We start from the raw sequence: 72,089 nt of genomic DNA on the forward strand, positions 1-72,089 counted from the left end.
TCTCTTTTGAAGAACATATCAAGACTGTTTCAAGGACAGCTTTTTTCCATCTACGTAACATTGCAAAAATCAGAAATCTTCTGTCCAAAAATGACGCAGAAAAATGAATCCATGCTTTTGTTACTTCTAGGCTGGACTACTGCAATGCTCTACTTTCCGGCTACCCGGATAAAGCACGAAATAAACTTCAGTTAGTGCTAAATACGGCTGCTAGAATCCTGACTAGAACCAAAAAATTTGATCATATTACTCCAGTGCTAGCCTCCCTACACTGGCTTCCTGTTAAGGCAAGGGCTGATTTCAAGGTTTTACTGCTAACCTACAAAGCATTACATGGGCTTGCTCCTACCTATCTTTCCGATTTGGTCCTGCCGTACATACCTACACGTACGCTACGGTCACAAGACGCAGGCCTCCTAATTGTCCCTAGAATTTCTAAGCAAACGGCTGGAGGTAGGGCTTTCTCCTATAGAGCTCCATTTTTATGGAATGGTCTGCCTACCAATGTGAGAGACGCAGACTCAGCCTCAACCTTTAAGTCTTTACTGAAGACTTATCTCTTCAGTAGGTCCTATGATTAAGTATAGTCTGGCCCAGGAGTGTGAAGGTGAACGGAAAGGCTGGAGCAACGAACCGCCCTTGCTGTCTCTACCTTGCCGGTTCCCCTCTTTCCACTGGGATTCTCTGCCTCTAACCCTTTTACAGGGGCTGAGTCACTGGCTTACTGGTGTTCTTCCATGCCGTCCATGGGAGGGGTGCGTCACTTGAGTGGGTTGAGTCACTGACGTGGTCTTCCTGTCTGGGTTGGCGCCCCCCCTTGGGTTGTGCCATGGCGGAGATCGTTGTGGGCTATACTCGGCCTTGTCTTAGGACGGTAAGTTGGTGGTTGGAGACATCCCTCTAGTGGTGTGGGGGCTGTGCTTTGGCAAAGTGGGTGGGGTTATATCCTGCCTGTTTGGCCCTGTCCGGGGGTATCATCGGATGGGGCCACAGTGTCTTCTGATCCCTCCTGTCTCAGCCTCCAGTATTTATGCTGTAGTAGTTTATGTGTCGGGGGGCTAGGGTCAGTCTGTTACATCTGGAGTATTTCTCTTGTCTTATCTGGTGTCCTGAGTGAATTTAAATATGCTCTCTCTAATTCTCTCTTTCTCTCTTTCTGTCTTTCTCTCGGAGGACCTGAGCCCTAGGACCATGCCTCAGGACTACCTGGTATGATGACTCCTTGCTGTCCCCAGTCTACCTGGCCGTGCCGCTGCTCCAGTTTCAACTGTTCTGCCTGCGGCTATGGAACCCTGACCTGTTCACCGGACGTGCTTGTTGCACCCTCGACAACTACTATGATTATTATTTGACCATGCTGGTCATTTATGAACATTTTAACATCTTGACCATGTTCTGTTATAATATCCACCCTGCACAGCCAGAAGAGGACTGGCCACCCCTCATAGCCTGGTTCCTCTCTAGGTTTCTTCCTAGGTTTTTGGCCTTTCTAGGGAGTTTTTCCTAGGGAGTTTTTCCTAGCCACCGTGCTTCTTTCACATGCTTTGCTTGCTGTTTGGGGTTTTAGGCTGGGTTTCTGTACAGCACTTTGAGATATCAGCTGATGTACGAAGGGCTATATAAAAATACATTTGATTTGATTTTAAAACACTAGATTGCTAATTGATATGTATTGGCCATTGATAGACTTTAAAGCCACTGTCCACCATATTGGTACTTCTCAGAAAGAGCAGTCCTCCATAGGAATAAATGGAATGCTACATTATTTCAATTTAATGTTTCAAGGGTAAAATTACATATATTTAACTATTTATTTGCTGTAGAGTGAACAGTAACATTCATACTCTCTAAGAATTGTACTTCAAGGAAAAAAAATGTGTTGTTGTTTTGTTTGTTCATATAATACAATTTAAAAGTATGCATTAAGGTGTCTGTAATATAATATGCTTGACAAAAAAAGAATACTTCCTTTTTTACACTGGTGGAGGGGTACAAAAATGGTGACGCAGTGACTTCAAAACAGCGCCACCCATCAGTCATCTAGTGTTTATATGCACCATTGGTTTCTGTGTGCTACAGCAGATGGAAGTTATGGCTCCCTGTGTGGAGGCCACATCAAGCAGTGTTTGGAATAAGAACCTAAAAGGATATAGCTGTGCCTGTCCACTTATAATTGTTGGTATCACATAATGACAAATTACTTTCTAATATAAATAAAAATATCAATAATAAATACAATGAAAATGTATAACCACGTCTTTATTAATAGTTTGTGTTTCCATGACAGCCTCATTTTTGACACCACAGTAAAGCACACTGGGATTCTGGGCTCTGCACTCTAATCGCACAGAAAACTTCAGCAACGGAGGTCTGTGAAACTCAAAGTGGAAGAATATGCCATTCTAGAACTTGGTTGTACATCTTTTAGGAAATCCTCTGAAGTGTTTACCTATTTGTTGTTCTGGAATTACTTTTTCTGTATCACCTTTCCTCCAGAAAGGGCTGGTATAGAAGAGAGGGAGTCATAGGATTTAACATGACCATTGTGGTCTGCACACTCCCCACTTGGATAGAGACAAACATAGGAGACAACCTTTTCATCTAGGAGGGCCTGTGGATGAGATGTGTGACCAAGAGCACAGGCTAGATACAGTGTAAGGTCTACGACTCCATGCTGGCCTTACCTCAGGACCTGCAGGCCTCCAGAGCCCTGATCATCATCTCCATCATGTCCGGGGTTCTGGGGGTGATGCTGCTCATCAGGGTCAAGTGCACCAACCACATCAAGAGTCAAAAGTCCAAGGCCATAGTGATTCTAACTGGAACTCTCTTCCTCATCCCTTTCTCCTGGATAGCCAGAAACATCATCTGAAACTTCCACAACTCATTTGATTGCCCAGAGGAGTGAGCTGAGGGCTTTACATCAGGTGGGGGACCTCATCCTTGCTCCTGACCAGGGGGACCTTGCTGTACAGAACTGTACAGAACTGCTGTACAGAACTGTCTACCCCTCCAATATCTCCTAAAGCCCCACTGAAGCAGGAGTTGGATGGAGTTTGTGGTCAACACCCAGGGAGTGGCAGGGTGGATGATCTCCTTAGTGTCACGGCTCCTCCTCTGCAGTGCAGGGGCGGTTCCCCCTGCCGGTCAAAGGAGGATCGTTAGTGATTGCCACCTGGGCTCAGGGTATTTAACAAACTGCTCCACTAACCTCTCTGGCTTCTCGCTTGGCTTGCTCTCTCTCTCCCTGCTCCTCCAGGTATGATCCTGTTTTGTTTGATCCTTTGTTGGTGTATTTAGTTTCCACTCAGTCATGTTTACACACACATATTCACGCATCCATGCACCCTACATACACCCTACATTATGACATTTCCACACCTCATTCCTTTTTCTTTGTTTAGAGTTAATAGTTTTGTTTTATAATAAAGAACTTTTTGAATTGGCCTATACCGGTTGTTGATGTCGTCTCATTTTTGCCACAGGCTATGAGCCGGCCTGTGACATTAGTGACCTTTGCTTTGTCCTACCGGGCAATTATTCTGTTTCCCCATTACAGTAGGGTAGTAGCTTTGGCCATCACCTCCATCTCCAGCATCATTGGAACTCTGTGGGTGTTGGGGTCCATTGTCAGGGCCAAGTGCACTGAATACCTCAAGTGGAATTTGTCCAAAGACAGGGTGACGGTCATTGGCAGAACATTTATCATCCTGGCCTGTACTGTTCATCTGATCTTTGTCTTCTTGGTTGCCCTTGATGTAAACCCAAAATCATGAATGATTTTGGTGTTTTTTCGGAATGCAATAGGTGGGCCCCTGCCCTGCTCCTGATAGTAGGGACCATACTCCTGGTTAGAGCAGAACAAGCCAGACTCTCTTACTCACTCAACCTCTAACAGCTCTGTAATTTCTTGTTTATTTGGGGAGTTTCCTCCATATTACTTGCACCCATCTTATTCCTTCATACACTTGTAAAAACCAAAAGAGTAGGGGCTAGAAAAATATCCTTGGCTTTCCTGTGGGTGTGATGTGAGACATGGTCTGGGAAGAGAAGTTCCTGAGGAGACTGCAATGAAGAGATATTCAGACATGGGTGAAAAAAATTCTAATATTTCAGCTGTGCTTGATTGAGCTTGCCCTTTATAATGAAACCAATTGAAAAGTCTGTAATTATTTACCGGAACATATATTTTAAACTTGATGCAAACAATACATACATGTTTATCTCAAGAAACCATTTATTCTCTAAATGTTGTCTTATTTACTTGTCACCTGATTTATTGATAAATGAATAGATCAATGGCAAATAAATACAGTTTAAACAAAATCACATGCAAAGGTCCTGTGGTATGTTTTAGGGTGGATGGAGAAATGGAAAACCTAATCAGTTGCACAACTGAATGCGTTCAACACAGCCCATCTGAATCAGAGAGGTGCGGGGGGCTGCCTTGATCAGATCAACGTCAACGGCGCAGTTGTTGTTGGGGGTTATTGCCTTGCTCAAGGGCAGAAAGGCAAAAATTCAAATCAACGTTTCGGATACTTGCCCAACGCTCTTAACCGCTAGGATACCGGCCGCATTCAGTTAGGTCTGCCAATTCTCCTGTTGATAAACTCATTGGTCAGATGTGCCTTAACAGGAATGAATCCTTTATGGTTTTGTGACCACATGATGGCGATGGTGTATAGCCGGAGAGAATAGTCATGACTGTATTATTACAATCTCTCTCACTCACTTTCAATCTCGGCTCAGTGGTCAGAGAAAGAATCGCACAAATGCATACGTGCAGATACACACACACATCCCACACACGCTGCAATGACGAGACGATACAGCCGCAGACTCAAACTGCACTTACAAAATCAGCCTTTTTATTCAAAACTAAACTTCAGAGCTGCAAGGTCGCTGCAAGGCTAATAGGTAGGTGTCCGTTTTTGGTTTTTAAGACAACGGTGATATTACGTCTGCAACAACAGACAGATCTCTGATCGCAGGTTAGGATGCTCCTGTAACGTACACAGGGCCGTGTTCATAAGGGCAAATAAGGAAACGTTTTAAAATGCTTTGCAACGGAGAACGAGCACGTCAGTTTCAGTCCATTTTCTTCTGTTTGGTGGCTAATGAACAGGACCCAGTTACCAAACAATGGATGCCAGGACACAGAACAGCACCGCAATCAACATACGCCTGCAATGTGAAAATCACTACAGCCCGTTTGCACAAACGGGAAAACTTCTATCGTATTCGAGTCAGTGCAGCTTAAGCTATTAATAGCCTTTTCACTCTACTAAGCCAAACCATACTGTACTGTATTGTACTGTTCTGGCGTGGTTACGCATCATCCTCATTTACTAGGACCGTGCTGCAAAGGATCATGTGAAAAGAAAGTATCCAAATCAGCACAGTACGGTTTGAGTCGGCCTGATAGTGTGCATCAGGCAATAGCCGGACAGTGTGTCACAACCTCCTGTCGAGGGACATCATACACAGTCTTCTGTACCTTTTTTAACAGTGAGAGATCCATCCAGATGGAGACCATGACAACCCGTCTGACAGATAAGCACATATGGGTACCCTTCTTACATCACCCCCAAAATTCACAAGAATATAATTTCTTTGCATTCGGCTCACCCCGTACATATTTTTTTTCTCCAAAGCTAATTTTTACACTGGCATTCTACACATAATAAAGCCAAAAACATCAAAGCAACAAGCAAAAACAGAAACTTGGGAAATAATGATGAGTCCTTGCAGTGCAATGACATCACATTCAGGGTCTGTGTGTGTGTGTGTATGTGTTGTGTGTGTGTCAACTTTGGATAATAAGTGTAAAGAAAGCGGACTAGTCCGAGTTGGTTTCTTTCGTCGCTCTCCTCTTCATCCCACCATCCTTCTTATTTCCTTCCTTCCCTCCCTCCATCCATCCCTCTTTCCGAATCTGTCCACAGCAGCAGCAGGTGATGGCAGTGGCGCCTCAGGACCAACCGCTTCTCTCATATTAGCTCAGATTCGACGGCTTGTTCAATTCTACCTTTACTCCCTTTTCTCCTGCACCTATAGGACAGAATAGAGAAGGAGGGAGAGCGGGGGAGTTACATTTTATTCAACCAGTTAAGAACAAATTCCTATAAATTATTATTTCATATGATGATCACTATGGTCCTGTAGTCATAAAGCGTCTTAGTCTCACAGTGCTGATTTAAGATCAAGTGCTGATCTAGGATCATTTTATCTTATTTATTAGGATCCGAAAGGCAAAACTGATCCTAGATCAGCACTCCTACTTTGAGACATTTTATGAATACGTGCCCAGGACTCCATCTTACTTGTTAGGTATTTCTCCTTGGCCCGAGCTCGTTCATCGGCATCAAAATACCACACTGTTATGGCATACCTGGACAGCGAGTGAGACAACGAAAAAGAGAGGTCAACTAACATACAATTATTCACATAATAGGTATACATACCTAACACTACCCAACCATTTGTCATGGTCCAACTATTCTAACAGTATTGAGCATTTTCAAATATATTAAAGCTGGATAGTGTTGGTGGTGTTGCTTAATGTGGTAACACTTTACAATAATGTCTGTTCATAGATCAAGGCATGCATTAACCTAATGTAAACTATGTCACAATTCACGCTTCAACCAAGTTCTTAAAATGGCCTGACGGATGCTTTACTTATATGACATTACAATAAGAAAGACAAAACAGGAGGTGTGGGGTTGTGATGGAAGACAAGCAGACAACCCTGGGTCGAAGGTCAGGAATATGACATTTTCTCTGCGGTCAAAAGGTCAGAGGTCAAGCTAAGAGATCACCTTACCTGGTGTGGTATGCTGGCTGCACCTCATGGGGGTTCCGCCGGTCCGACCAGAAGAAGAGCAGGCGGTCGAACTTGGGTTCGATGTCGGCGAACTGTGCCTTGGCCTCTGGGAAAATCCTCAGGATTCCTCCATGTTCCTGCGAGACAAAACAAGTCATGTGTGACATCAATAAATTATCCAAACTTATCCAATAATTAATTAATTAATTCAGAAATTTTTAAAATTGTATTCCCCCATTTTGATTTGTCAAAGAACATATCCCCTCATAAAACAGCAAAAGGTGCGAATAGAAAGAAAAATCAAATGGAATAAAAACCTTTAAAAACACCTACCGTTCTGGACATTGAAACATTACTTTTTTGAAAATGCCATGCTGCAGCAAGGTACATTGTCATATTAACAATCTTCCGCAGGGAAACCAAGCACCAAGTTTCATTAGCAATTGCAAATATCATTGAACAATAACCTTTGTAATTAAATATATTTAAATATATATTTAAATATATATATTTGCAGGCCGGGCAAAGGGCATTCCCCAAACTGTTGCCACAAAGTTAGAAGCACAGAATCATCTGCTGTAGCATACAGATACTGTAGCGTTCTCCTGGCATAAGCCAAACCCAGATTCGTCTGTTAGACTGCCAGATGGTGAAGCGTGATTCATCACTCCAGAGAACGCGTTTCCACTGCTCCAGAGTCCAATGGCGGCGAGCTTTACACCACTCCAGCTGACGCTTGGCATTGCGCATGGTGATCTTAAGCTTGTGTGCGGCTGCTCGACCATGGAAACCCATTTCAATAAGCTCCCGACAAACAGGTATTGTGCTGACATTTCTTCCAGAGGCAGTTTGGAACTCTGTAGTGAGTGTTGCAACTGAGGGCAGGCGTTTTTTACGCTCTACACGCTTCAGCACTCGGCTGTCCCATCCTGTGAGCTTGTGTGGCCTACCACTTCGCGGCTGAGCCTATGTTGCTCCTAGACGTTTCAATTTCACAATAACAGCACTTACAGTTGATCGGGGCAGCTTTAGCAGGGCAGAAATTTTACAAACTGACTTGTTGGAAAGGTGGCATCCTATGACGGTGCCACGTTGAAAGTCACTGATGGAGATTGCATGGCTGTGTGCTCGATTTTATACACCTGTCAGCAACGGATGTAGCTGAAATCCACTAATTTGAAGGGGTGTCCACATACTTCTGTCCATGTAGTGTATGACGTGATCCTGACTGTGCAGAAAAAAAAGTGATATGAGGTTCGGGAGCGAAACAGGGCTGCATTTTGGTTCAAACCATTTGTACCAGATTCACCTTCAGTTGTGGCTAAATTAACCACTTGTTAGGCAAATAGCGGGGAGGAATGAGGAAGTAAACTCAGCAAAAAAAGAAACGTCCTCACTGTCAACTGCGTTTATTTTCAGCAAACTTAACATGTGTAAATATTTGTATGAGCATAACAAGATTCAACAAGTGAGACATAAACTGAACAAGTTCCACAGACAAGGTGACTAACAGAAATTGAATAATGTGTCCCTGAACAAAGGGGGGGGGGGGGGGTCAAAATCCAAATTTACAGTCAGTACCTGGTGCATTAATGCAGCCACCAGCTGCATTAAGTACTGCAGTGCATCTCCTCCTCATGGACTGCACCAGATTTGCCAGTTCTTGCTGTGAGATGTTACCCTCTTCCACCAAGGCACCTGCAAGCTCCCGGACATTTCTGGGGGGAATGGCCCTAGCCCTGAATGCTGATTGGCTGACAGCTGTGGTATATCAGACCGTATACCACAGGTATGACAAAACATTTATTTTTACTGCTCTAATTACATTGGTAACCAGTTTATAATAGCAATAAGGCACCTCGGGGGTTTGTGATATATGGGGCGACAGGTAGCCTAGTGGTTAGAGCGTTGGCCCAGTAACCGAAAGGTTGCTGGATGGAATCCCTAAGCTGACAAGGTAAAAATCAGTCGTTCTGCCACCGAACAAGACAGTTAACCCACTGTTCCCCGGTAGCCCGTCATTGTAAATAAGATTTTGTTCTTAACTGACTTGCCTATTTAAATAAAAATATGGCTATGGGGTGTGTCCAGGCACTCCGTGTTGCGTTGTGCTTAAGAACAGCGCTTATCTGTGGTATATTGGCCATATATCACACATCTCAACACATACAAATAAATGCATGCATACACACATAGGTGCACACGCATCCCTACACACACACACCTTGAAACACGCAGGATAGAAATGTTAAGGGTGTGAAAATGTTAAAAGGAGAATGGCTTTTTCCTGTGGGTTAACCTGGTGCTAAACATAGCTATGAGGAATCTGCACGCCGTGATTTACATAACTTATGAATGCAGGTTTGCTTGGGGGCCGGTGTGTGACAGGTATGTGTGAGGGGTGTGTGTGTGTGTTTGCGTGTGACTGCGTGGGGTCCGATGTGTGTGTGCAGTGTGTGCAGTGTGTGAAGAAGACATGAGAGCGGGGTCTGTTGACCTTCGAACATGCACGTTTCCCCAAGCTTCTCTGGGGGATCAAGTTAACTGTTCGCCTCCTAAGGGGGGCTGGGGAATGATGAGGAACTAGTGGGTATGAGAGAGTAGTAACTTGGTCTTAACCCTACATCATAAGTAGAAAATAACTAAAAGGGAAGGTATTGCTATTTGGAGTGATTTTAGTGCCAACAGAAATTTTATCTGATCTCAATCATTTTCAAATGATTCAAAATGATTCAATTCAGATTCTATTTCTGTCAGCTCTAATATCACTCCATAGTGCCATGTGGATACACTTAAAAGGGCAAATGATACCTTGTGCTTACATGATTGAAAATCAGTTAAACATTACCTCAATCACTTTTAGTTTACTTTATGTGCTAATAGATTGGCTAACCAAATACTCTCTCTATTCAGAGATTGGCCATTTCATTGTGCAGGTATTTGTAAATAAGTGCCCTGTACTCTCTTGGTACCACAACTTGTGTCCTCTTGGCTGTTTCCTTCATAGTAAATCACAGCTATGCCTCCAATTTTGTTACCCACTGTGAGCTTATAAAGTTAACAGAAAAAAAATGTGGAAATACCGTTTAACTTATTTTTTATATGTACGAGGTAACAATCGGTCTACAACATGGTTTCTACTAGAAACAGCACCGAACCGAGCTCTTTGACCGAGCTCTTTGAGGGTGATTTCACAGTCCTCTTTAAAGTGAACTCGGTTCACTTTGTATTCACACTGCCCCTGCCTTTAAAATGAGGACTCAACTATTTTGCCAGTTCACTTCACCTATTCTGTGATCCGAGTCCTCTCTGCATTCAAATTGATATGTTTAGAAAGGAACCAAGACATTTTTCTAACATTCACTCAATGCACTCAGGATTTTTACAAAGTGCAAGACAAGCCATTCCATCCGTTATCGGACAGCTAGACATACCTACTTATATTTTGGAAGCTAATCGATTGCATTTAGTTAAAAGATTAGACAATCATTTTTTATCAGAATATCCTATTAACATGTGCCTTCAGAAAGTATTCACACTCCTTGACATTTTCCACATTTTGTTGTGTTACAAAGTGGGATTAAAACTGATTTAATTGTCATTTTGTGTCAACGACCTACACAAAATATTACAGCTGTGAGTATTTCTGGGTAAGTCTCTAAGACCTTTCCACACCTGGATTGTGCAACATTTTGGATTCAGGACAAAAAGTTTGTTGCAAACAGGATGCATTTTTAATAAATATTTGTATTCTGTACAGCTTGTCTTCTTTTCACTCTGTCAATTAGGTTAGTATTGTGGAGTAACTACAATGTTGTTGATCCATCCTCAGTTTTCTTCTATCACAGACATTAAACTTTAACTGTTTTAAGTCACCATTGGCCTCATTGATACACCATCCAAAGTGTAATTAATAACTTCACCATGCTCAAAGGGATATTTTTACCCATCTACTTATAGGTGCCCTTCGTCGCAAGGCATTGGAAAACCTTGATCTTTGTGGTTGAATCTGTGTTTGAAATTCGACTGAAGGGACGTTACAGATAATTGTATGTGTGGGGTATAGAGATTAGGTATTCATTCAAAAACCATGTTAAACACTGGGTTTGAAAACTTATTGACTCACATTTCAGCTTTTCATTTGCGAAGATTTTGACAAAACAATTCCACTTTGACATAATGGGGTATTGTGTGTTGGCCAGCAACAAAATACTTTCTGAAGGCAATGTAAATATTATTAGTGTCACGGCTGTCGTAGGAATGAGCGGACCAAAGTGCAGCGTGTGTGTCGTTCCACATTTTATTTATACTGTGAAACTATGCAATACATAAATAAACTGAATGACAAAAAAACAACAAACCGTGACACAGAGGTGAAACATACACTACTCAAAATGAATCACCCACAAAACCCAGGTGGAAAAACCCCTACTTAAGTATGATCTCCAATTAGAGACAACGAGGACCAGCTGCCTCTAATTGGAGATCATCTCAAACAAAACCCCAACATAGAAATACAAAACTAGAACCTAAACATAGAAATAGAAAATATAGAAAAAAATCCCCCTGTCACGCCCTGACCTACTCTACCATAGAAAATAACATCTTTCTATGGTCAGGACGTGACAATTAGTAACAAAATACACTGCTCAAAAAAATAAAGGGAACACTTAAACAACACAATGTAACTCCAAGTCAATCACACTTCTGTGAAATCAAACTGTCCACTTAGGAAGCAACACTGATTGACAATAAATTTCACATGCTGTTGTGCAAATGGAATAGACAACAGGTGGAAATTATAGGCAATTAGCAAGACACCCCCAATAAAGGAGTGGTTCTGCAGGTGGGGACCACAGACCACTTCTCAGTTCCTATGCTTCCTGGCTGATGTTTTGGTCACTTTTGAATGCTGGTCGTGCTTTCACTCTAGTGCTAGCATGAGACGGAGTCTACAACCCACACAAGTGGCTCAGGTAGTGCAGCTCATCCAGGATGGCACATCAATGCGAGCTGTGGCAAGAAGGTTTGCTGTGTCTGTCAGCGTAGTGTCCAGAGCATGGAGGCGCTACCAGGAGACAGGCCAGTACATCAGGAGACGTGGAGGAGGCCGTAGGAGGGCAACAACCCAGCAGCAGGACCGCTACCTCCGCCTTTGTGCAAGCAGGAGCAGGAGAAGCACTGCCAGAGCCCTGCAAAATGACCTCCAGCAGGCCACAAATGTGCATGTGTCCGCTCAAACGGTCAGAAACAGACTCCATGAGGGTGGTATGAGGGCCCGACGTCCACAGGTGGGGGTTGTGCTTACAGCCCAACACCGTGCAGGACGTTTGGCATTTGCCAGAGAACACCAAGATTGGCAAATTCGCCACTGGCGCCCTGTGCTCTTCACAGATGAAAGCAAGTTCACACTGAGCACGTGATAGACGTGACAGAGTCTGGAGACGCCGTGGAGAACGTTCTGCTGCCTGCAACATCCTCCAGCATGACCGGTTTGGCGGTGGGTCAGTCATGGTGTGGGGTGGCATTTCTTTGGGGGGCCGCACAGCCCTCCATGTGCTCGCCAGAGGTAGCCTGACTGCCATTAGATACCGAGATGAGATCCTCAGACCTCTTGTGAGACCATATGCTGGTGCGGTTGGCCCTGGGTTCCTCCTAATGCAAGACAATGCTAGACCTCATGTGGCTGGAGTGTGTCAGCAGTTCCTGCAAGAGGAAGGCATTGATGCTATGGACTGGCCCGCCCGTTCCCCAGACCTGAATCCAATTGAGCACATCTGGGACATCATGTCTCGCTCCATCCACCAACGCCACGTTGCACCACAGACTGTCCAGGAGTTGGCGGATGCTTTAGTCCAGGTCTGGGAGGAGATCCCTCAGGAGACCATCCGCCACCTCATCAGGAGCATGCCCAGGCATTGTAGGGAGGTCATACAGGCACGTGGAGGCCACACACACTACTGAGCCTCATTTTGACTTGTTTTAAGGACATTACATCAAAGTTGGATCAGCCTGTAGTGTGGTTTTCCACTTTAATTTTGACTGTGACTCCAAATCCAGACCTCCATGGGTTGGATTTGTGTGATTCTGTTGTCAGCACATTCAACTATGTAAAGAAAAAAGTATTTAATAAGATTATTTCTTTCATTCAGATCTAGGATGTGTTGTATAAGTGTTCCCTTTATTTTTTTGAGCAGTATAAATAGCAGAAGCATAACTGCAGATTAAATAATGCTGTAATTGAAAATGTACACCCAATGTAGGCTACTGCCCCTTTAAGAGCTAGAATTGATTTTGTACCCTGTTGTGATTCTCACCAAATATGTTGTTGAATCAACAGCTTATGAAGCTCCCTTAGCCTATAGATCACATATTGCATATTGACAATAGCTAATCAATATAAAAAAAACAGCACTTTTTTTTGCGAACCTGCACACCATCTCTCTTTTGTTTGGTGACACCAATGTGAGGGGTTATGTCAGGGGAAACCGTGTTGCAGTAGCCTAGTCTGGTGCGGGAATAATGAAAAGCGAACCTCAGGAGCTTAAATTGCCCTAAAAAAGGGAACCGGAATTCAAGCAACCTCTCGAGATCACGTGGTGGGCTATGGAAAGCTGTTTTAACATGTATTCATTGAAATTCTATTTTTTTTATATCAATAACTCCCAATAGGATTCAATGGAGAAACCGGTGTTTGTGAATTCGATTCCCCCTGCAAACTTTTTTTCCTCCCTGAAAATACTATCCACTGCTGCTCCTCAACAGTGCCAGAAGAGCTGTGCTTAGGCCTACATAATGTCTATATTACTGTAGCAACAGGGTTAGGGTCACGGCGTCCTGCGCATCTTTGCTGCAACGCTCCTAACTTGGTGAAATACACGTGCGGCCATGTTGCTGTGTCTTCCTGTTGGGAGCAGGGAAGATATGTAGCAGCATGCAAATGTAATCCTGCCCCCATGAAGGTCGTTATCATAGAATTATAGATATACAAAAATGATTTATCAATATCAAAATTATATATATATATATAAATAATTTTGATATTGATAAATATTGATATTGATAATTTTGATATTGATAAATCATTTTTGTATATATATATATATTTTTCAAAGCATATCAATAATAAAAATATAGATTTTTTTTATTTATAAAAATCCATTTTTATATTAATAAATCGTTTTTGGGGATATAAAACATTCAATTATTGATATAAGAAATTAAATTATTGATATAAAGGAAGACAATTATTGATATAAAAATGTAATGTATTTATGTTAAAACATCTTTCCATATGGGGTCTCTTTTGAGGCGTCTGAGTTCCTTTGCAGTGTTCACACTGCACAAAAAAAATTAAGCGAAAATTGTCTGGAAGGGACCAAGTGTGGAAACACCCTGAGTATCTACATGGTGTAAATGGCACCAAACACACATACTTTCTAATTCATCCTGCAGTCCCAATTTGTCTTATAAAGTATATTTATCCATAACTGAAGCCACATCTGGACTTACCCAGGCCTCCTTTTAGAAACTTGGTCTGTTAATCAATCTGTTAATAAACCCATATTGTAGATCAGTGTTTCTTAATCCTGGTTGTGGGGACCCAAAGGGCTGGACATTTTTGCTTTGCCGTAGCACTACACACGTCATTCCACTAATCAACTCATCCTCAAACCTTTGATTAGTGGATTTGTGTAGTGCTAGGGCAAAAACTAAAATGTGCACCCCTTTGGGTCCCAAGGACCAAGATTAACACTGCTGTAGATGGCACAGACCAAGTCTTGGTGTAATCTAACATCCTATTATGTGCTCTGAAATATACTGAACAAAAATATAATTGCAACATGTAAAGTGTTGGTCCCATGTTTCATGAGCAGAAATAAAATATCCCTGAAATCGTCCATACGCACCAAAATATTATTTCTCTCACATTTTGGCACACATTTGTTTACATCCCTGTTAGTGAGCATTTCTCCTTTGCCAAGATAATCCACCAACCTGACAGGTGTGGCATATCAAGAAACGGATTAAACAGCATGATCATTACACAGGTGCACCTTGTGCTGGTGAAAATAAAGGTCACTATAAAATTTGCTGTTTTGTCACACAACGCCACAGATGTGTCAAGCTTTGAGTGAGTGTGAAATTGGCATGCTGGCTGCAAGAATGTCCACCAGAGCTGTTGCCAGAGAATCAAATGTTCATTTCTCTACCATAACCCACCTCCAATGACGTTTTAGATCATTTGGAAGCGCATCCAACTGACCTCAGAACCGCAGACCACGTGTAACCACGCCAGCCCAGGACCTCCACATCCAGCTTCATCACCTGCGGGATCATCTGTGACCAGCCACCCGGACAGCAGATGAAACTGTGGGTTTGCACAACCAAAGAATTTCTGTCAGAAACCATCTCAATGAAGCTTATCTTCGTGCTTGTTGTCCTCACCAAGGTCTTGAACTAGGCAGATGGTAGACAGCGTGTATGGCGTCCTGTGGGTGAACGGTTTGCTGATGTCAACGTTGTGAACAGAGTGCCCCATGGTGGCGGTGGCAGGCATAAGATACGGACAACAAACACAATTGCATTTTATTGATTGCAATTTGAATGCACAGAGATACCGTGACAAGATCCTGAGTCCCATTGTTGTGCCATTCATCCACCACCATCACCTCACGTTTCAGCATGATAATGCACGGCCCCATGTCACAAGGATCTGTACACAATTCCTGGAAGCTGATAATGTCACAGTTTTTCATGGCCTGCATACTCACCAGCCATGTCACCCATTGAGCAGGTTTGGGATGCTCTGGATCGACGTGTACGACAGTGTGTTCCAGTTCCCGCCAATATCCAGCAACTTCGCACAGCCATTGAAGAGGAGGGGGCAACATTCCACAGGCCACAATCAACGGCATGATCAGCTCTATGCGAAGCAGATATGACATGCTGCATGAGGCAAATGGAGGTCACACCAGATACTGACTGGTTTTCTGATCTATGCCTCTACCTTTTTTTTCAGGTATCTGTGACCAACAGATGCATATCTGTATTCCCTATCATGTGAAATCCATAGATTAGGGCCTAATGAATTTATTTCATATTGACTGATTTCCTTATATGAACAGTAACACAGTAAAATCTTTGAAACTGTTGCATGTTGCGTAAATATTTTTCTTCAGTGTATTAGCAGCTATTAAGACCCACTGGAAGTATCTACCGGGTATCTACCTCTTAGTAGAGTTCATAATGTAGATCATTATAAAACAGGTTGTTTGGACCCTGGATGCTGATTGGTTGATATGTGGGACAACAGGAAATAATCTATGTGTGTGGCCATCGGTGAGAGAGCTCATTTAAGGGTTTTTGGCAGCCCCTAACATGGAGAACAGAAAGTGCTGGAGTGACATTTTAGCTGGCAACAATGTGAGGGATGTCCGATTCTCCGCCAAAGAAGAGGCAAACACTGGCTGTCACTAACCATTGCCAGGACCATGGCCAGTTCTTCCATTCGTGTGCCATCAACGGAAACATCACTATTAACATCACCAACTAGCTTGGTTAGCTTGGACTTGCCAACCATAATAGTTGTTGCCTATGTATGCCTATTGGATATTTATTAAATCATTATTTATCCAAAATTAAATCTAGAATCGGCTTCCTATTTCGCAACAAAGCATCCTTCGCTCATGCTGCCAAACATACGCTAGTAAAACTGACTATCCTACCTATCCTTGACTTTGGCGATGTCATTTACAAAATAGCCTCCAACACTCTACTCAGCAAATTTGATGCAGTCTATCACAGTGCCATCCGTTTTGTCACCAAAGCCCCATATACTACCCACCACTGCGACCTGTATGCTCTCGTTGGCTGGTCCTCGCTTCATATCCGTCGCCAAACCCACTGGCTCCAGGTCATCTATAAGTCGTTGCTAGGTAAAGCCCCGCCTTATCTCAGCTCACTGGTCACCATAGCAGCACCCACCCGCAGCACACGCTCCAGCAGGTATATTTCACTGGTCACCCCCAAAGCCAATTCCTCCTTCGGCTGCCTTTCCTTCCAGTTCTCTGCTGCCAATGACCGGAACGAACTGCAAAAATCACTCACAGATCACTGCACCTGTACATAGCCAATCTGTAAATAGCCCGTCCAACTACCTCATCACCATATTGCTATTTATTTTATTTATTTTGCTCCTTTGCACCCCAGTACCGCTACTTGCAAGCTCATCTTCTGCACAACTATCACCTCAGTGTTTAATTTGTCATACTGTAATAATTTCGCCACTATGGCCAATTTATTGCCTCACCCCCCTTATCCTACCTCATTTGCACACACTGTATATAGACTTAATCTATTGTATTATTGACTGTATGTTTGTTTATTCCATGTGTAACTCTGTGTTGATGTTTGTGTCGCACTGCTTTGCTTTATCTTGGCCAGGTCGCAGTTGTAATGAGAACTTGTTCTCAACTAGCCTACCTGGTTAAATAAAGGTGAAATAAAAATAAAAAAACAAAAATTGAGGTTCTTGTCTCTCATCATTATTGAATCTCTGCTAGCTAGCTACATGCTAATGATTTGTTTAGCATAGCAACGTCGAATGAATATAATTATTTGAATTAACGACTGGGTCAAACCATGAGAAAAGAACTAATGACCAGCCCGCTTGGGTAGCAATTTCAGAATGCAAAAACAAATTTACTTGTTAAAATAATATTTTTAAGGTAAAATATTTGTGTAAATATGTTGGCAAACGTTTTTAAAAGCAATAACACCCTCATACCCGGGAATTATCGTGTGACAACTCCCTCCATGGGCTGTATCCCGGCCCTTGGCTTCGCCTAGGTTCTCAGAACAACCCTTGTTGGGAGCTGTCAGACAATAATTCCCGAGTTCTCAGGCATTATTGCTTAAATATTTCCCAACCCCTGGTCCTCGAGTACCCCCAACAGCACACATTTTTGTTGTAGCCCAAGACAAACGCACCTGATTCAACTAATTGAGGGCTTGATGATTAGTTGACAAGTTGAATCAGGTGTGCTTGTCCGGGGGTACTGGATGACTGGAAGTGGGAAACACTGATGATGCATCAACTTCTCCAGCATTCCTCAAACTATTCCATGGAGACCTCCAACCATTCCATAAATGTGATATTCCAGAGCTAGCACACCTGATTCAACTAATCCTCAAACCCTTGATTAGGTGAATCAGGTGTGCTGGTTCAGGGCTACAACAAAATGTTTGGGATGCCCGATGGTGAGGCATTTGCAAGTTTAGGGTCGTGCTCAGTAGGGCACACCATAGGGAAATTACACAACAGTAAATTAAAATCTGTGTCTTTATTGTAAAAGTTTAGGTAATTCCCCTTGTTTCACTCTGTTTTCTCCTTACTGAACATGACCCAGGTAAGATCTCTAAGTGGTCCTAATTCAATAATTAGCTGCTAATCTTAGACCAGGCCTGTAGGGCAGTGAGACTGACAGCTTCTCTTCTGTCGAGTCTTACAAGGACCTAGGCTGCAGCCCTACTATATGGCCCCACTAGTGGATTCTAAACTGATAACTCCTTATCTCCCTATTCACGTTAATTCTTTCAGATCTGAGAGGAGGGTCAGCAATGGCAAAGATAAGGGGGAAAGAGCAGGGAGGGAGCTATCGTATTAGAATTAAGGCCCACAACGTCAGAGTGGGAGAGTGAGAGGACATGCCTGCCTGTCATTCCCATTCCAGCATAGTTTCCACCTGCAATCACAATGTTCTAGTGGTAGCCCTGGGGTTTGTTCTAGAAGTTACTGCCACCCCCTTTGGTGCATGAATGCCTGTGTGTGTGGGATTGTGTGTATTATTTGTGCAATTGAGATGAAAATGTAATAGCAGTAAGTGCCCACATTAGCTGTAAATTATGCAGACTGTGTCCATTACATGTTTTCCATCCCAACAGGACTCCATAGTCAGCCATGTCAAATTGCTTTTGTCATCACTTGTCACACCGTAGCATGTATGGTTGTCATATTAGAACAGCTTCAGATTCACAAGGTGTTGGTATCCCTCTGCTTTGTCTATCAGAGACTGTCCTAATATGGACACCATACATATGGTATGGAGTCAGTTACCTGACGACTCAAACTGAATTCTTCCGCTGCTCTATTGTTTGGTACATACTTCGGTCAGACTGCCATCGTTGAAGTCGTCTGTGGTGACGTCAAAATGAGGGACGCTTTACAAAACAAAAGTCATCAGACTGGATCATCTCTAACCAATCAGCGTTTCAAAGCCAATGATACATTTTCAAAACAACGCTTTACCAACATGTGTTCTGGCTCTCATTGGTTTCTGGAGCAAGGAGTTTGGGTAGTCAGGCAATGGAGTCAGTGTACAGTATGTATGGGATTAATCCTGTTTAGACACCCCCCTTTCCCCTTAATCGATCAATGCTTCTCTCCTCCGCTTAAACTCATTTAGTGGGCTGGTTGGTGAACTTTGGGATTACATCCAGAAACTGAACTCTAAAGGGTGACTGGCATGGAATTAACAGAGTCAATATTCAAAGCCACAGTGTTGTTCCCAGCAGAGAAAACTGATTGCAATGATGTCATTATGGCATCTTTGCTGAATAGGCCTTGTATAGATCTACTGTTTTTTTTTAGGAACCAGAATTGTTTTTACTGGTTAGAATTTGACCAAAATATGTAGTCTTTCCCATGCCATCTAGATCTTGTCATGAAAAATACTTCTTCACCCGGTGAAGTCTCCTCAAACAGAGAACCAGTTTACAACCAGAAAAATAAGTAATGTGCCAAATTTTGGGTTAGTATAAACTAAATATTGGACATAAAGTTTTGCTTTCAGTTCATTGTTTTGACATACCTTAGCCTCCCAGTCTTTATTGAGATAGTAAATACACGTTACACATCTCCCATCGCCGTTAGGGTTATCCACGTGACGTACATACCCAGTCCCGTCGCCTGGGTAACAGGCCACCATAGCCTGAAAAAGAACACAAGAAGGACATGTCAGGAGGAAATATTTTGTGTGGCCATTTTGACAGTGTCGTAAAAGTTGTCACAGAAGGTAAAAATGCTTCCCGACAGTAGACATACTTTCAACACCTATTTCTGAGATGTCCATGCAAGTTAGCAATAAATTACGCCGGTTCAGGATATCATTGCAGATGCAATTCAGTTGCTTGGCTGTTGCTTTCCAAATTCACTTTTAAATGTGACAATCATTACAATGCATTTCACAACAAATGATTAACGCATAGCCAATTGTTTAAAGTGACCCCTTTTTAACACGCTATTCTATGTCATTTCAGAATACTTGCCTCCATGACTAGGCTACACTCTGGTAAAGTATATAATAGAACAGCATATTTCCTATTATGAAATTGTCATGTCATTTAAGAAGTCTTGTTGCTTCATAATGGACAATACTGCAATTGAAATGCATGTGTATAAAAAGTGTATATACTCAATTATTCCTGTTCAAAGCACGCTAACAAAAAAGAGATTCACAAACATAAAAGGCGAGCTTGTTATTCATAATTGCTGATATGTGAAAGACGACGCAGAGGCGCGAGTGACACACTTGCTGGGCTGATTTGAAAGAAAAGAGGCTAATCGGAGTAGCCAAGTTGTTTTTGCTGTGTCATCAGTCAGGCCTTTACTTCAAGTGTTAGAAAACAATAGGTCAGAACTGTTGGCTTGCGAGGCATTTTCCCCCTTTATTATGTCGGTCTCTGGGTCACAGGCACAAGTTGTTACGTAACAAACCGTGGGTGGATTTGTACTTTTTAAAACATTTTATGAACAGATGCATCTTAATTTTTTTATTTTTATAAATGGATACATCCTTTTAGTGCACGGGTATTGCCATGGGACCGGGCCAAAGTGGAGGGGAGGGACACACACACATGCATTTTGCTTGGTCATTCGAGTGACACACTTGCTGGGCTGATTTGAAAGAAAAGAGGCTAATCGGAGTAGCCAAGTTGTTTTTGCTGTGTCATCAGTCAGGCCTTTACTTCAAGTGTTAGAAAACAATAGGTCAGAACTGTTGGCTTGCGAGGCATTTTCCCCCTTTATTATGTCGGTCTCTGGGTCACAGGCACAAGTTGTTACGTAACAAACCGTGGGTGGATTTGTACTTTTTAAAACATTTTATGAACAGATGCATCTTAATTTTTTTATTTTTATAAATGGATACATCCTTTTAGTGCACGGGTATTGCCATGGGACCGGGCCAAAGTGGAGGGGAGGGACACACACACATGCATTTTGCTTGGTCATTGGAGATGTATAGTACTTCCAAGAACATACGCTACAATTGAGTAGTCGCGAAGTAGTATATTTTTGTCAGACTTTATTTGGATAGTCCCATATAGATGATCTACAGATCAAAAGAGATGGCACTGTGCTCTGATATTGATTAATTAATTGTTAGGAAAGAGCTTGCAAAAAAAGGCTTTTCACTGTCTTTGTGCATGTGACAATACAACTTGAAAGTACAGATGGTCAAACTTTCAACAAACAAGGCAAAAGTGAACATGTCGTCCCCCTACGAACGATGCTGCACCTCCCTTGGATCAATCAGTGTCATTTTATAAATGACAGATCTCTATGGCAAGATGCATCATTCACCCAAGTTGAATCAAAATCGGGCCAGTGGTGTCTGAGACATTGCATGGGTTAGCTATCATATCCCTGAGCGTGTGTGCCAAATTTAATCACTCGGAGTCAAACAGATCAAGAGATATGTGCCCATTATAGTGCCACCATGTGGGTCAATAAGAATGTTCTCGCATATGTTGTGTCTTGACAGTGTTTACAACATGTGTACCAAATGTTGTTACAATACGAATATCCTTGACTGATTTATATGTATTAATTTGCAAGACCAAGCCCACGTGAATGTTTATTGGTCAATAGCGGCCATGTTTTGGGTACTAGTCTGGAAAATATTGCATTAAGAGACTTCTGTCTATAGATGCCACATCAAGTTTTGTGCAGATAGGTCATTCTGTGCCATAGGCGTAGCGTTTAAGTGTTTTTTTCCCACAAAATTCTAAAGGGCTGAATGTGTAATTTTGTAAATGCCAGATCTCTATGGCAAAACACATCATTCACCTAAGTTTTCGTCAAAATCAGTCCAGTGGTGTCTGAGAAATCGCGTGTGACGAACGAACGTACGGGGACTCATTTAATCATGGGGGGACAACTATTGATAAGCAACTACTTGCTAAGGTTAAGATTAGGGCTAGGGTTAGTGGATAGTTAGTTGAAATGTTATTGAACATCTACAAATCATGTACAAACCATTTATTTGGGACTATCCAAATAAAGTGTTAGCATATATTTCATATCTAATCACAGAAACAGAAAACATTGATGCGACAAATCATTCAATTCCAAAGTAGGCAAACTGACAACACTCTGAATTGGAACTGCTTTCCAAACGATATCCCTGTCAAGTTACTATAGCAATAATCATAACTATGCTACACTGATAACAGAAATCCGATAGGTTCTTAGACTGTCAACAATGGCCAGAGTGTAACCCACCACCCCACAGGACTGTATGATACTATGACATGAGACTGCTTACAGTGCTGTTTTCCCCAGATTACCGGGCTCTCTCTGTATGTGCTTATTTGTGAACTGGAAGGCCTTCTGATCTCTTTTCCATCTGTGGAGGGGGACGGAGAGGTGGGGTGAGACGAGATGAGGGGGGCCGGAGGCTGTTAACCACCAGGATGTTCTGCACGTCTCCCGTTCACGCCTCTCCGCCAGGGTCATTTCCAGATGGTGGAAACCCCCTCGTCTTTTTTTATTTAAGAGAGGCCCGCACGCAAAAGAAAGGAAATCAAAGAGAGGAAAGGGGGGGTCTGAGGTCACGAAATAGGTCACCGGCGCTCTGGGTCAGACTTTGAGTCTAACTGGGACAGGCGATGGTGATCAACGTTGTGTGTGCGTGTGGTTGTCTGTCTGTGTGGAGACCATGCTGTAAAAGCGAAGGCCAGACTTTGTGATAACCAAGGTCTTGATTTATTTTGTTTTGCACAACAGAACAATCCATCCCCGAAAGTTTTGGAATGTCGAGGTCGGAACGAGGGAGGCAGAAAATTGAAAAAAAAAAAAAGGCCCACTGCTATTGTTTGAAATTTTTCTGCTTAGCTCATCAGGATAGGGCGGCAGGTAGCCTAGCGTTTTAAGAGCATTGGGCCAGTAACAGAGGTCGCTGGTTCCAATCCCCGAGCCGACTAGGTGAAAAATCTGATGTGCCCTTGAGCAAGGCACTTAACCCTAAATACTCTAAGGAACTGTGGATAAGAGCTTCGGCTAAATGACTTGACTTTTTTTTAATATAAATGACGCTGCTTCGATCTCCCCCGCGCTCGCCCTCGGATTCCGTAGAGTGATCACCATGCTGCAGCCGGCAGTCAGTGACAGGCTATGCATGACAGCCCCCACAATCCACTCGCCATTATTTCAACTGTTATCCAACCATTAGCGCTTTTCCTGCTGGCAGGTGCAAGCTGAGCTCGAAATGGAGGGAACCACCGACACACGCAAACAAAAACAAAAGACGAGTCGGGACAAAGCTAACACGGCTCCAAGGGCTGACGCAAGTCGAGGGAGTGAACGGGTACATGCGGAAGATAACGTCAGATGCCATTTGAAGACATTGAGTGTGGGGCTGAAGTGCGTCAGAGGTTTCACTCAGTGCGAGAGGGGGAGTGGGGTGGTGAGCCGTGGGGGTTTACATTATGTGGACATTGCGTCATTTGGCTTCTGGTGGTCATGTCTCGCATGCCATGCTATGCCTCCTATCAGCTCTGTGCAAGAGCGATTTCTCTAGTGCCCCCATTGAAAGAGGGCAGGTGAATGGAGAGAAAGGGTGAGGGGGTTGGCAGCAATACCACCTTCATACAGGCAGTGCCCGTACAAAACCTAGGGTTGTAAAATTGGGGAAGCTTTCAATAAATTCCATGGTTTTCTAGAAATCCTGGTTGGAGGATTATGGATTTCCTGCTTTTTTGCTCCTGAATCCAGGAATCCACCAACAGGGATTTTGGAAAAACCAGGGAATTGATTAAAAGTTTTGCAACCCTACGCATACCATATTATGACAACAGCGGTCTACAAAACGCAAGAAACATCTCATACTGTAAGCACTTAATATGCATCACAAGACTGTTATAGGGTAATTTGGTAACTGTGACCTGAAATTGCTGCTCTTGTTACTTTATTTTCCAGATGTTTAATGAATGTTTTATGTTAATAAAGTTGATGGTGATCAGTTACATTTTATACCGCACTGCTGCAAGCAGATGTGAGAAAGCCAATGTATGCGTTATGCCATAGACATGTATTTAAGCGAGGTACTCGCTTACTGTAGGCACAATGCATAAATGGGTCACAGCTCTGAACTGTATAAGGCCACACAAATGGAATGGGCTATATTGCACTTATAGGCATTGCACATAATGCGCTTCAACACTCCAGTCTTTGCACACAGTTGGAGTGAGTGTGTCCCTATCTGACTGAGTGTATCTGTATCTGAGTGTAAATGTCTGAGTATTCCTGTGTTTGTGTGTCTGAAGGTGAGGGTGTCTGTGCATGTTTCAGTCTTTCTGTGTAATTGCATGGTTCAACGTTTGAAAGTGAGTGTGTGTCTGTGTGAATGCACCTCAGTGTGTGTGTGTGAGTAAGTGATGTCTCCCGCTCTCTCATCCTACTCGATCTCTGACACCGCGCCACCTCCAGAGTAGACATGGGTAGTATCCAGATTTTCATACCGTCCTCCTCTCATCCCGAGATTTACGATATTACCGGCATAGCACACAAGGGGGAGCTAAAAATACGAGAAAAGCTAATTGACCGTCTATTATAAAATGCTAACAAAATTAGCACAAACTAATAGCAAAATCACATAGCTAACAGTGTCTAACTGCTAACGGGTGAAACACGAACAAACTAATTGCAAAGACAGGGAAATCGAGCTCAGAGTTATACAAGTTAGTAGCTACCAAATGTCATTTTCAGTGAGTATGGACATTTACAAGCAAAAGTGAACTAGGGGAATTGTGCAAATGAACAAAGATGTGACGCATGCTTTTCTGAAGGAAGAGCAGTATGTGTAAACCAAGCAGATGGAGAAAGAACAGAGGAGGAAAAAATGCTAATAGGAAGCACAGGGAAAAAATTGTAACTGTGCAGATCCAGAGTTTTTGACATCTGGCAGAAAGCCATTAGTAGTGAATTACATACAAGTGTAACTTCATCACCTCATGTGTTCGCCACACAACTGAGACACGCCGATAGATATAGAACGCTATGGACATACCGGCTCCTGCTGTGCTATTTAAAAACAAACACGCGACTGGCTAAACTGTTCTGGGGAACTACGGTAAGCTTCATAATGTGACAGGTGAAATTAAGAACGCAATTTGCTTTATCTCCTAACGTATAACACAAGTTGACTGCTGGTATTAACTTAACCTTTTCACAAGTGAGTTCCAAATATCTCTAATGGTCGCCCCAGCGTGACTTGTTTTATGCACGTGATGTCAGAATGCACTCATTGTTCTAAAATGTGATTATTACGCAACAGGACAGTTAACACGCGCTGCCTGCTAATTATCTATAGGCTATGTTTAAACTTGTCAATTTCAAATTATTTTCTAGCAAGTTGTATTTTCTAACAACAGTTTGAATTGAGGTGTGTTCCGCCTCCTCATTAATTCACATAGAAGTAGCCCATTTCAGCGTTGCGGACAATTTATGTTTGAGGCTTTACTGAGCCAGATAAACTTCACTCATGTTTGCGCAGATCAAATATGCATATATTGCGCAGTCTTGCAAGAATTGGAAAATTCTCTTGCTGGCACTCGCTTTGCCTTGCTTGTTGTTTTCCTTACAAATAATAACGTTGGACATGTGTGCGTTCCTATCAAAGTAAGTTTCTTATTTTTTTGTATATCGTGTTGTTTCTACTGTAGGCGCATACATACATGCATACATACTGTATGTATGGAGCATAATGTATTTACAGTTTTATTCACATGTTTTCAAGTACTAGTGACAAATAATGCATTCCGATTATTGCATTTATTGTAATGGACACCTATGATGTGTGAAAAATACTTTTTTGAAGGTTGTACTATAAACCGAACAGACTCATCTTGTCTCCTTATCTTTGGTTGATGCGAGAAAAAAACAAGCATGGCGGTGCGCACAAACTACCCATCGTCAGATTACGTTCTAGAAAGTGTTTTACTCAATTATTTCGATCAGTCGTGAGCTCACCCGTAATGTGATTAATTATAAATAGTCATTGCTATTAGCTAATTCATATTGTAGTTTCTATCAGCCGAGAGTTATAAAAATATGACCGCTTGTGTTACTTCAATCTTTCCTCACTTAGCGCTAGAACAAATGTAGCCTACATTTTTTCTTGTTTGTATGATTGTGTTATGCTGTACCTACTTCTGTAAATGTCTGATCATTCCATCCAAAAATAAACTGGTCACATTCTGGACATAACTTTGTAAGGACTGTGTTTGTGCAAAATGTTTGTGGAAAAAAGTGTGGCCAGCTCAAATGCTCATTGTTGTGTCAATCGAAAATGGACGTTCAAAATAAGCTTTCTAATCAAGAGGTATGATCGTACGCAACAGGGACCACTGTAGAATGATCACATCCGTTTGTTGGTAGGTGTAAAATGGTTAAAAGTTAGCTACAAATATTTGTGAAAAACTTAATAGAAATAGTTTTGACGGTATTGAAAAAACATCCTGTGGCTTTTTTCAATACCCCGGTATACCACAGGAGGTTGGTGGCACCTTAATTGGGGAGGACAGGCTCGTGGTAATGGCTGGAGCCGAATTAGTGGAATGGTATCAAATACATCAAACACATTCTTTCCATATGTTTGATGCCATTCCATTCACTCCGTTCCAGACATTATTGTGAGCCGTCCTCCCTTCAGCAGCCTCCACTGCGGGATATGGTATAAATGGTATACTGCCCAAGCCTACTTCAGGGTGAAGAGGAACTGATCTAAACTCAGCGGTGGCTGTGTCGGCAGCTGGAGCCCATCCAGACAGGCTTTATTTTAATGTTCGTGCTACGTGCGGTGCGTGATGCTGCCTGTCTGTTTTCTAGCTGGCTGCTGCTCCTCTAGCGGGGAGTGGGGACTAGCCCTGGCACTAGAAGAGCATCCAGGCCAGGCTCAACCGGTGTTGGAGTAAACACATTTGTTATGGTCAAGAGAGGGAGGTTAGCGAGCCAATTGAGGATTGAGACGGGTCATGCACAACCCCCGCAGTGTGCAGTTTATGCTACATGAGTTACTGTCTGACACAGACATGTAGTGTTTGAGATGAAGGACCTGAACTGCCTTCAAAGTGACCTTTTAAAGTGAGACTGACTTTCAAGAAGGATGTGCACTGTTTTATGCCTTAAGCTGGATTTATATGAAGCAGCTGTTTTAAAAAGCAACTGTTTTCACTCTTTCAATGCAACTTCACTTAGATCACGAAGCAACTCATCTACGTTTGAAATTGCCTGCAATATTCAAAGTCAATAAATATGCTCTTCTTTACAGCAGTGTTCTACAATTTAGGTCCTGGGGACCAACCCAGGGTGTGGACATTTCTGTTCTATCCCAGTGCTGAACACACCACATTCAACTTATCAGGGGCTTGAATGTGCAAAAGCTGTGGGTCCCCCAAGATCAGAATTGAAGAACATTGCACTACTGTAAGAATTTGTTACAACGAGTTGTGCCATCATATCAAAGCTTTCTGTGCAGCTGGAGACGAAAGTCGGTAGCCCCACTCCATTGGTAAAGCAACGTCATTTCATTTCAGAAGCACATGAGAACCCATTTGGACCAGGATTCATTTTGTTTTCACATATGAGCTGCAGCACGGATAAGGAGTTCAAGCACTCAAGGATCCGATACGTTGCTATGACGTGAACATTTTCTTAAATAACCTCTGAAACAGAGTAACAAACTCTTATTTCCTGTCAGTTTCACCGACTGTCCCGAGGGGGACTTTCCACAGTGAGTCTACAGTGCCACTGTGAGTTCTGGGCGAATGGAGTAGCCTCGGTCTTCTGAATTAAAATAATTTGGCAAAATGGGCTGTCCTTAGCCTGTGCATCTCCACCGTAGAATGTAAATGGAGGCATTAGGCATTTCATTGTGCCAGAGCTCCAACCCACCATTGTGCCAGAGCTCCAACCCTCTACATAGAGGTCTGTCAACCTCTATGTAGAGGTTGACAGACCCAGTCACCAGGGTTGTGTTCATTAGGGCATGCAACAGAACTTTATTTGCAACGAAAAATGAAAATGCGTGTTTCTTATTGGCCAAGTCCACGTAGTCCATCCCGGTATTGGTCAGCTTTCCACAGTTTATGGACTAATGAACACAACCCTGGATAAACCATCTATGTGTCTCACTAGAGAGCTCAACCTGTTTTGTTTACATTCCCTAAATTGCTGTTTTAGCGTCCATTAGCATTTAGCCTGTGAGGGTCAACCCATTGCATCACTGCCCGTCCAAACAAGCCCCTAAATGAATCAATAGCGCTTCCTAGACAGGATAAAAATGGTGGGGAAACTGCCAGGACAGGTTCAAACAATCCTAAGGCAGCCAGTAACTCACCAAAGGTTTTAGGATTTTTTGAGGCCTGAGACAACCAGTATGCACAACCAGGAGGAATTATTCCATAGGCTTCCCATTACCATGTGTGGACCACTGCATTTTGTAGGTCTCCATAAGTAAGATTCTTTAGGGATCGCAGGTGGATCCCAAATGTATGCAATGGGCCATGTTAAGGGGAAAGGGGTAGTGTACAATTCTTTGCCGAGTAACTTGAGCATTTCCTCATTGTCTAGTAGGTGCTAACATGCTATTGTGCTAATGGTCAGAGAAATCAGTATGGCCCTGCTGCCCGTATCAGTGTCTGCAGAAAGTGCTGCTTTGGCGCCTCTCAAACATCCTGTTGTAGTGCACGGCCACAAGGAGATGACACGGCTGAGCAAACTGACAGATGAAACTGGACCAGCTGCATTGGACTGTTGCCAATTTCCTTGAATTTGTACAAAAGTCTATCAATTGCAGTTGACATGTCCTTTGAATTGTCAAACAGGAAAGTATACAGGAAAATCTCCTAAGCAATTTTAACACCCACAGTGCTCAAATAAACACTTTCAACATGTACATATAATTACCCGGAAAAGCGTTAAATTAACTTTGTAAAGTGTTGATAAATGAACACATTTTAAAATGTCAAAGTCCATCAATCAAGAAAACTTTAGCGTGTTAGGCTCCCAACACTTTGGGTGATAAATGTATTTTTCAAAATAGTGACAAGCGACAAAAAACATTGATGTACAATTTTTTTTCTGCCAAATAAGTCAAAGCCTTGCAATCACAGAAAGGGGAGATTTTCTTGTTCTTTAGACCTTGACGGAGTGCGTTTTGTGCAAAGTCCCAGGACCGCTGGAAAACAATCAATTAGGAAACAATAATGATAGTTTCTTTTCAATTTGTTAGCGGATATGGCAGGGGAGTCTGAATACCCGGCGCACAATATCATGGTCAGTCTGTTTATTTTCCTACTGTTCAGGCCTAACACCCGGAAAATTTAAAAATGAAACCTTCAAGCCTGGACACTTCTCTGCTTCTCACAAACTAACGACTGAGGCAAACGTCAAATTATTATAGAAAATAAACAAGCCGCTATTTAAGCTTGCAGGGCGGATTACTTCCTATCAAATTTCACTTGAAAGCCCTATCTGTACTCTAGGGAGATGATTGTTTTCCTTTAACCCCATACCATAGTGTTGTTTCCAGTGTAGTATTACTGTAATTTCATATTACTTTGAGATCTTGACACCAGATACCAATTTTAGTAACCACAAAAGCCAGGCTTTTCTTGTAGTGAAATGTTGTTTTTGCATTCCCTGTAGTGAAATGTTGTTTTTGCATTCCCCACAGAACCAATCATTATAGACAGAAGATACATCAAGACACAGAGCATGTTCGGGTTCCAAAAGCAACATTCTCCGAGTAGTTTAGAAGTTGTTTGTTTGGTTAGACACCGAGAAGTAAAGTTCATAGAATCTGGGGATTGCGTTACAAGCAAGCAGAGCTGCACTGTTTTCCATGGCAGACAAAGTTGAGCTTCATGCATATGTCTGTCTGTGTATAGAGACTGATAAGGGAAGCAATCCAATCTACAGTCCAAACAGTCACTGGATCTATCAGGGGTCGTCCTTCTTCACAGCTGTGTCGGAACAAACTCAGTCACCTTGCTAGCCAACAGTGTTGAGAGAACTATAGCAGCTCGAAGGGTTCAGAGACACACCCCCAAACAAAATGGCAGTTACATCAGTGTCTTTTTTCTCTATTGGTCTAACTTAAAGAGGCTATATGTAACATCTGCCGGGAGGTGCTCTTGAGCCAAAGGGGTACCCTAAATGGACTGAAATAGCCCAATGTCCAGAAATGACCTAATTGGACTTGGACATTTTTCACAACCATGAGCAAAAGCATACATTGTTTCCCTAATATTTTTTTCATGGATTTGTGTGAAAACAGGAAATGCATGTATTAACGTATAATATGCATATGAAACATGCAACCAACATCCAAGCCACAATTTGACTTAAACAATGAGAACTAAACTTCCAAAGTGTGTCTTTAAGGCAATTGTCCTCTAAACACAACCTTTTTGAGTAAGGGCCCAAAGCTGGCGGTAAAGGGGTGTTCCTCGCATGCAGGAAATGTGAAGGTCGTCCTGGCGATGGATGACTCAAATACGTCCTATCAGTAGCATAGGGTGCAGCCTGCCAGGAAGTCCCTGTTTAAAGAAATGGTCTCAAGTTTTTATATCAGAGAGTTCAGAACAATAGAGAGAGAAGATACATAGCAGTTTGGCTGAGCCTCTACCTTTTAAACCCCTATTGAGCAGATTCCAAACTGGAGATAAGTGCACATAACAGCTCATTTTTGGGTACATCTTCAAACCTCAAAACATTGAGTTTGTATGTGTTAAGAGGGGGTGGGCCCCATGTGTTGAGCTTGAGTGGTGGGCCTGTGGACTTTGCAATGAACCCCTGGCAAGAACCTATAGGGGCCACAACAGATGCATACCTTAGTGAACTAGTCCTCTCGACGGGGGCAGACTGTGGAATGAAGTAATGATAAACCATGAGAGTTTGGCAGTAGACTGCCATTTAACAGCTGGTGAGAGAGGCACAAGGGGCCAAGGTCCACTACACATCCAAAGTCAAGGGGACATGAGCAGGGCAGCAATTACGCTTGCATTGCTCTCCATACAGCTCAATCAAAGGTATTCGAATTGCTTTGCATTGAATTATTTTGCATCACCGGTCAACCGGTTAACAGTACACACCAACACTGTACATAGAATGGTTAAGACTTCAAAGTTTGTCAAGCGATAAGGCTTAATGAGTGCATACTAGCAGCGTGGTTCAGCTGGTGTGTGTGGATTGACTGGATGAATAACACAGTACAATATCGTAACCCTAGTACAGTTCTGTCTGGTGGAGGGGTGAAGACTGATCTCACGACTAGATGTGTACCAACGGTTGCGTGCCATGTCATTGACTGTGCAGTTGGGCATCAGATGGCTATACAGTGGATTGCGAAAGTATTCACCCCCTTGGCATTTTTGCTATTTTGTTGCCTTACAACCTGGAATTAAAATGGATTTTTTGGGGGGGATTTGTATCATCTGATTTACACGACATGCCTACCATTTTGAAGATGCAAAATATGTTTTATTTAGGCTGATCGAGACCCCCAGACGTTCCATGAACATCCTCCAGACTCATGAAGTGAACTGTGGACCTCGATCAGACAGTATATCCTCAGGCACCCCGTAGTGCCGGAAGACGTGTGTAAACAGAGCCTCCGCAGTTTGTAGGGCCGTAGGGAGACCGGACAGAGGGAGGAGACGACAGGACTTAGAGAAACGATCCACAACGACCAGGATCGATCCACAACGACCAGGAAGATCCGTTAGAAAATCCACCGACAGGTGTGACCAAGGCGCTTGTGGAACGGGTAAGAGATGTAGCTTACCTCTGGGCAGGTCTCTACGAGCCTTACACTGGGCGCACACCGAGCAGGAGGAAACATAAACCCTCACGTCCCGAGCCAAGGTGGGCAACCAGTACTTCCCAGTCAGACAGCGCACCGTCCGACCTATCCCCGGATGACCAGAGGAGGGTGATGTGTAGGCCCAATAGATAAACTGGTCACGGACAGCAGACGGAACGTACTGACGCACTGATGGGACACTGGAGTGGAGTGGACTCTGTACGCAACGCCTGCTCAATGTCCGCGTCCAGCTCCCACACGACCGGCGCTACCAGGCATGAGGCCGGGAGAATGGGCGTTTGATCCATGGGCCGCTCCTCTGTGTAAACACAAAACAGGTAAAGAACATGGCCAACCTTGCCTGACGAGGATTCAGTCGCCTAGCTGCCTGGATGTACTCCAGGTTGCGGTGGTCAGTCCAGATGAGGAAAGGGTGTTTAGCCCCCTCAAGCCAATGTCTCCACGCCTTCAAAGCCTTAACCACAGCCAACAGCTCACGGTCCCCCACATCATAGTTCCGCTCCGCCGGGCTGAGCTTCTTCGAGAAGAAAGCACAGGGGCGGAGCTTCGGTGGCGTGCCCGAGCACTGAGAGAGCACGGCTCTGATCCCAGCCTCGGACGCGTCCACCTCCACTATGAATGCCAAAGAGGGATCTGGATGGACCGGCACGGAAGCCGAGGTAAACATAGCTCTTAGGTGCCCAAAAGCCCTGTCCGCCTCAACCGACCACTGCAGACGTACAGGACCCCCCCTTCAGCAGTGAGGTAATGGGAGCAGCCACCTGGCCAAAACCCCGGATAAATCTCCGGTAGTAATTGGCAAACCCTAAAAATCTCTGCACCTCCTTTACCGTGGTGGGAGTCGGTCAATTACGCACGGCTGCAATGCGGTCGCTCTCCATCTCCACCCCTGATGTGGAAATGCGATACCCTAGGAAGGAGACGTACAGGTTATGCTCTAACAGTCGTCCAAGTACCTTGCGCACCAAGGACACATGCTCGGCGCGTGTAGCGGAGTATATCAGAATGTCATCGATATACACCACTACACCCTGAAAATCTCATCTACGAAGGATTGGAAGACAGGATTGGAGCATTCATCAACCCGTACGGCATGACGAGGTACTCATAATGCCCTGAGGTGGTACTAAACGCCGTCTTCCACTCATCTCCCTCCCGGATACGCACCAGGTTGTACACACTCCTGAGATCCAGTTTAGTGAAGAAGCGCGCCCCGTGCATTGACTCAATCACCGTGGCGATAAGAGGTAGCGGGGTAACTGTATCTCACCGTGATTTGATTGAGACCTCTATAGTCAATGCACGGGCGCAGACCTCCATCCTTCTTCACAAAAAAGAAACTCGAGGAGGCGGGGATTCGGAGACATATGTCTCCATAGCCACAGTCTCCGCTTGCGACAGGGGATACACGTGACTCCTGGGAAGTGCAGCGTCTACCAGGAGATTTATCGCACAATCCCCCCACGTCGATGGGGTGGTAATTGAGTTGCCTTCTTTTTACAGAAGGCGAGAGCCAAATCGGCATATTCTGGGGGAATGCGCACGGTGGAGACCTGGTCTGGACTTTCCACCATGGTAGCACCAACGGAAACCCCTACACACCTCCCCGAGCACTCTCGCGGCCACCCCGTGAGAGCCCTCTGTTGTCAGGAAATGGTGGGGTTATGACGAGCCAGCCAGGGAAGGCCTAGTACCACGGGAAACGCAGGAGAGTCAATGAGAAAGAGACTGATTCTCTCCTCGTGACCCCCCTGCGTCTCCATGGCCAGGGAGATGGTTGCTTCCCTGATTAGCCCGGACCCTAATGGTCGACTAGCCAGAGCATGAACTGGGAAAGGTCTAACCACAGGAATAATGGGGATCCCTAAACTAAGAGCTAACGCTCTGTCGATAAAATTCCCAGCTGCGCCTGAATCGACGAGCGCCAAATGCGGGGAAAACTCAGGGAAACAAACGGATACAAACGGGTGGACAACAGAGGACTCTGGATGAGAGTGTTGCAGACTCACCTGGGGTGACGCCAGAGTGCGCTGCCTCGACTCCCAGAGGGACCAACCCGGCACCGACCGGCAGTGTGCCCTCTGCGGCCACAGATGGTGCACGTGAAAGCCCCTCCTCCAGCTTCCCTACGCGCAGCCCCTCCCAACTCCATGGGCACCGGAGCGGGAGTGCTGGGAGATAGAACCGACAGAACACCCTCAGAACCTCCACGGGTGACCAGCAGGTTATCCAACCGGATGGACAGATCCACCAGTTGGTCAAAGGTGATGGTGGCATCCCTGCAGGCCATCTCCCGTCGGACGTCCTCATGCAGGCTGCATCAATAATGGTCGATGAGGGCCCTGTCGTTCCATCCAGACTTCCTGTCTCTCCCAGCGGTCCATGGTCTGGACAATGCGATCCATCATGGCACCGAGATGATGTAGCATTACCGCGTGTTCCTGGACGCGCTCCTCGACTCCTCTGACCGGGCTACCTGGTCATAGGAGACTGAAACAGGTTTTCCTCAAGAATGTCCTTGTATTTAGTGCCATCCATCATTCCGACCAGTTTCCCAGTCCCTGCTGATGAAAAACATCCCCACATCATGATGCTGCCACCACCATGCTTCACTGTGGGGATGATGTTCTCGGGGTGATGTGAGGTGTTGGGTTTGCACCAGACATAACGTTTTCCTTGATGGCCAAAAAGCTCAATTTTAGTCTCATCTGACCAGAGTACCTTCTTCCATATGTTTGGGGAGTCTCCCACATGTCTTTTGGCAAACATCAAATGTATTTGCTTATTTCTTCCTTTGAGCAATGGCTTTTTTCTGTCTACTCTTCCGTAAAGCCCAACTCTGTGGAGTGTACAGCTTAAAGTGGTCCTATGGACAGATACTCCAATCTCCGCTGTGGAGTTTTACAGCTCCTTCAGGGTTATCTTTGGTCTCTTTGCTGCCTCTCTGATTAATGCCCTCTGCCTGGTCCGTGAGTTTTGGTGGGCGGCCCTCTCTTAGTAGGTTTGTTGTGGTGCCATATTTAAAAAAATAAAATAATAATAATAATGGATTTAATGGATGTTCAAAGTTTCTGATATTTTTTTAGAATCCAACCCTGATCTGTACTTCTTCACAACTTTGTCCCTGACCTGTTTGGATACCTCCTTGGTCTTCATAGTGCTGCTTGCTTGGTGGTGCCCCTTGCTTATTGGTGTTGCAGACTCTGGGGCCTTTCAGAACAGGTGTGTGTATCTCTCAGATTATGTGACACTTAAATAAAGTCCACGTGTTCAATCTTAACCTGTTAGGGCTAGGGGGCAGTATTGACACGGCCGGATAAAAAACGTACCCGATTTAATATGGTTACTACTCCTGCCCAGTAACTAGAATATGCATATAATTATTGGCTTTGGATAGAAAACACCCTAAAGTTTCTAAAACTGTTTGAATGGTGTCTGTGAGTATAACAGAACTCAAATGGCAGGCCAAAACCTGAGAAGATTCCATGCAGGAAGTGGCCTGTCTGACAAGTTGTTTCATCTTGGCTCTTTTTATTGAAGACTGAGGATCTTTGCTCTAACGTGACACTTCCTACGGCTCCCATAGGCTCTCAGAGCCCAGGAAAAAGCTGAACGATATCGAGGCAGCCTCTGGCTGAAACACATTATCGCGTTTGGCAAGTGGCCGATCAGAGTACTATGGGCTTAGGCGCGTGCCCGAGTCGACCGAATGCTTTATTTTCTTTCGTCTGTTTACCTAAACACAGATTCCCGGTCGGAATATTATCGCTTTTTTATGAGAAAAATGGCATAAAAATTGATTTTAAACAGCGGTTGACATGCTTCGAAGTACGGTAATGGAATATTTAGAATTTTTTTGTCACGAATTGCGCCATGCTCGTCACCCTTATTTAGCCTTTCGGATAGTGTCTTGAACGCACGAACAAAACGCCGCTGTTTGGATATAACTATGGATTATTTTGAACCAAACCAACATTTGTTATTGAAGTAGAAGTCCTGGGAGTGCATTCTGACGAAGACAGCAAAGGTAATAACATTTTTCTTATAGTAAATCTGACTTTGATGAGTGCTAAACTTGCTGGGTGTCTAAATAGCTAGCCCTGTGATGCCGGGCTATCTACTGAGAATATTGCAAAATGTGCTTTCACCGAAAAGCTATTTTAAAATCGGACATATCGAGTGCATAGAGGAGTTCTGTATCTATAATTCTTAAAATAATTGTTATGCTTTTTGTGAATGTTTATCGTGAGTAATTTAGTAAATTCACCGGCAGTGTTCGGTGGGAATGCTAGTCACATGCTAATGTTAAAAGCTGTTTTTTGATATAAATATGAACTTGATTGAACAAAACATGCATGTATTGTATAACATAATGTCCTAGGGTTGTCATCTGATGAAGATCATCAAAGGTTAGTGCTGCATTTAGCTGTGGTTTGGGTTTATGTGACATTATATGCTAGCTTGAAAAATGGGTGTCTGATTATTTCTGGCTGGGTACTCTGCTGACATAATCTAATGTTTTGCTTTCGTTGTAAAGCCTTTTTGAAATCGGACAGTGTGGTTAGATTAACGAGAGACTTGTCTTTAAAACGGTGTAAAATAGTAATATGTTTCAAAAATTGAAGTTTTTGCATTTTTTAGGTTTTTGAATAACGTACCACGGGATTACACTGGCTGTTACGTAGGTGGGACGATTTGGTGCCACGTACCCTAGAGAGGTTAACTAGTTATGTGACTTCTGGAGGTAATTGGTTCGCTTATGTTAAATACCAATAAAGCAATAAAGTCGGGCAGGAACTCAGTCATAAAGTACGGGACGTATCAGAACCGACGATCAGTCCAACACCGTCAGTGGTCGACCATCGCCCACAGGTGTCTGCCGCATCCTCGCTCTTAGTTGGACATGAGCGATTGGCCGTCATTCCCAGATACATGTATAACCTTGTTCAGGGCGGACAAAGGGTAAAAAAAATTGTCAGTGGCCAGCCATCGCTGAATCCTTTCTATCTGTTTTAGGCTTAACACTTTTGACTGCCCATGAATTACATTTTTATTACTCTGCCATTTTTGAAGTCATGCCCATCCCCCCTCCGTTCTTGACCTTTCCTAAATAAGTCTATATAACACACTGTCGGTGTTAGAATCTTATTATCACAAACAGAACTGGAGTGAATGGTTATTCCCCATTGGCCCTCCTTTTCCCGACAGTTGAAAGTGCAGTGCCCAGCTGATAATCACCCCAATAATTGCCTCGGAGCTAAACCTGAACTATACCAGGAACTAATTCAACACATATAAAAACAGATTAAATAAATTAAGTAACGTATGATGGGGGTGAATGGGTTGATGAGCAAGGGAAAGTGAACAATGCATAATTATGTAATCGCCAATTGTGAATGAAGAACAGGATGGGCCATTCTATTGTACTGATCTGTTCTAATTATAATCTACAAAATGTTATGTACCCTATATCAGGGTTGGCAAGTGGAGAAATGTCACCATGGACAATTTCTTTACTCCACTGTCATTGGAAGGCACCGTGAACAAAGTGAGGTGGGAGATCCCTCTGTGCAAAATAAGGCACTTGCACAGCAATTGTACTCCACAATATGGCTGAAGAATGACAAGACAACGAGGACACAACAAAGAGAGAACCGAAGACTATTACGCATTACAACCAAACAAAGGTACGGTGCATTCGGAAAGTATTCAGACCCCTTGACCTTTTCCACATTTTGTTACGTTACAGACATTCTAAAATTGATGAAATTGTTTGTTCCCTCATCAATCTACACACAATACCCCATAATGACAAAGCAAAAACATGTTTTTATAAACTTTAATACAGTACCAGTCAAACGTTTGGACACACCTACTCGTTCATGGGGTTTTCTTAATGTTTACTATTTTCTACTTATTTCAGCTTATTTGAGCTGTTCTTGCCATAATATGGACTTGGTCTTTTACCAAATAGGGCTGTCTTCTGTATACCACCCCTACCTTGTTACAACACAACTGATTGGCTAAAAAGCATTAAGGAAAGAAATTCTACAAATTAACTTTTAACATGGCACACCTATTAATTGAAATGCATTCAAACTGACTACCTCACAAAGCTGGTTGTTAAAACGCCAAGAGTGTGCAATGCTGTCATCAAGGCGAAGGGTGGCTACTTTGAAGAATCTCAAATATAAAATATATTTTTTGGGGGGTTACTACATGATTCCATATGTGTTATTTCATAGTTTTGATGTCTTCGCTGTTATTCTACAATGTAGAAAATAGTCAAAATAAAAACTTTGTTGAAGCACCTTTGGCAGCAATTACAGCATCGAGTCTTCTTGGGTATGACGTTACAAGCTTGGCACACTTGTATTTGGGGAGTTTCTCACGTTCTCTTCTCCAGCTCTGTCAGGTTGGATGGGGAGCGTCACTGGACAGCTATTATTAGGTCTCTCCAGAGATGTTCGATCGGGTTCAAGTCCGGGCCTCTCAAGGACATTCAGAAACTTGAACCAAAGCCACTCCTGAATTGTCTTGGCTGTGTGCTTAGGGCTGTTGCCCTGTTGGAATGTGAATCTTCGCACCATTCTGATGTTCTGAGCGCTCTGGAGCAGGTTTTCAACAAGGATCTCTCTGTATTTTGCTCAGTTCATCTTTCCCACGATCCTGACGAATCTCCCAGTCCCTGCCGCTGAAAAACATCCCCACAGCATGATGCTGCCACCATGCTTCACCGTAGGAATGGTGCCAGGTTTCCTCCAGACGTGACACTTGGCATTTGGGCCAAATAGTTGGTATTCATTGGGGGGGGGGGGGGGTAGATTGTAGCTTCCATCAATTGTACGTGTCTGCATCATTTCCAATCCCCCATATATTTTTTTTAGCAAATATATACATACATATCTTTAATTTTTTTATATATTTCCTTTATTACCCTACCACCCCTCCCACAATTGGAGCAAACTAGTGAACAACAACACTTACGCCTGTTTTTCCATCTTATACTGTACATACTATATACATTTTATGGACAGTCTATTTTACAATAGTTCTATTTTGTTTGTTTTTACTCCTGTCCTTCCTCTACCCGCAACCTCTTCCATCTATTTCTGATGCCCATTCTATTTGCCATATCTCTCAAACTCCGCTCTTTTAAAAAAAGTTCTCAACCTATATTCGTTTTACAGGCACAGTATGTTTTACATTAGTTATCTTTGTTGTTATTAGTCCCAACCTTCAGCTCCATTCAAAACCTCCCATCTATCTCTTAACACCATCCATATTGGATTTCTATTTACCATATTTTTCAACTGTGCTGTGATGTTTCACAAAAGTTCTGAACCTTTTCTATTCTCATTGTTTCTACAGATTGAAAATCATTTTTTTGCTAAAAGTATTATTATATTATTGATTGACTGACTATGACTTTTCAGATCACACAGTAGTGCTATCTGCAGGGTTAGCTCCAGGTAAATATTGCAAATCTTCAGCCATTCCTGGATCTATGACCAAAAACAAGCTACATATGGACAGTACCAAAACAAATGATCTAATGATTCTGCCTCTTCACAGCAAAATCTGCAGAGCTGGGAAAGTTGTATCCCCCATATAAATAACATTCTATTGATTGCAAGAATTTTGTATAATAATTTAAATTGAAAAAAATATACGTTTTGAATCCGGCCTCATTTTGCGTATCAGTTCAGAAACCATTTGCCATGGAATCGGTACGTCAAAAAATCTCTTCCCAACTATTTTGCAATCCATATGGCACGGCTACCAATTTTTTGGTCCTTAAATTAAACTGGTATACTTTTTGATTTATCACTATTTTTTTAACCAATTATGGTCTTTAACGCAGGGCCGACAGACAAGTTACTTACGCTTTCCCCTTCCACTTTCCTCTTCCATTTTTGCAGTAATGCTGCAATTAGTTGGTTGTAATTTTGGGTAGAGCAGAAATATACATTTTTGTTAGCTGCATGTATGAATAAAAAACATGAGCTTGCGAACACCCAGAAAAAAAGTATGTATGACATAACTCTACCATTTGTATTTATGATATAATTTATGAAGATTGCCTTTTAAAAATGTTTTGTTTTTAAATATATATTTTTTTAATCAATTAGCATATTTGAGTTTATTTGAGTTTATTTGAGTATTATTTGTTCTGAGTATTATTTGTTCTGTCTTTTCTGGTGGATTAAATTGAAATTGCAACCAACTTTATGGTGTTTTAAAAATAGCGATATTTGGGAGATTATTTCCTTTTCAAATATCTGAAAGTGAGAGATTGTAATCAGAATAAAGGGAAAAAGGCCTTTCTTGAACAGAGACATTGTTACTAATTTGGATTTAAGTATAACTTTTATATGACTGAAGCCTTCAGTGAGAGATCTAATGCTTTAATATTTATTCATTTCTGTCCTCCGAATTCATATTCATTATATAAATAGGCCCGTTTTAATTATTTTCTGGCTTGCCGTTCCAAATAAAATGGAATCTTTTTTTTCTCTCCATATAATAAAAAAAACTGTTCATTAGGTGTAGGCAAGACCATAAACAAATAGGTAAACTGGGACATGACTAAATCAGGGTGATTTTTCCACAAATAAAAGGCATTTGCCTTTCCATGGTAGCAAGATCTTATCTATTTTTGTTAACTTTCTATAAAACTTTATTGGAGTGATGGAGGCCATTGTGTTCTTGGGGACCTTCAATGCTGCAGACATGTTTTGGTACCCCGTCCCCAGATCTGTGCCTCGACACAATGCTGTCTCTGAGCTCTACAGACAATTCCTTCGACCTCATTTCTTGGTTTTTGCTTATATAGACAGGTAGACAGGTGTGTGCCTTTCCAAATCATGTCCAATCAATTGTATTTACCACAGATGGACTCCAATCAAGTTGTAGAATCGATCTCAAGGACGATCAACGGAAACAGGATGCACCTGAGCTGAATTTTGGGTCTCGTAGCAAAGGGTCTGAATAGTTATGTAAATAAGGTATCTTTTTATATTTTTAATACATTTACAAAAATGTCTAGAATTAAATGTATATATTTTAGAATAAGGCTGTAACAAAACGTGGAAAAAGCCAAGGGGTCTGAATACTTTCCGAATGCACTGTATGTCAGTGTGTCAAGCAAGTGAAAGTACACACAATGTAAGCACGAGCTGACAATAATTAACTGTTTTTGACTGCTGTCATAGACACATTCATTATAATGCCATTATTGCTTTTGTTATGATTTTTTACTATTTATCAAGGCCACTTGGTGCTTATAATGATGTTTCATCATCTGACCACACGTCTTGCTGACCGTGTGTCTTGGTGGTTGGGGTATTTATTTTATTTTGTCATTATAAAAAGCTGTTACCGTGTTCGAACACACATCCTTTCTGTTTCACCGTTGTAACAATGGCAATCCACAAATAAAATGGATTTAACACTTGAATTTGGGTGTTTTCTGTTTTTACATACAGCATACAGTTTATTTGGGTGTTTTCTGTTATAAACTAATGAAAATGTGTTATTTGAAATAAAATAATCGTATTCTAATGTTACCCAAGGCTTTCATAAACACAACTAAATAATATGTTTTGCGATAGCATATATGAAATATATAAATTACACTGTTAGAATGTTGCAGTCAGAATGACTCCTCATTAGCTTGAAGGGGGGTCCCTCGAGGCCCAGCGGTTCTACTGTTTAAGAGTGAGGTTGTTAGGGTGTGTGGCACAGTAGCTGTGCTGTAGTCCACCAAGCACACATGGCCAATAACTGCATGGGATCAAATCTTGCACCCGCCACCACTTTCCTCATAAATAAACTGAAAAACCTCTGTTAGGACGACAGAGCTCCATTATCCCTACAAAAAAAGGGAGGTGGTGGTGGAGGGAAAGAGAATCTGGACTCCTCAGTAATAGGGAATACCCCGTTCTCTCAGTTTTTTTTACATATACATTTTAGTCATTCAGCAGACGCTCTTATCCAGAGCGACTTACAGTATTGAATACATTTAATTTCATGCATTTTTTTGTAACTTTTTTTTGTCCTGTAACTAAAATATCCTAGCATATGGAAAGTAGCATATCGTAGTAATAGTTACATTTATTAATTTAACAATTCAATAAGCACCAAGTCATTTTATTGTGATTCTGTTTTGTTTCAAGTAGTGGTGTAAAGTACTTAAGTAAAATTACTTTAGAGTACTACTTAAGTATTTTTTTGGGGGGGGGGGGTCTGTACTATTTACACTAGAAAATATATATATTTCACATCTACATTTCAGCAGACGCTCTTATCCAGAGCGACTTACAGTAGTGAATGCATACATTTCATACATTTTTTTTTTTTCTTCTCCGTACTGGTCCCCAATGGGAATCGAACCCACAACCCTGGCGTTGCAAACACCATGGTTTACCAACTGAGCCACACGAGACACGAGATATTAACGCAACGTGTGAAGTGTTGGTCCCATGTTTCATGAGCTGAAATAAAAAATTCCAGAGATGTTCCACACAGTGTATTTCTCTCCAATTTTGTGCACAAATTTGTTTACATCCCTGTCAGTGAGCATATCTCCTTTGCCAAGATAATCCATCCACCTGACAGGTGTGGCATATCAAGAAGCTGATTAAACAAGCATGATCATTACATAGGTGCACCTTGTGCTGGGGACAATTGGCATGCTGACTGCAGGAATGTCCACCAGAGCTGTTGTCAGAGAATTGAATGTTTATTTCTCTACCATAAACTGGCTCCAATGTCGCTTTAAAGAATTTGGCAGTACGTCCAACCGGCCTCACAGCTGCAGACCACGGTTCTAGTCATATCAGGGCTACTTTCCGAATTCGCTACAATACTTTAATATTCTCATTTATACAGTGTATGCGAAATGTATTCAGACCCCTTGACTTTTTTCACATTTTGTTACGTTACAGCCTTATTCTAAAATGTATGAAATTCATGTTTTTCTTCATCAATACCCCATAATGACCAAGCGAAAACAGGTTTTTAGAAATGTTTCCTAATTTATTAAAAATAAAAAACAGATACTTTATTTACATAAGTATTCAGACCCTTTGCTATGAGACTCGAAATTGAGCTATGGTGCATCCTGTTTCCATTGATCATCCTTGAGATGTTTCTACAACTTGATTGGAGTCCACCTGTGGTAAATTCAATTGATTGGACATGATTTGCAAAGGCACACACCTGTCTATATAAGGTCCCACAGTTGACCAGTTCATGTCAGAGCAAAAATGTCTGCAGCATTGAAGGTCCCCAAGAACACAGTGGCCTCCATCATTCTTAAATGGAAGAAGTTTGGAACCATCAAGAGTCTTCCTAGAGCTGGCCGCCCAGCCAAACTGAGCAATCGGGTTAGTAGGGCCTTGGTCAGGGAGGTGACCAAGATCCTGATGGTCATTCTGAAAGAACTCAGGAGTTCCTCTGTGGAGATGGGAGAACCTTCCGGAAAGACAATCATCTCTGCAGCACTCCACCAATCAGGCCTTTAAGGAATTTGCCAAAAGGCAGGATCAAGGGAAAGATGAACAGAGCAAAGTACAGAGAGATCCTTGATGAAAACCTGTTCCAGAGCGCTCAGGACCTCAGACTGGGGTGAAGGTTCACCTTCCAACAGGACAATGACCCTAAGCACACAGGTTCACAAGTCTCTGAATGTCCTTGAGTGGCACAGCCAGAGCCTGGACTTGAATCCAATCGAATATTTATGGAGAGACCTGAAAGTAGCTGTGTAGCGATGCTCCCCATCCAACCTGACATGAGCTTGAGAGTATCTGCAGAGAGGAATGAGAGAAACTCCCCAAATACAGGTGTGCCAAGCTTGTAGTGTCCTACCCAAGAAGACTTGAGGCTGTAATCGCTGCCAAAGGTGCTTCAACAAAGTACTGAGTAAAGGGTCTGAATACTGGGCTCCCGAGTGGCGCAGCGTTCTAAGGCACTGCATCTCAGGGCTAGAGGCGTCACTACAGACACCCTGGTTGGAATCCAGGCTGGATCACAACCGTGATACAGCCGTGATTGGGAGTCCCATAGTGCGGTGCACAATTGGCCCTGCGTCGTCCGGGTTTGACCAGTGTAGGCCGTAATTGTAAATAAGAATTTGTTCTTAACTGACTTAGCTAAGGTTAAATAAAAAATGTATGTAAACTGTGATATTTCAGTTTTTTTTTTATACATTTGCTAAATTTTATAAAAACATTTTTGCTTTGTCATTATAGGGTACTGTGTGTAGATTGAGGAGAGAAAAACAATTTAATACATTTTAGAATCTAGAATTTAGAGTAACATAACAAAATGTGGGGGAAAATCAAGGGGTCTGAATATTTTCCAAATGCACTGTTGTATAGGCCTACTCTTATTAATTATTATATTAAAAATAGGCATATGTTATTATACGATTATATGTATTATATATTCTTATAATAGTATAATTAATGATACCATATTTATACCATCATTATTACACATTTTTAAATATTTGATTCCTGTTTTCAATATTATGATTATTATGTTGCTGCAAAAATAAATGTTTAAGACTCATATCTTTTTAATAGGCCTAAATGGAGAAGATAAACAACTATTTCAATAAGTTAACATCTAATAATAATGTGCAACTCACTTTCAGTGTTTACTTACTTTCGTCCTTCCATTTATTCTGTAGTTTCCCAGTTTACCATTACAGTGTCGGACCAGGTCGTCCATGCGACTCATGAGAAAGGCTATCTTCTCACAACCAGGCTCTCTTCCTTCAGTCCAAGTTATTTTGTCTCCTCGTATATCTTTAGTGGAGTCGCTTCTTTGACTAACCAACTGTCCGTCAGTAAATTTACCAGTCTTGTGGAGGGCTCTCACATCTTCCAAAATACTCAGTCCAGTCTCTTCTCCAAGGAAATTGTCAACAACACAGATGCCATGCTTATTCATACATGGAACGATATAGTTCATAGCCAGTTTCTGCGGGGGGGACATCGTTTGTCCGTTGGTCTTATAGCTGAGCTTAATTCCTTCCCCAGTCTGCTTGCTGTCAGACACACTACCCGAGCGAGTTGCCGAAGTGATCAAATCTTTCATTCTTTCGCCATCTGCAGGCGGATTTGAACGTCCAGTGTTTGTGGTGCTCTGAGAAGCTGTGTCATTCTGTTGCTCGGTGCTTTTCTTTTTTAACTGCTTGCCTTGCCCTCCTTTCGCAGTCCGTGCGGGCTGTTGTGTTGATTCGGGCTGCGTCTGACACTGAGCTTTTCCGGCCTCTTTACAAAACTGCTTGTGCTTCTTCCAGTCCGATTTCTGGTGTTCTTTACTACAGTAGAACGAGTTCCGACATCGTCCACATTTAAGCAGGTTTTCCATCTTTCCACAAAGCTCACAATACTGCTGGTCCCTGTCCAAATCGGTCACGACGGCGCTTTCCTTTACGCTCTCCGTCTCCATGCTTAAGGTAGAGCGAGCACCCCTTTAAACCTAGCTCTTTTCACGCGCTGCTACCGTGTAAGTTTTGGAAGACTCCTAAAACAATACAAACGAAATTGGAGAGCGGCGGCATCCCAGCTAAATTATTTAATCACGTGGTGAATTGCCCTCCTTTTGGGTTTCGTAATAGATAAAATATTGTTTGAGCACGACATAACCAATTGTCTGACTCTCGTTTGCAGTGTGTCGTTCTGGTCGAGTCGCATGGCGCCGACGCACCGTACCCCACCCCCTCCCCCCTCAACTTCACTCCACACGTAGTCCAAAGTAACCCAACCCCTGACGTCAGCATAACGAGGCCAGAGCCAACCGCTGAGGGCCAAGGCCCATTCAAAGGTAGAAACAAAGCGTGCCGTTTTTTCCAATTCGCTGTTGTTTTTATTATTCAGATCATTATTAAAGCTATAACCACTCATTATTTTCTATTTAAAGTGGTTGTTTACATAAGCATGTAATGTTTACTGCCTATAAATGTGTTACAAAATTATGAATGTGTTATGAAGTCGTTAGGTACATTCCATGATTTCATGTTCCCAATCTTCTTTTCATAATTAAATAGAAAGTGTTTTGACCAGCAATTAAGCTTTTTTAAGTTGCAATATGAAATTAGCCTATTTTGGACACTCATCCAAATATGCTGTCATTCATCAAATGGACTTTTATACTAGGATGAAGAGTGACTATAGCCTAACATTAAAACAACTATATATTCAGAGTTGATTTTAAACATATGATGCAACATTATAAATATAATATCATAATAATCAGAAAATCTGAAATATATCTCCTACATCATAAACCAGAAATACCTGGACCGTAATGATAATAAACAGCAACACCTTATCAAAACTGTTGACAGCAGTTCACTACCCATTGATGTTTGACTCATTCACTGAAAATAGATACTGACGAAAGGTCGTGTTCCTTTACCTAGAAATTCCACTACACCAGCAGCATATAATAAATTAGGATTAATATTAAACCGAGTTGAACACCTGCTTGGTAAATACTGGCACTCTTACAGGAACTGTTGGAACTGGAGTCTGGCTGCACGTACACAGTTGGCTTCAGTCTTTTTAGAGAGGAGGACCTCATATAGCACTCGACCTTCACCTCTCCTGAAGAGAAAGACATGAATGTGTTTCATTGTAAAATCAAGGAAGACCAACCTGCAACCTTACTGTCGCCAGGGTTATAATTAACCGTGAATTGGAAGTGTATCATTGCTAAAGGCAAAATTATAATGCTCAACTTTGGAATTAAAGGGTGTTGGGGCATTTAAAAAGTTGAGCATGCACTTGAAATAAAATATGGTTAAAATATCAACAACAACAAAAATATTTGGATAGGGATAATACACATTTTGCAGTATAATCAGAGGGATAAAAATGTAATTAAAACAACACAAATCACCAAGTAGAAACGTTTGGTAACACTTTCTATGAGGCACACATACCTTAAAATTGCATAATGCCTTATGATATATTTATTGTAAATTATAACACTAGAAAGTGTTACCAAGTTTCTTCTAGGCACTAGACTAGGGCCAACTCAGCCACCACATGAAGTATGCCAAGGCACTGATTATGACATGCCACCCTTGGATAAGACAAAAAAATTACTCAAAGATTATTATTTCCCATTGCTATCTTAGAGAGAGGTAGAGAATTGGTCTGGGGCAGACATATTGTCTGCCATGTTTTTGAAGGGAACATTAGGGGCTTTTCCAACTGCTTTTTACTGTAGTTATCTTGAAGTTAATTTTAGATTACAGTCCCGGGGTAATTGCTTTTTCATCTAAGCTGACTTGACCACTTGCCCTTTCCCAACAATTCAAGCTTTCTTAAAAAATAATATAGTTTTCATCAACTTTTCTAAATTGATCGACAGCCCAACATTGTGGCAGTTATCTCACAGCAACATTTTTTAGATGTTGTTAAGTACCACACGGTGTTAGCTACCTCTGTGTAGTGTGGAACAATATAGACACTTTTTAGTGTTACATTTAACACTATTAGTGTTAGATTTCAGGGAGCTTCAGTAACTGTAAAGAATAGAAAATTAACACTAATACAGTTGACTACTTTTGAACACTGTAGAGTTTTAACTTGAATTATACATTGTAAAACCTAAAGGTTAAGATGTTATGTTCTCCCACAGGGAAAGTCTTTATAGTGGTTGTTGTTTGCACAGTAACCATTAACATCTCTCAGTGGCTACATCTGGGGCGTAATTATCCCTGATATGAAAAGTGCTTTGATAAGGTCTGTCTGAGTAACAGTTGGCTTGCTGGAACTTTTCCTGCTAATGCTATCTTAGATAAGCTAAGGGAGGCTATTTTCACAACAACTTTTAGTAACTTTCTATGAGGCACATGCATTTATAATGCTTTATGATAGGTCTACCCTTGTAGTGCATTATAACACTTGCTGTAAACTGTCATAACAACTCATAAGTAGTTATAACATCCTTATAATACACTCGATCACCTCTGAATTCTGAAATACCCCGTTGTACAGTACCAGTCAAAAGTTTGGAAACACGTACTCATTCAAGGGTTTTTCTTTATTTGTACTATTTTCTACATTGTAGAATAATAGTGAAGACATCAAAACTATGAAATCATGTAGTAACCATAAAAAGTGTTAAACAAATCAAAATATATTTTATATTTGAGATTCTTCAAAGTAGTCACCCTTTGCCTTGATGACAGCTTTGCACACTCTTGGCATTCTCTAATCAGCTTCATGAGGTAGTCACCTGGAATGCATTTAAATTAACAGTTGTGCCTTGTTAAAGTTAATTTGTGGAATGTCTTTGCTTTTTAATGCGTTTGATCCAATCCGTTGTTTTGTGACAAGATAGGGGTGGTATACAGAAGATAGCTCTACGGTATTTGGTAAAAGACCAAGTCCATATTATGGCAAGAACAGCTCAAATAAGCAAAGAGAAACAACAGTCCATTATTACTTTAAGACATCGTGTTCAGTCAATCCGGAAAATGTCAAGAACTTTGAAAGGTTCTTCAAGTGCAGTTGCAAAAACCATCATGCGCTATGATGAAACTGGCTCTCATGAGGACTGCCGCAGGAAAGGAAGACCCAGCGTTACCTCTGAGAGGATAAATTCAGAGGATAAATTCAGAGGATAAATTCAGAGGATAAATGCAGAGGATAAATTCTTTAAAATAACTGCACCTCTGATTGCAGCCCAAATAAATGCTTCACAGAGTTCAAGTAACAGACACATCTCAACATCAACTGTTCAGAGGAGACTGTGTGAATCAGGACGTCATAGTCGAATTGCTGCAAAGAAACCACTACTAAAGGACACCAATAAGAAGAAGAGACTTTCTTGAGACAAGAAGCACCAGCAATGGACATTATACTGGTGGAAATCTGTCCTTTGGTCTGAGGAAGCCAAATTTGAGATTTTTGGTTCCACGGATGATGTGTGGTTCCCACCGTGAAGCATGGAGGAGGAGGTGTGAAGGTGTGGGGGTGCTTTGCTGGTGACACTGTCTGTGATTTATTTAGAATTCAAGGCACACTTAACCAGCATGGCTACCATAGCATTCTGCAGCGATACGCCATCCCATCTGTTTTGGGCTTAGTGGGACTATCATATGTTTTTCAACAAGACAATGACCCAAAATGATTCCATATGTGTTATTTCATACTTTTGATGCCTTCACTGTTATTCTACAATGTAGAAAATAGTAAAAATAAAGAAAAACCCTTGAATGAGTAGGTGTGTCCAAACTTTTGACTGGTACAGTATGTTTGGATAGTAGGTAGGCCTATTAAATTCACTTCATGGCCAGCCTTACTGTCATCTCCTCAGTTGCTTATTTGGCCCACTTTACTGTCACATATACAATGACTCAACAACATTGGCTCTGGGGCACAGGGTATGTTTGGCAATAACTCACCTTGTCCTTTCCGCTCAATCTGACGGCGGCAGCGACTTTGCTCGCCCCAACACTGAACGCTTTGTTAGGGCCTGCCATGGCGGTACTGACGTTGGCACCTGCAGGTAGACCTGGTGTTGGAAGCGTCACAGTATTGCATTGCCAGTTTTGGCTTGCAGTTGTGTGTACCTCTCCGATGCACGTATATGCAAAACAGCTGTCTGAAAGTGACCTTTTGCAGTGTTATGAATGAAAAGTGCACAACACCAGCTCATTATGGAGGCAGAGTCAAAATCATAATCAATGATTGGATAGAATGAACCCAGCCTATTTATGGATAAATGGTCCAAGCTATCCTTAAATCTTTGCAATTTATCCATTATTCTCACATGGGGGCTTTGAATAAGCCATACCTTTACAGTAGAAGGGCGTAAGCATTTAAAGAGAACGTGGAGAGAGGACTCAAACAACAGCACATTCACGACCCACATAAACTCCCACATCTCTCAGTCTATGAGGTATTGTCTCGCTAAGAAAGGGCCAGTCGACCCAAAGTGATAAGAGCACTGGGTTTTTTTTAATCAGATGCATACCAGATATAAATTCCTGCCCCTATCTACATGCTGCTCTATTACCACCTCCATTAGAGGGTATCACAATATACCAATCATTTTAGAAGGTGCCGCAAAAGCTGGAGGTCATTAATATACTATTTAACCGTCTCTGTTTTGTCCTCATTTTTGTGTCGCTTATGCGGTTCACCGCTCCCATGGAAAACAAGGGACCCGGTGTCTTGTTGAGGCTTTGTCGATTTGGGTAGGCGTTTTAATATTCTTGGCCGCCTACCACGCCAGCTCATTTTCGAGGTTGCGTCTGAAATGGCACCCTGTATTCTTCCCTATCTAATGCACTTTTGACCAGAGCCCTATGGCCCAGAGCCCTAAGCACTACATAGGAAATAGGGTGCCATTTGGGATGGATCCCAACTGTTTATTGTGGAGGAAGTCAGGTGTGCTGTCTTTTCTCTCTCTCTCGCTCTCTCTCTTTTTATCTTCCCTTTCTCCTCGTCACCTTAAATAAACCAAACGGTCCCACGAATCACACAACCATGGGCACTGCCAGGCACCTCTCTGTCACAAGGTAAACATAACAACTTGTCATAAGCTAGACATAACTACCCTGTCGTAAGTCATAAGGTAGACATAAGATTGTCATAAGGTAGACAAATGTCAGCAATGTTTCAGGCCATAGGACAGCTATACTCTACCCCATTGTTATGAGGTAATAAACAGGTTTTCCCAAACATATTTATAACATATTTTCACATGCACCCATGCATGCATAGGGCAACTGGCACTGTAAAACCTGATTAGTTAATTTTACTCAAATGATTTGAGGAAACCGATTTGCATTGAAAAATTTGAGTTAAAAAAATATCTAATTTGAGTATACTATACTGCCGATGTTTGAGTAAGCATAACAAGTGTTCTTGTTAACCGTACTTAAATAAACAACGTAAATGTAAGATTTATTTATTTAACTAGGCAAGTCAGTTAAGAACAAATTCTTATTTACGATGACAGCCTAGGAACAGTGGGTTAGCTGCCTTGTTCAGGGGCAGAACGACAGATTTTTACCTTGTCAGCTCGAGGATTCGATCTAGCAACATTTTGGTTACTGACCCAGCGCTCTACCACTAGGCTACCTGCCGCCCCAAATTACACAATGGTGTACACAGTGGTGTTGACTTTACCTGAATAATTAAGTGAAGTGTACTGAAATGTTGTCGACTTTACTTAAATATACTATGTTATTGTAACATAACACTTTTGAGTGAAGTTGGCTAACACAAATGAGTTAAGCTCTGTCACGCATGCTCCCGCTCCTCCTGTCTGGTGCTCGATGGCGCCAGGCTTCCCATCATTACGCACACCTGTCACCATCATTATGGGCATCAGCGCTTCATGGGACTCACCTGGACTCTATTACCTTATTGATTGCCTCCACTATATCTGTCACTTCCTCAGTTTCTTCCCTGTGTCTGCATTAATGTCGTCTTGTTCCCATTGTCCAGACGTTGTCCCTGTTTTGTTTCATGTCTGTTATTTATTAAATATTCACTCCATGCATTTGCTTCTCGTCTCCCAGCGTCTGTCCTCACAAGCTCACTTGAACATGAAAACTTGCTACTCAAATGGCTTAAGGAAACCGATTGCACTAATCCTATTAAGTTGCAACAACTCAACACACTTTAAACCAATTAAGTTGTGGCAACTCAATATACAGTAATTTCATAAAAGACATAAACACATGTATGATGGAAAGATGGCCCAAAAACATGGTCTTTATGAAATAAAACTGTTAATTAGGACACATTATTCAATTTTTACGTCTTAAACACGCTTCTAAACATGTTTTTTTTGTTTCAGTAAAGAAATGAAAATGTCCAATGAGATATTAACAGTGTTTCCTGAACTAGCATAGAGTGCAAAGGTTCACATTTAAAGAGAGCACAAAGTTTACTGTAGCAACTCCATCAATTCAGTCAATACAAAAAGTAAATTCTCCAATATCAATTCAAATTTCCTCATTGCCTCCTATAAGATAAAACCCAAAAAATTTGGGGGGGGGATTGGACTTTCAGTTTACTTCCTGGAATTGACCCCAACCCCAACCCTGAACTCCACTGATACATTTCCCATACAGTATACTCTGTATACTCTTTCTATTGTGGTTATGAAATAACATTATTATAAGGTTATAAGAAGGTTTTCACAAGAAGGTTTTACACACACACACACACACACACACACACACACACACACACACACACACACACACACACACACACTCTCTCTCTTGCTCTCTCTTTATATCTCCCTCTCCCTTCCTCTCTCACACCACAATCTCCCTTCTATCTGTATCGTGGAGGTATGCTCTTGCAACAGATAGAGACAAGCCAAGTGATAGCAGCAGCGTTGAAAGGAGCCATCCAACATTCGACGAAGCTACGTGTCAGACTGTGGCCAAAGAATGGAGAGATATCACATTCTTTGATGTTAATTGCCGTAGTAAAAATAGATCCAAGTGCTAAACCCTCCTTCCTGTGGCTATTGGGCCTGTAGCTATTGTTTACTGATGGGCCGCTCAAGACCTCATATGACCTCATTTGTGTTCATGGTTGTCATTAAGAGTCTCATCTAGTTGGTGAAATGCTGGCTAAACTGTGTTGATTTTGTGGCTCAGCTACTTTTCTGGTCGTTTATATGTGCTTGATGATTTACAGTTAATGTATAGGCTACAACCTTTCCCTTGTTTTTTCCCTCGGTGTCACAGTGTATCAAATGTACTGGATGGAGATTATTTTGAGGTGATATTGTATTGTCTATAATTCTGTGGTTGGGTGCTAATCATCATAACTAAAGTTCACAATATAAGAGAGGTCTTCCCTGTGGCTCAGTTGGTAGAGCATGGTGTGTGCAACGCCAGGGTTGTGTGTTCGATTCCCACGGGGGGCCAGTACAAAAAAAAAAATGCATGAAATGATATGAATGCACTCACTACTGTAAGTCGCTTTAGATAAGAGCGTCTGCTAAAATGTAAAGAGAGGAAACAAAGTGCAAAATAAGAGAAAAACAGATCTACTGGTGAAAACATACAAATGTAAAGATATCGCATAGTATTTATTTTTCCTGCACTATTTAATGAAATATCCAGTGTCACACAAACATCACAGCATATCTTGATGTCAAACGTCAAGTCAATGATGTTATTATCATCATAACAAAGATGTCTGTCATCTCATCACTTCAAAAGAGCTGTCACGAAAACCACACATGCTTCCAGTAGAGGTCGCTGTAATACAGGCAATTGGTGCTCAGCAAATTCAGTCTTACATACATACAGTACAGTACAGATAGAAAATAAAATGTCACTACAAAACTGTTTGAAAAAGAACCACATCAATCGACTGAAGTCACTATTTCTGCAGTGTTGTCGAGGTTAATGAAATTAAACAAGCATCATCTATGCTTACTGTAACTCAGACCAGTGTTCAGTTGTTAGACACAGATAGTGGGTTTTTCTACATTGCGCTTCCAGACATACGTTTGATGTTTGTCCCAGTTTGATGGGCAGGTTCGCCTTAGCACTACAACTAGACCATAGTTGTGTTGGGTAGGCATGAAACGGAGGGAAACGCACCTAAATAGAGTGAAATGGGGAGGTACTATCTGTACTTGTCCAATAAGAACAGCTTGTTTTAAAACATTTAAAAACATTTTCTGTTGAATGTCCTAATGAACACGACCCAAACTTGGGCTCATCATTGCTCCAATTTAGATTTTGAGTAGTTACGCTCCCGCCTGGTGGATGAATGCATTGCAACAGGTCAACAAGGCGTCTGTCTGGTTGACAATCTGCGCTTCACTGTGCCTCTAGTAGTCGGTGGGGAGGGGCTCGTCCTCTCATGATTTACACAAACTAACCTCTCCCATCTGCCAGTGTGCCCTAGTTGCATCACTTTGGCGCATGTGAAATTTGTAAACAGAAATCACCCCCGTTGCAAAGTGAAATATATGTGAGAGCTGAGAGCCAAGGGACAGCAGTTGCCCGGAACCATAGTCAAAATAAAAACATGTTTTTTCTTTTTTTGGTTGTTTATTTGATCTATCCCTCCTGTTTTTGATGAGTCAGTGTTGAGCATTGCCTCTGTCAGGGACCTCACGCTTGGCCTCCCCACGACACGATTTGGAGAACTCTCCGCCACCTCTGTGTTGCTTAATTGGTGTGACCTTTTCCCTCTCTCTTCTCTCCTTTTTCTCTGTTCTCTCTCTCGCTCTCTGTTCTCTGTCTCTCTCTCTTTTCTGGCTACATCGGGTTTGGCCATTATCTGCAGGCATAAAGTATCTCTCCGCGTGTGTGTTTGCGTGTGAATGGAAGGTTCATGATCTTGGTTAAAACATTCTGTACACTTGATTCATCTAGTGGTCAAAGTTTCCAGTCGGCTGGATTTCACAAGCTATAATCAATGCATGTAGGCTACAGTATGGGGAAAATGGAGGAAGTCATATGGTTATGCTTATGGTGAAAATGCATGCACAGTATTGCAAAAATGGAGCAAGTTACATGGTTATGGTTATCCTTAAGTTTATTGCTATGGTTAAGGTTATGCTTATTATTACAGTTTATTTTAAGTGTGCTTATTGGTTTATTATTCTCACAGATGTAATTGGTTGTGGTTTATTTTAAAATATACCTAAACAGCGAGCACATGCAAAAAAAACATATGTCTGAGACCCATCAAATCAAGCTTTATTTATAGATCACATTTCAGACATGGAATGCAACGCAATGTGCTTCACAGAAGGAAAAAAAAAGAAAATAAAAGCTGAAATATTTACTACACAACAAACATAAGATTAAAAAAAAATTATGACAAAACTGAAAAACTAAAAAAGCACCCTAAGGAAAAGTAAAGCTAAAAATATGTGTTTTAAGATCTCTTTTAAATATGTCCACAGTTTCGGCCCCACTCAGGTTCTCTGGCAGGCTATTCCAGAGGCCTGGAGCATAATAACTAAAGAATGCCTCTCTATGACTTTGGGATGGTTAAAAGGCCAGTGCCAGAGGACCTGAGGGACCTACTGGACACATAAAAGCATTTCTGACATGTATTGGGGTGCACAATTGTGGATTGATTTAAAAACCAATAAAATAATCTTCAAATGAATTCTGAAACTCACAGGCAGCCAGTGCAGAGACCTTAAAACCGGTGTACTGTGTGCTCTCCGTCTGGTCATGGTCAGTACCCGTGCTGGAGCATTCTGTATGTTTTGCCAATGGCTTTCTTGGGTAGACCAGACAGGAGAGTATTACAGTAGTCAAGCTCTCCTGTCTGGTCTACCCAAGAAAGCCATTGGTCAACTGCAAAACATACAGAATGATGCAGCACGGGTACTGACCAAGACCAGACGGAGAGCAAACATTACATCGGTTTTTAGGTCTCTGCATTGGCTGCCTGTGAGTTTACAGTAGTCAAGCCATCACTGCCAAGACTTTATTGTAATTTCCTTCTTTTTATTTATTTAGTTTGTTTTCTAGCTACTACCAGTCTGCATGTCACAGTGTTTTGGGGTGGCAGCACAGCGACCTGATTCTTAAGTAATGAATCTTTAAGCACTAGGCTGATTCAAGTCCCAAATGGTTAAATTTGCCTTGCTCGTGTGAGGGTTATTTGTTGCAAGTTTTACTTTTCACACCATTACTCAAGTAGCACATGCTTCCAGAGATTTCCCATGTTTTTTTTGTGAATTCATAATGCTTCCTGTCTCTTTCACAGACTGCTTTATATTTGTAGTTTTTTCCAAATGTTATTTTCTCCCGTGGCTTCTTGCCCCAGTTGTGAGTGACGCTGTAAAATAGGCCTACTGTGTACTATGAGGGGTGTGCTTGTGTGTGTTTGTGCATGTACTTATAAATGAAGGCAGTGGCATAAACATTACTATCCCAAGTCTGAATTCTACACTTTTAATTTTGGAATATGTAGCTATGCATGCCTAGCATGGTCAACATTATTGACTGCTGAACTCAACCAGATTGGCCGCTGGGCTCACTCAGTCTGGTTTAAGGGGCTAATGCATACCTGTCTTCCTTTTGCTTTCAGGAGCCGCTCCAGGGCTTATGACATCATCACACAGTGCCGTCTGGGACCATTCTCCCTGTTCTGGAACGTGAGTCACTGAGGTGCTCCAGGGTGAAGTTTCCTCTAGGTACAGATCTAGGATCAGCTTCTCCTCCCCAAATACTAACCTTAACCATTATTGGGTGAAATGCAACACTGACCCAAGATCAATGTCTAGGGACAACTGGCATGAGTCGTTGAGGTATCACTGCTGCTGCTGCTACTGCAAGCATTTCTCCCTCCATGTCTAGGGAGAGCATAGAAATATTTAGAGAAATAGCAGGACGTCGTAAATGCTTGGCAGGGTATCTTCTCAGCAGGAAAGTGGGCCAGCTTATTTGTCACATTTGAAGGAAAAATCAACACTTGAGTGACTCGATTCTGCAACTTCTTTTGACAGTAAAAGGGACAGTGTAAATGTCAAGATAGATTCAAAGTTAGAGTTTGGCATGTTGGTTGAACACTTTGGGATTGATCTTTCAATCACTGGCGTGTCAAAAGTTTTTGTGAGAGGGCTTTCAGATCACCGAAATGTGTCGTTTTTGCTTTAAAGCCAACCCCTTCAGGAACACTTAAAAACTATTACAGACTACAAAGGGAAACCCAGACGCGAGCTGCCCAGTGACGCGAGCCTACCAGACGAGCTAAATGCCTTTTATGCTCGCTTCGAGGCAAGCAACACTGAAGCATGCACGAGAGCACCAGCTGTTCTGGATGACTGTTTGATAAGGCTCTCGGTAGCCGATGTGACTAAGACCTTTAAACAGGTCAACATTCACAAAGCCGCGGGGCCAGAAAGATTACCAGGACGTGTACTCAAAGCATGCGCGAACCAACTGGCAAGTGTCTTCACTGACATTTTTAACCTCTCCCTGACTGAGTCTGTAATACCTACATGTTTCAAGCAGACCAGCATAGTCCCTGTGCCCAAGGAAGCGAAGGTAACCTGCCTAAATGATTACGGCCCCGTAGCACTCACGTCGGTAGCCATGAGGTGCTTTGAAAGGCTGGTCATGGCTCACATCAACAGCATCCTCCCGGATACCCTAGACCCACTCCAATTTGCATACCACCCCAACAGATCCACAGATGATGTCATCTCAATCACACTCCACACTTCCCTTTCCCACCTGGACAAAAGGAGCACCTATGTGAGAATGCTGTTCATTGACTACAGCTCAGCGTTCAACACCATAGTGCCCACGACTCATCACTAAGCTAAGGACTCTGGGACTAAACACCTCCCTCTGCAACTGGATCCTGGACATCCTGACGGCCGCCCCCAGGTGGTAAAGGTAGGCAACAAAACATCTGCCACGCTGATCCTCAACACTGGGGCCCCTCAGGGGTGTGTACTTAGTTCTCTCCTGTACTCCCTGTTCACCCACGACTGCGTGGCCAAACACAACTCCAACACCTTCATTAAGTTTGTTGATGACACAACAGTGGTAGGCCTGATCACCGACAATGATGAGACAGCCTATAGGGAGGAGGTCAGAGAACTGGCAGTGTGGTGCCAGGACAACAACCTCTCGCTCAATGTGAGCAAGACAAAGGAGCTGATCGTGGACTACAGAAAAAGGCGAGCCGAACAGGCCCTCATTAACATCAACAGGGCAGTAGTGGAGCGGGTCGAGAGTTTCAAGTTCCTTGGTGTCCACATCACCAACGATTTATCATGGTCCAAACACACCAAGACAGTCGTGAAGAGGGCACACAAAACCTTTTCCCCTTCAGGAGACTGAAAAGATTTGGCATGGGTCCCCAGATCCTCAAAAAGTTCCACAGCTGTACCATCGAGAGCATCCTGAATGGTTGCATCACCGCCTGGTATGGCAATTGCTCGGCCTTTGACCTGTAAGGCGCTACAGAGGGTAGTGCGTACGGCCCAGTAAATCACTGGGGCCAAGCTTCCTGCAATCCAGGACCTATATAATAGGCGTGTCAGATGAAAGCCCATAAAATTGTCAGAGACTCTGGTCTCCCAAGTCATAGACTGTTTTCTTGGCTTTCACACGGAAAGTGGTACCGGAGCACCAAGTCTAGGACCAAAAGGCTCCTTAACATCTTCTACCCCCATGCCATAAGACTGCTGAACTATTAACCAAATGGCCACAAACTATTACATTGACCACCCCTCCATTCCATTTGTTTTGTACACTGCTGCCACTCGCTGTTTATTATCTATGCATAGTCACTTCACCCCTACCTACATCTACAAATTACCTCAACTAACCTGTACCCCCGCACACTGACTTGGTACCGGTACCCCCTGTACATAGCCTCGTTACTGTTTGTTATTGTGTTACTTTTAATTTGTAATTTTTTACTTTAGTTTATTCGTAAAAATGTTCTTAACTTTTCTTGAACTGCACTGTTAGTTAAGGGCTTGTAAGTAAGCATTTCACGGTATGGTCTACACTTGTTGTATTCGGCGCATGTGACAAATAAAGTTTGATTTGATTTTAGAAATGGCAAAGCTCTCAGTATAGAGATGTAGGTCTTTAGATGTTGTACACATGAACATGTGTCATTCTGAATTTCACAACCTTATAATCCATTATGTTGGACTCGAGCGATACTTTTCCATGTGCGAGCATGCGCTTGCTTTCCTTTCCCATTGTGTTGATAGAAAGCACACGCATGCTCACACATAGAAAAGTATCGCTCGAGTCTAAACAAAATGTAATATATTTATCTGTATTTTTATTTTTTTAAATGTCAAACCAGGAATCCTTTGCCTTTCACCTTTAAGGGCATAGGTCATCTAGGATACCAAGAATCCCATCTAACTTTAATCAGGAGTCTGTTCTGAAGGGCCCCATTACAGAATGCTCAGCTAGAAATGTACAGTATTGTGTACAACAGATATTATTGTCTGTCGGTTAGAATTGTGGCTGCTCTTTTCATTTGATTTATGGTTCACTTGTAAAAAACTGTATCAAAAGAAGGAAAACAAAGACAGCACTTCTCAACGCAAGCCCCTCCCTCCATTGCCTTTGAAATCCAAAGAACTAGAATCATATTTTTCAATTACACTATATTTTCATGGGTAACACGTTACTTTACTGCACAGGAAAAAGCAGTTATGGTAGTTGTGACCTAAAACACTTACCCACATCACTTACAGCAGGTTTTATTTTTAAAAAGTACATAGTAAAATGGTACATGAAGACCTTCTTTTCAGTTTGACAGTTAATGACGGCTATCTCCAGGAAGTCTGTGACTGTGTCCCAAATGGCAATCCATTTCCTAAATAGTGCCCTACTTCTGACTACAGCCCTATGGGCCCTGGTCAAAAGAAGTGTACTACATAGGGAATAGGGTTCCATTTGAGAGGTGGATTCTGGAACTGACCTTTACAGTAGTTGGCTTGGCCTTTGTGACAAGGCGCCTTCCTTTCCACTTGACATTTCTGGGGCTGCCGTGTGTGCATATGGGGGCAGTGTGTGTGGAACGGGGGTATCTGTGTGTGTTTGTGTGTGTATGTGTGTTGGGGTGTGTGTGTGTGTGTATCGGGGTGTGTCTCTGTGTGTGTGCGAGCACACGTTTGTGTGTAGGTGTGTGTGTGTGTGTGTGTGTGTGTGTGTGTGTGTGTGTGTGTGTGTGTGTGTGTGTGTGTGTGTGTGTGTGTGTATATAGCATGGCTGGCGTTGGAGGAGCTGAGACTTGTGACTGTTCACGGAGGTGACAGTAGCTTATTGCGTGGAAGGAGATCAGTGTTGAAATTCCACCGCTGCCAGGGGGATGCCAGTGACAGGGGCTCTTTGGCAGCCACCCACTGGGCAAAAACTGGTTGAATCAGTGTTGTCTCCACGTCATTATATTATTTTTATGTTATCAATGTGGGAAAATGATTGGGTTTCCAAAACGTCAACAACATAAGGGAATTTTGAGGTTTTTTTCACCTAACTTTTAACCTAAATCCAATGTCATGGTAACATTTTTTGTTGAATTCACGTTAGTTGACAACTCAACCAAATTTAATTCAAAAATAGACATTGAACTGACGTCTGTGCCCAGTGGGCAGGCACTGGTGTGTGTGTTTGGTGTGTGTGTGTGTGTTCGGTGTGTGTGAGTGTGTGCTTGTGATGATATTTGTCAGTGTGTATTCTTATCAGCCAGTCTGAGTATACAGAGGCTTGTTGAATGACGTGTGTGTGTCTGCGTGTGTGTGTATGTGCGCATGTGCGACCGTACACGCTTGCATATGTGTGTGTGGATGGGAATGTGTGGGTGGGTATTGTCTGTTCATGCATCAATAATCAAATTAACCCAGTGAAATTAACAGCCATTCCAGGCTGGAGGTTAAATGCATTTAAGATTCAAACCTTCTTGTTCTCACGCAAGGTCCCAATAGACCAATGACATGACAGAAAGTGTGTGTGTGTGTTTGTGTGTGTTTGTGTGTGTACATGCTTGACAATGCCTGTCCCCTTACAAGCCTTTAGCATTGCAAAGTCATTTAAATGTCATACAGAATGTGACAATTTCAATTTTCCTCAACCTTTTTGAGGCATAAAGTTTTGCAATCTAGCATCTATGAAAATTATATTCATCGAATATCGGAATATACTCTATGTCAAGTACTGTAAGTTCATTATCAAGTCATACAGGGAGGAAAGGCCTCCAAATTGGTTGTATTACTATCGTCATATTGCAGAATGATACCATGCCAAGTTATCACGTTATGCTGTCTGACCAATACGATGGAATCATAGATGTACAAAATTCTCATTGTACTGTCTTGTAGGCAGAGGAAGGGATGGTTTCAAATGAGCAATCTTGCATCCCTCAGTCAAAATCTAAAGCCATTCCACCAAGAGCAGCGAAGCCTAATGGGTATGCTGTGAGAGCTTACTGACATGCTCGCTATGGTTGTCACTAGAATACACTCCTACCTGCTGACCAGACCGTACGTGCGTGTGCGTCCGTGTTCGCCATGGCGCGCATGTTGATTCTGTCCCCCCACACAGGACGCGATCAGGACACTTAGGTTAAAATATCAAAACAAACTCTGAACCAACTATATTAATTTGGGGACAGGTCAAAAAACATGAACCTGTCTGGGATAGGGGGCAGCATTTTCACGGCCGGATAAAAAAACGTAACCGATTTAAACTGGTTACTACTCTTTCCCAGAAACGAGAATATGCATATTATTAGTAGATTTGGATAGAAAACACTCCTAAAGTTTCTAAAACTGTTTGAATGGTGTCTGTGAGTATAACAGAACTCATATGGCAGGCAAAAACCTGAGAAGATTCCAAGCAGGAAGTGGCCTGTCTGACAATTTGTAGTCCTTCTGTTGCATCTCTATCGAAATTAGAGTATCTGTGCTGTTACGTGACACTTTCTAAGGCTTCCATTGGCTCTCTAAAGCCTTCAGAAACCGGATTGACGCGTCTCCTGTCTCTGGGCAGATAACAGCAGCTCAGTTTGTCAGTGGACTGCCTGGTGACAGAGAGACTGGAGATGCGCGTTCACGAGACCTCGCCATTTTTTTCCGGTTGGAATATTATCGCTATTTTACGAGAAAAATTGCATAAACTTTTATTTTAAACAGCGTTTGAAATGCTTCTAAGTACGGTAATGGAACATGTAGAATTATTTTGTCACGAAATGCGCTCGCGTGTTACCCTTTGGATAGTGACCTGAACGCGCGAACAAAACGGAGGTATTTGGATATAACTATGGATTATTTGGAACCAAAACAACATTTGTTGTTGAAGTAGAAGTCCTGGGAGTGCATTCTGACGAAGAACAGCAAAGGTAATCCAATTTTTCTAATAGTAATTCTGAGTTTAGTGAGCCCCGAAGTTGGCGGGTGTCTGAATAGCTAGCCTGTGATGCCTGAGCTATGTACTCAGAATATTGCAAAATGTGCTTTCGCCGAAAAGCTATTTTAAAATCTGACATAGCGATTGCATAAAGGAGTTCTGTTTAAAATAAATTTTTATGCGATTTTTCTCGTAAAATAGCGATAATATTCCAACTGGGCGACGTTGTATTCATTCAAAGAGAGAAAGAAAAACATGGAGAATTCACATGAACGTGCATCTCCAGTGTCACTGTTCTCAGCCTGACCACTCACAAAATCTCCTGCTGTTTTTCGCCCAGAGACTGGAGAGATGTCATTCCACTTTCTGGCGCCTTCTGAGAGCCAATGGAAGCCTTAGAAAATTTCACGTTACAGCGGAGATGCTGTATATTCGATAGAGATGCCGCAGAAGGAGAACAAATTGTCAGACAGGGCACTTCCTGTATGGAATCTTCTCAGGTTTTGGCCTGCCATATGAGTTCTGTTATACTCACAGACACCATTCAAACAGTTTTAGAAACTTTAGAGTGTTTTCTACCCAAATCTACTAATTATATGCATATTCTCATTTCTGGGCAAGAGTAGTAACCAGTTTAAATCGGGTATGTTTTTTATCCGGCTGTGCAAATACCGCCCCCTAGCCCCAACAGGTTAATCCACAAATGAAATGGTAAACGTTTGTTTCTAGTAATCTCTCCTCCTTCAGGCTTCTTCTTCTTCTTTGGTCTTCATATGGCGGTTGGCAATCAACTTTAAGGTGCATTACCACTACCAACTGGCATGGAGTGTGGACCTCAGTTCGTCTTTCAATCACCCATGTAGGTATACGCTCCTAAAAACCAATGAGTAGATGGGAGAGGCGGGACTTGCAGCACGTCCAGCGTCACAAATAGAACAAAGTTCTATTTTAGCACCTGGCCACGCAGACGTCCGTTAACGCGCACGAGCAGTGTGGGTGCAATGATTGAATAACATGTATGTGTACATTTATTTTGCAACGCTTGCTCACACGATGCGAGCGGTGTTGTCAGCATGTTAGAAAACAGGGTTTCATAAGGGTTGTTCAGCTGTCACCATAGGAGAACCCTTTTTGGTTCCAGGTAGAACCCTTTTGGATTCCAGGTAGAACCCTCTGTAGAAAGTGTTCTGCATAGAACCCAAAAGGGTTCTACCTGGAACAAAAAAGGGTTCTTGAAAAGGTTCTCCTATAGTATGGGGACAGCCAAAGAACCCTTTTAGGTTCTAGACAGCACCTTTTTTGTAAAACACCATTTGTTTGTAGATCCAGCCCAACCCCAAATTAATGGAAAAGATAAGCACCGCAAATGTGGAAATTATGGTGATTACCTTATTCATTCAATTTGGATTGTGCCATAGAGCTGGATCTACAAAACAGATCTCCTGGGACATGAACTCATCTTGACATTAGACTTGTTTTGACAAAGTTTGATTTTGGAGGGTGTTGTCCCTTTAAGTCAGTGTCCTTCAGCCCTATTCATGGAGGGCTGCAGTATGTTTGGGCTTTAGTCTCAACCCAGTACCAACACACCTGACTTGTCTCGTCAACTAATGACCAAGACCATGATTAGTGGATTAGCTGAATCATTAAACTAGGTGATTTAATATTGAGCTGGAATAAAAGAATGCACACACTGTCAATGTACAGATTTCTAAGATCAGAACTGTGAAGTGGAGAACACTGCTTCAGTAAGTCATTGTTTCGTTTATGCTTGTTGAGTGATGGAGGCGTGTATGCAGCTGCGTCGTTGATCTCTCTGCTGTAAAATCTTTGTTCACTTCAGGCTCCACTTTGAGATGTCGATGTTCAGAGGCGGGCAAGCCTGAAGCGTAGCCCCGGGGGAGACAGGACCTCCAGTCATCCTCAAATAGCTTTCTCTGATGGAAGTTCCAGCTGCAACAACAGACAACTATGTAGTAACGTTGTCATTGCATGCTTCCATTATTCCATTATATCACTCTGGTAAAAACCCAGAGTGGTAAGATTTTTTGGTGCAGTGGTAAAAATAGAAACGGTTCTTTTACTGGTATTTTACTCTGTGACTCTCTCTCTGTAGGACATTTTCTTTTCCTTTTTGGGTGTTTTTTTAGGTGACTGCTGAAGGACTTCACCTTTTATTGGACTGTACTTGTCCTGTAATGTACAGTATGGTGCTCAATGGAATTCTGTACTTCAATTACATTTTGCTTGGTGCATTTACATTAGAAATTCAAGACTTAAAGGGGCAATCTGCAATTGCTACATCCATTTAGAGGTTTAAATGAATGATATATGTAACTCACCAGCTGGATTCGGTCTTATGTAGCAAAATTTGAAATTTAGTTTATTACATTAGATAAAAGTAGAGACTCAGAGATACAAAATGGTATATCATACACAAATGTTGAGAAATAGTGGGAAAGTAATTCTGCTTTGAAAGTTGATCAACTTGTAAACTCACTTTTGAAAAAAATCGCCTTTGGATGCTTTGCTATGTATTGTAGAGCTCTTCTTTGTCTACACCCATTCAGCATCATTCACACCCTCACCCAAAGCTTTAGCCCCCCGCCATCTCATTTCACTCTCGAAGCGCACACTTGACACGCTGGCTGATGATTTGTTTACCTCTGGATAGCATGAAAACAGCCTAACCAGCTCTGCTGGCAACAATGTCATTACACTTTTTTGCAGACGTTTACTGACACCAGCCATATTCAAAGGGTGTTGTATACACGTCACGTAACGAGCCAACCAGCCAGCCAACGTTAGCTAGTTTAACAATGAACAGTGCCAACAATGCCACAGTGCTGGGAGCTAACCAACCATGTTCAATGTTAGTTAGCTAACATTAGGCTCTAACTAGAACAGCACATGGCTCTGGGAAACAAATAATAATGTCAACTAGGGAACCAGCCAGCTAACGTTAGCTAGTTAGCTAACATTACACTTTAGCTTAAGACATATAGCTAGCTAGGTAAACAATGTACCTAGCTAGGTAAACAAAGTGTAAGTTCACACAAGTCACATAACGTTAGCTAACAAGCCAGCCAACTAACATTAGCTAGTTAAACAACAATGCCACAGTACTGGGAGCTAACCAGCCATGTTCAATGTTAGCTAATTAGATTAGCAAATGGCTCTGGGAAACAAATGATAACATCAGCTAGGGAGCCAGCCAGCTAACGTTAGCTAGCTAGCTAACAGTACACTTTAACTTGAAATGAAACCACTTTCTGTCAAAATTAGAAAACGTGTAATATCAGAAAATGTAGCTAGCTAACGCTAGACTATCTTACCTGTATACATCATTGTGCATTGACCCGTCTCTCCATCAGGAATGCCATGCCACGGTTGCCCTTAGTTTGAAGATGTAATCCGAGACAGGTGTTTCCTCCATCTCTTTAGCTATCATACCCTAATTCCACTGAGTTCAAAACTTGATCCTCCAGAAAGTGGAGAGCAACACTTATGCAGCTCCACTACACAATACATTTTTAAAAAGCCGCGTTCGACAGGATTACCAACACAGACTGAAGAGCTTCTATGGCAGACCAATCCGAACTCCTCTCTCGGCATGTCCAGCCCACTCATTATCTCAGCCAATCATGGCTAGTGGGAAGGTTGCTGACTTTTTCTGTGGCTTAACCAACAAGGCTCATAATTTAACAATTGTATTCGTATGGCATACAAGTTTGATGGCATACAAGTTTGTTACTAAGGCACATGAAAGTTCACATGTTCAAGAAGGCATTTCTGGCCAAAAACGCATTTTGATAAAACAAATATTTTTTATGTTCAAACGGCTCTCCTGTGAAGTCAAGACTTGCGACATACGCCTAGTTTCCTGAATCGGGTCACATATACCCCTTCATTATTGAAGAATATACTGTAACTTATAGATACCTCATGAGCTTAGTTCATCTGTAGTGCCCCACCAGAACTCAAAATATAAGCTTGTTTTAATCCAACAACGTTAATGTATACAAATACTGTATAGCCTCAAAACATGGTTAAAACTATACATTTGATATTATGAATGGTCAGTCCTTGTATCTATAGCTCTGTCCATGAGTTTGAGAGGCGTTACATTTCTCCAGCTCCACCCCTAAGCTGTTTACCAAATCAGTGGCAGGGTGTCGCTTTGTTATTTTTCAAACCGACATGGAGTGACTGCCCTTTTAAAGGGACAATCTGGGATTGGTACATCCATTTTTTGGAATCCCAGATTGCCCCTTTAAAAACACGTTCTACATTTCTTACACTCTACACGTTTCCCTGTCTGTAGGAGCCATTTTGGCCTGTTTATGATATATATGTTGTCTGTCAAGGGTTATTTTTACTTGTTTTGTACACTAGAGGGCACTATATGTTGGTCATTGGTCACTGGTCTTGTATGCATAGGTAGCACAGGTGACAAGGAAGGGTTAGCACAGGTGAGAGGAGAGCACATAGAGTTCTTACCGTATCACATATATACAGTGGCAAAAAGTATGTGAACCCTTTGAAATTACCTGGATTTCTGAATAAATTGGTCATACAAATTGATCTGATGTTCATCTAACTCACAACAATAGGCAAACACAATATGCTTAAACTAATAACACACAAATTATTGTATTTTTCTTGTCTATATTGAATACATCATTTAAACATTCACAGCGTAGGTTGGGAAAAGTATGTGAACCCTTGGATTTAATAACTGGTTGACCATCCTTTGGCAGCAATAACCTCAACCAAACATTTTCTGTAGTTGCGGATCAGACCTACACAAGGGTCAGGAGGAATTTTGGACCATTCCTCCATGATGCTCCCTCCACCATTGTCTTTTATGCAATCAGGTGAAATAAACACTTGGGCTGTGGTAAATGGAGCATAAAGTATTAGCCGTATTCCTCTTATCCGTGTAACATCAATTATTTCCGCATACCCAATCAGCTGACTATTTGGAATGCGGACACAACCACAGAAATGAAATCAATGAAAGGGAAGCATAGAACCCCCACAGGCACAAGAACACAACTCAAAAAGGATGTTGAGACTAGAGACATTCGACTTCACAGAGGATAGAGAAATATCATTGAAGGATGTTGAGAAACATTACATTCACTCATAGTGGATTAAATATTTCATCCAAAAGCCCCCAATTCGGCATTTACGCACTCACTTCACATGCTCAATTCATCTCCACTGAGCCTACAGTATGAGTCAGTGAGTTAGTAGCTCAGAAGGGCATTTCCTGACCGGCGGATAGATCTTGACATGACAGCAGGACAAGTGTGTGTCCAATTACTCACATTATAATCTCCTGAAGCAAGCAAGCAAAACTCCACAGGGACTGCACGTAGATATTGAATAATTATTTTTTGTTGTGACTTATTTAGTTATTTTAAAAAGGGACAGTTCAGTGAATTTACATATTTAGAAATGTGTTTCCTTACCTTAAAAGCAGTTTATGGACATGGAGTGACCGCAATCGATACTTTGATTTTGTTAAAGTAGCCAAACAAATATGTAAAATTGATGAACCATCCTTTTAAGACCGAGTAGGGGAACTTGGCACATTGTCACTGTTAAAATAATGCGTGACTTAATTGGCATGGCCCAGTTTCATTTAGAAGTTTGAGTAATTTTCTTACAAAAAATGACACCCTCTCAAGGAAATGTAGGCTACAGCAGCAAACGGATCATAACCATCAGACCAGTATTTGTAAAAAATGTAACTAATGTGATGAAGTGCAAATTGTGAAATCAGTTTGTTACTTATGGTGCACATTACTATGAGAACTGATACTTAATAAACCTAACCTGCATGGTTAACCCTCTGAAACATAGGGCTTTAAATGTCATGCCCAATCAGTCATGTCAAAGTAACTTCAAACAAAGTTATTGAGCTACAAAATCCTTTTAGGAGATGTTTTGGGCAAGAAATGTAATGCATGCCAACCAGGGGACACTGCAAAGGAAGAGCTTGGACAGTCCTGACTTCCTATCAATCTTAATACTCCAAACAACCTCCCGGCTGAGGGAGGAAGAGGAGCTAGAAGACAATGCTTGCACAGAAGGATACGTTAAGAACATGGGGGCCTAGGGGCTAGTTCTCTGGGGAGAAGGGTTAGTGTGTGTGTGTGTGTGTGTGTGTGTGTGTGTGTGTGTGTGTGTGTGTGTGTGTGTGTGTGTGTGTGTGTGTGTGTGTGTGTGTGTGTGTGTGTGTGTGTGTGTGTGTGTGTGTGTGTGTGTGTGTGTGTGTGTGTGTGTGTGTAAGGGGTGAATGGCACAAGCATGCCATACTTGGTTAGGTCCAGTGGAGACTGAAAGGCCAGAGCACATTGGGCTGCGCTGGAGCAAATCAACGCTGGGATAGATCAAAACAACCCTAGGATGGATGAGGAGGGAACACTGGGGATCACAGGATCAGCATGGTGAGTTTACAGTGTGGAAGAGATATCAGATGACAGGTTCCCTCTTAGGCACTGGACTGAGCTCTACTCGCACAGCACTGTACTCTAGGTCAACTTATCTGAGTTGGAGCCCTGTGTTCCTGCAGTGTACTGTAGTTATCTTTAGCCCTGTTTATACCTGCCGTCACTGGCAATTTTAGCTTGTAAATCTTGGTGGGGCAAATTCCCCAATTTCTTTTCAGATGCATGCCAGTAAAGCTACTACACAACACAACACAACACTAAACAATACATTCATTGCACTATAAAGGTGACAAAATGTGCCCACAAACTGTTAGGGCCTACATAAAGCTGTCCCAACAGCAGAGATTTCTTTTCAGCACCAACACTATGAAATAACACAAAGTAGCCACCCTTTGCCTTGATGACAGCTTTGCACACTCTTGGCATTCTCTCAACCAGCTTCACCTGTAATGCTTTTTCAACAGTCTTGAAGGAGTTCCCACATATGCTGAGCACTTGTTGGGTGCTTTTCCTTGACTCTGCAGTCCAACTCATCCCAAACCATCTCAATTGGGTTGAGGTCGGGTGATTGTGGAGGCCAGGTCATCTGATGCAGGACTCTGCCACTCTCCTTCTTGGTCAAATAGCCTTTAAAACAGCCTGGAGCTGTGTTGGGTCATTGTCCTGTTGAAAAACAAATGATAGTCCCACTAAACGCAAACCAGATGAGATGGCGTATAGCTGCAAAATGCTGTGGTAGCCATGATGTTAAGTGTGCCTTGAATTCTAAATAAATCACAGACAGTGTCACCAGCAAAGCACCCCTACACCATCACACCTACTCCTTCATGCTTCATGGTGGGAACCACACATGTGGAGATCATCCGTTCACCTACTCTGTCTCACATAGGCACGGCAGTTGGAACCAAAAATCTCAAATTTGGACTCATTAGACCAAAGGACAGATTTCCACCGGTCTGTTGTCCATTGCTCATGTTTCTTGGCGCAAGCCAGTCTCTTCTTCTTATTGGTGTCCGTTAGTAGTGGTTTCTTCGCAGAAATTCAAACATGAAGGTCTGATTCACACAGTCTCCTCTGAACAGTTGATGTTGAGATCTGTCTGTTACTTAAACTCTGTGAAGCATTTATTTGGGCTGCAATTTCTGAGGCTGGTAATTCTAATGAAAATATCCTCTGCAGCAGAGGTAACTCTGGTTCTTCCTTTCCAGTGGCAGTCCTCATGAGAACCAGTTTCATCATAGCGCTTGATGTTTTTTGTGACTGCACTTGAAGAAACTTTCAATGTTCTTGAAATGTTCCGCGTTGACTGACCTTCATGTGTTACAGTAATGATGGACTGTCGTTTCGCTTTGCTTATTTGAGCTGTTCTTGCCATAATATGGACTTGGTCTTTTACCAAATAAGGTTATCTTCTGTATACCAACCCTACCTTGTCACAACACAACTGATTGTCTCAAACGCATTAAGAAGCAAAGAAATTCTACAAATTAACTTTTAACAAGGCACACCTGCTAATTGAAATGCATTCCAGGTAACTACCTCATGAAGCTGCCTGAGAAAATGCCAAGAGCTGTCATCAAGGCAAAGGGTGGTGTAACGGCTGTCGTCGGGAATAGAGGACCAAAACGCAGCAGGAATGTGGATGCTCATCTTGTTATTTATTTTTAAATAAAGAGAACACCAAAATAACAAACCGAAAAAACACACGAACAACAAAACAGTCTTGTCAGGCTCACACAGGCAAAACAAGAAACAATCTCCCACCCCGAACCACATAAACAAAATACCCTCTGCCACGTCCTGACCAAACTACAATAACAAATAACCCTTATACTGGTCAGGACGTGACAGGTGGATACTGAAGAATCTCAAATATAAAATATAATTTGATTTGTTTAACACTTTTTTGGTTACAACATGTTTCTATATGTGTTATTTCATAGTTTTGATGTCTTCACTATTATTCTAAAATGTAGAAAATAGTCAAAATAAAGAAAAACCCTTGAATGAGTAAGTGTGTCCAAACTTTTGACTGGTACTGTAGCTGATATGACTGACTTGCTTAAAGAAATGAGGTTTCTACTGACAATTGAGATGTACAAACTAACATCAAATCAAATTGTATTAGTCACATGCGCCGAATACAACAGTGAAATGCTTACACCAAGGAACTTGAAGCTCACAACCTGCTCCACTACAGCCCCGTTGATGAGAATGGGGGCGTGCTCGGTCCTCTTTATCCTGTAGTCCACAATCATCTCCTTTGTCTTGATTACGTTGAGGGAGAGGTTGTTTTCTTGGCACCACACTGCCAGGTCTCTGACCTCCTCCCTATAGGCTGTCTCATCGTTGTCGGTGATCAGGCCTACCACTGTTGTGTCATCAGCAAACTTAAAGATGATGTTGGAGTTGTGCCTGGCCGTGCAGTCGTGGGTGAACAGGGAATACAGGAGGGGATTAAGTACACACCCCTGAGGGGCCCCAGTGTTAAGGATAAGCATGGCAGACGTGTTGTTGCCTACCCTTACCACCTGGGGCGGCCCGTCAGGATGTCCAGGATCCAGTTGCAGAGGGAGGTGTTTAGTCCCAGAGTCCTTAGCTTACTGGTGAGCTTCGTGGGCACTATGGTTTGAATGCGGAGCTGTAGTCAATGAACAGCATTCTCACATAGGTGTTTCTTTTGTCCAGGTGAGAAAGGGAAGTGTGGAGTGCGATTGAGATTGCATCATCTGTTGATCTGTTGGGGCGGTATGCGAATTGGAGTGGGTATAGGGTGTCCGGCAGGATGCTGTTGATGTGAGCCATGACCAGCCTTTCAAAGCACTTCATGGCTACCGACGTGAGTGCCACAGGGCGGTAATCATTTAGGTAGGTTACCTTCGCTTTCTTGGGCACAGGGACTATGCTGGTCTGCTTGAAAAATGTAGGTATTACAGACTCGGTTAGGGAGAGGTTGAAAATGTCAGTGAAGTTGATCCGCGCATGCTTTGAGTACACGTCCTGGTAATTCGTCTGGCCCCACGGCTTTGTGAATGTTGACCTGTTTAAATGTTTTGTTCACATCAGCTACCGAGAGTGTTATCACACAGTCATCCAGAACAGCGGTGCTCTCGTGCATTCTTCAGTGTTGCTTGCCTCGAAGCGAGCATAAAAGGCATTTATCTCATCTGGTAGACTCGCGTCACTGGGCAGATCGCTTCTGGGTTTCCCTTTGTAGTCTGTAATAGTTTTCAAGCCCTGCCACATCCGACGAGCATCAGAGCCAGTGTAGTAAGATTCAATCTTAATCCTGTATTGGCGCTTTGCTTGTTTGATTGTTCGTCTGAGGGCATAGCGGGATTTCTTATAAGCGTACGGAGTAGTCTCTCGCTCCTTGAAAGCAGCAGCTCTAGCCTTTAGCTCGATGCGGATGTTGCCTGTAATCCCTGGCTTCTGGTTGGGATATGTACGCACAATCACTGTGGGGACGACGTCATCGATGCACTTATTGATGAAGCCCATGACTGAGGTGGTGTATTCCTCAATGCCATTGTATATTGACGGCACGTTTGCATCGTTCCAACAACTCTCAGCTAAATTCTATTTTCCGAATAGTCATTTCTTTACATATCTACAAGTGCTCAGGTTTGTCCATGACATGACCTCTCAATTCCCCACTATTCCTGTGGGCCCTCCCCTGATGCATTTTTCACACCATCCCCAACAGTAAAAGGTATTATTTCTTATAGCTATGATCAAATGTACTCTCTTCACAA

General features: G+C 42.3%; 1 protein-coding gene across 2 annotated transcripts; it reads right to left on the reverse strand.

Annotated features, from left to right (window-relative positions):
• Positions 1-4,251: 4,251 nt before the first annotated feature.
• Positions 4,252-45,738, reverse strand: LOC106564814 (egl nine homolog 1). 2 transcript variants are annotated; one of them, XM_045691302.2, is made up of 6 exons: positions 44,671-45,738; positions 19,702-19,821; positions 15,096-15,200; positions 6,830-6,966; positions 6,327-6,394; positions 4,252-6,054 (listed from the first exon to the last, which is right to left on the reverse strand). In XM_045691302.2, the coding sequence occupies exons 1-6, from the start codon at positions 45,460-45,462 to the stop codon at positions 5,999-6,001; spliced, it is 1,278 nt and encodes a 425-aa protein (XP_045547258.1). In that variant the 5' UTR covers positions 45,463-45,738; the 3' UTR covers positions 4,252-5,998. The 2 variants fall into 2 exon arrangements, with proteins under 2 accessions (XP_045547258.1, XP_013986717.1); XM_014131242.3 differs by lacking the exon at positions 15,096-15,200 and having other exon boundaries at positions 44,671-45,736.
• Between the last annotated feature and the right edge of the window lie 26,351 nt (positions 45,739-72,089).

Source organism: Salmo salar, chromosome 12 (genome assembly GCF_965601325.2).
Source record: "Salmo salar chromosome 12, fSalSal1, whole genome shotgun sequence".
Lineage (NCBI taxonomy): Eukaryota > Metazoa > Chordata > Actinopteri > Salmoniformes > Salmonidae > Salmo > Salmo salar.

Bases quoted from the DNA above. Each gene is read 5' to 3' on its own strand.
- LOC106564814 (XM_045691302.2), bottom strand. From the start codon at position 45,462: ATGGAGACGGAGAGCGTAAAGGAAAGCGCCGTCGTGACCGATTTGGAC. The intron at 19,822-44,670 runs GTAAGTAAACAC...GTTCTTTTTCAG, and splicing joins GAATAAATGGAAGGACGAAA to GCTATGGTGGCCTGTTACCC. The intron at 15,201-19,701 runs GTATGTCAAAAC...GCAAACCCACAG, and splicing joins ATAAAGACTGGGAGGCTAAG to TTTCATCTGCTGTCCGGGTG.